Genomic DNA, 72,089 nt, shown 5'->3' with positions numbered 1-72,089 from the left:
TTGCGGTATGAATAGAGGTTGGATGGAATCACGTACAAAAGTGATTCTGACACTGTTAGACTAATTTCATGTCATCAATAGAAGTTCATATTTATATTAAACTTTATTTATAACACTTCTTCCTCTGGACCACATATGGGAAAATTGTACTGTTCTTTTAAGACCCTAAATTTCTTACTAAAAACCCTATTTTATAAAAATACCAATATTTTCCCGATGATGTTGGATAATTATGTGTATTAAAAGATTTTTGGATGGATTCCCTGAGGAAGATTTCTCTTGAAGTGTGAAAAAGAATTATGTTTTATGGGTAGGCACATTCTTTTCACAGGAAGAAATATATACATTGATGAAATGATAGTTTTTTTAAATATTAGATATGTTTTTAAACCTTTTTTAAAAAAAAACTGTATCAGTTTCTCCAGTCATCACATAAATTTAGACTGCAAAGATGGCTCTAGGTTTGGACTACAGTAAAAAAATGCTAAAAATAGTTGCCTAAGCAAGACCAGAGAATTAAACATTTTCTCCATCATTCAGGTAGACAACAAGCTTGTACCTCTCATGCAATATCTATTTGTTGATAGAAATCATGTATCACATAGTAAGGTCTTTTAAGAAAGCTACCAAGGTGATAAGCCATGATAATAAATCAGCCAAATGATGCCTCTTATCTATCTGATGAGAAAAAAAAATCTCCTCTTACTATCAATCATCATGATCAAGCATACAGTCAGATAGCAATAGCCTTGGTACTGATCACATAGCCAGTGAAGCTCAAGGACTTAAAAAGCTTTTAAATTCACTGAATAGAAAAAAATGGCATGCTTTCCATATTTGAAATGTCTATTAAAAAGATATGGAAAAATCCCACATACATAACCACAAACACATATATATCCTTACAAACATAACTATATTCACATATAAAACCTATAATGTTAATATAGAGAACTAGAGTCATCTAAAAATATATCCTCAAAAAATTAATATCCATTATATAATAAGGTTCATCCAACCTTCACTTGAAGACCTCCAATGAGGTGAACCCCCCATGCCCCAAAAAATTTTACTTGGGAATAAATAGAATGCTATCAACAACGTAAAGAATGGCTGATGATGACGTGGAATTAGTTTATTTCAAAATGATTGCTAAAGCTTTTCCCTCAAGATATTTGATTGCTGAGCCCAGTTGCCTCATTTACTTTATATGATACAGAGAATTAATGACAGAAAAAAACCTCAGATTCTTTTGATGCAGTTGAGTTAAGACCAGAACTTAAAGCAAAATCTTATTATTGACTGATTTTCAATATGACGTTAGAAGACCAGGTTATGCTCTTAGTTTTATCCCACCAATCACAGAGGAAAATTCACATCTTTCACTTTCCTAGAGAAGATAAGATCAAAACCTTGAATTTGGAGCTCTCAAAAAGAAATCATAAGCTATTATACTAGTTTAAAAAAGCAAGGATACAAATCCAGTGCCATGAGCTCAAGAGCTCACCTAATTCTTTTGATCCCAATAAAGTCTATTATCTAAATAATCCCCTACTGAAGTGATGCTCAGATATCTCAAAATTCAATATATGTAGTCTTAAAATGATCAGCATTAAGAAAAGATTATGACACTGTGGCATGATATAAATGTAGATGTAGAGGCAGACAGATATAAATAGACATTCTTTCAATCATCAGCACCAGAATACGATTGGGTATGGATATTCATGAAAACTAGCTGAGCTAATGACATATTTAGGCTAGCTTCCAAATTCTACAGTTCTCTACACCAGAGTTATCAAACACAAAGGCTCTTGATGCATATGCTGTCCACAATACACTTTCATTTAGAGTCAATTAGATTAGATTGTAATTTAACAGAACAAGTAAAAATATAATAAAATATAGCTAATAATACATTTTTAAATTAAGTTATAAGCAACTTACAGGGATTCTAAGGAAAGATTTAGTGTCTTCTGGTCTTTCTCTCTCTTTTTTTAGTTTGGCACCACAATTCAAATTAATCAGATTCTTGGGAATCCTGCATTTTGACATAGAAAACTTCAAATTAACATTACTTATATAATGTGTTATATTTGTTTTTATTTTTTAAAACTTTCCCTAATTATATTTTAATCTTGTTTCTGAGTTTAGGAGTTTTATTGGGTGCTTGTGGCCCTTGAGGCACAAGTTTTATACGTCTGCTCTAAACTATGGTCTCATTGTAAGAGATTTTGCCACCTCTGTCTTCTACAAATGAACCCTAGTCTGTAAGCCTCCTCCCACCCCCCACCCCTAATCCTACCCACACACACTGCACACTGAGGATAGATGACCACCAATTCATGATAAAGTTCCCTCTTCACCAGAGGTGAATACTGGAACTGATGATATTTACTGTCAATGATGTTTCCACCAGACATAGAGCTATGAGTGCTTCCTACATTCATACCTGCACCTGATTAGTCACATCAAAGGCAAGATCTGATGGTCCATTGCTAAAAGATGCTAGGTCCAATGAACAATAATAAGTCAAGAGCTGAAAGTTTGCTCAGAGGCTATAAAGTATAACCCCCTTACATTACAAATTTAATAAGAAAGAAAGCTGAGACTTGGGGAAATTATATGATTTGTCCCAAAGCACACAAGGAGTACTATACAGAGGTGTGAGTGAATCATATCCTCTTACTCCAGTGCTAAAGCTCTTTCTGCTGTGCCATGTTCTATATGGTTGTACTTCCTCCACCACAACACTGTAGTTCTCAGGTTATAAATATTTTAGCTTGCTGTTCTAGTCTCAGCTAAGTCAATAAATGCAAATTACTTAGAGTCTTGAGGTCTCTTTTTTCATCACCTGTAAAATGAAAGGATCATAAACATGATGACCTATTAGCTGTAGCAATCTGATTCTGTGACTCTAGGTTAGGCTGAAAAATTATTTCAGAATTTGAAAGGAGGAAAAAAACAAGCAAACAAATCCGAAACAAACTCAGAAGCTTCAGCCTCTTTTTGTTTCATTTTTATTATAAAATCATTTTTCATATTTCACTGACTCAAATAAAATATGTTTTCTCCCCAAGGGGAACACAATATATTTCTAACATCTCTATTAAAAAATACTCTGAAATTCTCAAAAACATGAATCTTTCTCATTTATCAAGCCACAGACACTGTATTGTTTTAGTCAGTCTCAGATATTGAGTTGCTGATATAGACATGTTTAAAAATTTTTATTCACATCCGAATCTCTATATATGGTAATACGTCTACCAAAAAAAGCAGGATTCCAGTTCTTGAGTCACAGTGACTGATCCTTTTGGTTTTTTGCCTATTCAAAAAATCAAGGAGAAGTTACCTCCATAACCTGGCATTCCTAATGAGGAAGGCAGAAATGAAGGCTTTTTTTTTTTTTTTGAGGTTAACTATTAGCATTCTGTGCTATTTAGAGACCAATCAGCAATGAGGAGTTAAATATGCTATCAACACAAGCTGTGGAAAAACTGAATCTTTGTACAATCTTTGATCCAGTGACTAGACATTGGATTTCTAGTGGTTTCATCCCCACAGATGATCTGAAAAAAGGTAAGGCATATTTTTAAAAATCAGCTAATTTGCCTTATATACTACCTGTTCTTGAAATCTGGAATTAAAAGAGAGTTTTAGGTTTGAAAAAGCATTTTGCATAATTAACTTATATGAGCCCTGTGAAGTAAACTCTACAAGTGTTGTCCATATTGTGTAGATGGGGAAACTGAGGAACAGAGCTGTTAAGTGATTTACTCATAGCTTACAAATGGTGAGGCATGTTTGAAAAGAGGTGTCCTGATTCAAGATCTGGTTACAGGTTTATCATTACATTAGATTGTTTCACACCCACTGGGTTAAAAGTATCATGAAATAATAAAAAATAATAACAACTACAAAAATAATAATAGTATTATTTATTAACACTTTAAATATAGGCCATCTCCAGTAGCACCTGTGAACATACTCAGTTCTCTTTAACCTTTAATGCATAGGAGAACCACAATAAATAAAAAAGGATATTTTAATTTAATTCCCAGAACTGCACCTGATCTAAATTGTCTGGAATATATGGATTCTCATCTTGAATTTTTCAAAACTGGTGAATAAGTTTGGGATCAATTTTCCAGGCCCAATCCAGACATAATGATATACTGAGAAGCAGAGAATATCATAATATATTCTATTTTTCCAATTCATTTTGAATACATTTTAGGTTGTTTATTTTTAATATCTCTTCCTAAGTTAGATGACAATTAGTACATCTCTCCTTACATATCAGCACCACTTAAGACTTTAATGGTCAGATTTCCCAAAAGATTTTGCCCATTTCCCAACAATCAATCAGGTAATTAAGAATAATGCATAAACCCTTATCAACACTTGAGATTTCCTAACTGGACACTTATACATTTGAATTATTTTCATAACTATTATTAAAGCCTGAGGAGTCCATTTGGAAATCCTGCAATTACATGCAAATGTTTGAACAAATACAAATGTGGCTTTTCTCTTTACTAGCTTTTAAGGTCAAAAACCCAATTGAGCAGACTTTGAGACTTGTCATGTTAAAACTTGCAATATGAATAAAGCATAACTTTTTTCAAAAGTATGATTTATTAGATGTCAAACGTTTATTATGATAATGTTAATATAAGCCCTTTAATTTACTTTTCTCATAATGGACAAGCCAGGGATGATTTCCTAAGAGTGAAAGAAAGAGAACTGCCACAAATGGTTTTTGAACAAAAATGAAGAGTAACTTTCTCAGTCCTAAGAGTACAGATCAACTGACTTCATTTGGGGGGAAAATGAAATATATTCATGAGAGCTTGTTCTATTCTACTTACTGAGTATTTGGCATTTGTGGGTGGCAGGATTTGATTGGGATAATTCCTATTTTCTAACATTTTCTCTTTTCACTGACAACATTTTTCATCTGGGGCCAATGTTATAGCCTATCATTAAGATGCCATCACTGCAACTAAACTGGGTTTTTAAAATTGGACATGTTGTAAACACTATCTTCTATCAACTGGAGTTCACTAAAACTTGCTGGTAATCTCAACTCTGAGGGGGAAAGGGATGAATAAGCTTTTAGATTTATGTTCCTTCTCATCGTGGAAGTCAACAGGAGCTATGTTCATGGTATGAATGATATGCAGCTAGAGAATTACAGAGTGCAATAAATTTTGTGTATATAACATCTTTGAGCTCTTTCCTATGGAGAAGATAAAACTTTAAAGGGCACAATTCAGCTGTACAAAAGCCTGGTGATGTAGTTAGAGGTTCTGGACTGGGCTCTTACTACAGCAGAAAATGAGCTGTAAGTCAGGCTAAGCAATGGAAGAGAGTTTAGGGAAGCTACCACCAAAACTATTTCCATGAAAGCAGCATCATTCTTCCAATCCATATGACTAACTAATGTCAACCAGAAAACCCAAACACAGGGAAATAAAGCACATTTTTAAAAAAGAACATCAGGACAATGGAGGACTCTCTAGTATAAAAGGCTTACTGATTACAAATATAAATTGGATCATGAATTAAAATACATATTGAAAGGACTCAGCAGTAATACAGATTCGGAAATAGGGAAATAGCTTCTGAGCATATAAATTATATCCGTATGACCATTCAATTTTCTAGACAATGGCAAATTAATTAATAGCATTTAGAGTAGCTTATTCATAGATGCAGGGAAAATTCCATTTTGTACCCAAAATGACCCCATACAAACAAAGGTAACTAAATAAAATGAATTAAGATTCTGCTTCTGGTTTGATTCAGTCATTCCATGAATTAGTATCTTGACATTACCATTATATACAATATGTAGACAAATAAGGTGAGGAACCATAAATCTAAAAGTAAATTTTATGATTCCAAAGAGAAATATGAAATTAATAATTCAAGAAGAAGTGAGGCCCCTCCATGATTTTTTAGTGAAAGAAATATATATTCTTTCATAGTGATGAATATGGAAATTTGTATTATGTGATAATATATTTACAATCTTTATCATAGTGATGGCGAACCTTTTAGAGATGGAGCACTGGGACCCACCCCCAACCTATCCACCAGACCAAGTGCTGCACCTGCCCTCCCCCCACCAAGATTGCTTGCTGTGCCTCTCACCCTCCCAGTGCAGGTGTGCCCTGCCCCACCCTCTTATCCCACATAGGAATGGGAGGAACATTCCTATTGGGCTATTGGGTAAAGGGGTGGGGAATGTGAAAAAATGTTTTCAGGCATGGTGGAGAGTGGGGAAGAGAGCAGCTCTGCCTGAGTCCCTCTGCTTTTCTAGTAATGACCTTGGGGGGGGGTTGGAAGGGGAGGAGGTGGCCTTGTGCCCACAGAGAACACTCTTCATGCCATCTTTGGCACCCATGCCATAGGTTCACCATTGCTGCTATATCATATTATCTATCTTCTTGTGTCAGGAATAGGGATGAGAGGGAAAGAGACATGGATTAAAAAATATCAGTAAATGAATATTGAAAAATTATATTGATTTCTAATTTGGAAAAAAATTTTAAATAAAATAAGGGGTGAGGTCTAGGTCTTTTGATCCCTGTATGGAGCTATTTAGATCAAGTCATGATAAGCATGATTCTCTGCAATGTTTCTTATCTAAAACATGGAGGGGAAAGGAAAAGGGAAAGGGGAAGCAGGATATGAGATAGTAAGGAAAAAGGTGTTATTGCTATGTGCTAAGAATATATGAGATGATAGAATCAAAGCAATTCAGAGGAATTATTGAATGTTTTAATTGGATAAACCCTCTGCAAATATTCTTAATCTTAACTTAAAATAGTTAGATAGATAACTAGTTCAATATTATTGGTTTCTTTTCTAATGTGAAATTAATTTAAAGGCATTATTCTGAGAATGAGTTCAGTTGACCCATTAATAAACATTTTTAAATGTCTAATTATGCTAGGTGCCAGGTACACAAAGAAAAGAAAAGCATAGTTCCTGTTTTCAAGGACCTCCTATTCTAATTAGGGAGACAACACGAGGATGACTATGTTTAAGCAAGCCATATTCAAAATAAGTTGGAGGTAATGAACAGAGGGCAAGTATTGTTATTATAAAGGATTGAGAAAAGATTCTTATAGAAGATGGGATGTTATTTGGGACTTGGAAGCAAGTCAGGAAATCCAGATTTTTAGACTTCTTCAGACTGCCAAAGGGATTCATAATCTAAAAAGTTTAAGCCCCGCCCCCCCATCTAATGTATATTTGTAGTTAAAAAAAAAAAGGAGATTTTTAACTCAAGTGAAACTTTCTGCTCTCCAGGCACTGTGACTAGGTGAGATATGCTAAACTGAGAAGTAGACAGCTTCTGGTCTTTGACAACTCTCTCCTTCATACATTCATAAAACAAGGACAAATATTTTGCTTTGGTTCAGCATATTGATGTTATTTTGTTTTTATTTTGGGTCCTATTTCTGGGAAGACTATATTTTTATCAATACATATTTAAATTAAGTCAGTCACATTCTCCATCATATATCCTGTCATTGAGATTAACTAATAAATTATAACTTGAGGGCGAGAAAGGAAAAAACAAAAACAAGAATCTTTGTAGCACCCACTATTATGCCTGGGACAAGAACAAATGTTAGCTAGTGCTAACGAAATGGAGGGGAGCTGTTTTACAAAGTAGGCATCTACTTCCCATATCTGCAAGTATCTAGGTAGTTCCACTGTTATAATGCTCAGAGAAAAACAAAAAGTGTGGATGTATTCTTGATTACTGACAATTACTAGACAGTTAGCAGAGGATGAGTTACATGGCTCAGATGTAGATGCCAACTGCTGGCCTCACTTACATGGTACTTCATAAGAAGCCAGGTTATTCATGTTTAGTCCCAAATAAATAAGAAAAAGCAGATTTTTCATCTGAAATCCCAATAAAGTAGCTCATAGGAGGCATCTAGCACCACTGTACATGCAAATTTAGGGCACATTAGAAATGGATTTCATTTCCAGATGTCATAATAAGTCACTGTAAGAAGAATCTACTATGCCATATCAGAGCAAGTGACATTGTTAGACATCTTAAATTAGATTATAAGAGATGCCTGCAAGCTTTTTACTATTAAAGTATGAATTACTTTCCAGTCATAAACTGAACTTCCTAAACTCTAAAGTTCCTGTTTTATAAAATTGAATTTTTGCCTCTACCTTTGTAAATGGGTCAAAGCACTGGATTGGAGAAAAAATAGTGATAGAAGTAGGTGGGGAAGTCAGATATCATGAGTTTTAATCCCAGGGTTAACACCAACTGCCAATATTAGAACATCCCATTTACATTTTGGAGCTTATTTTCTTATCTCTAATATAAAGAGGTTGGAGTAAATATTCTCTTCCATAACTCAAATCCTCTGATTCTTTAAGCAGGATTTAGAGACATTTTTGGTAGAAAATGATCACTGTTGGGATTTTCTAAAGCATACTCATAGGGTAATAGATATATGTCTGAATATATGTATATATATATATATACATAAATATTAGTGTATATGTACATATTGCAAAAAATAGACTTGAATATAGGACTTCAATCCCCAGAAGCCCTTGCTCCACTTCCCCAAAATGCTTTGTAATCTCACTGAGTATTTAACGTGATTGGAAAGGCCCTTTTGGTCTTTTTTTTTTCTTTCCTGTTTCCGTTTGCAAGCAGACACGGCTCTTTTCATAATGTAGGTGAGGTTGTGTCTAGGTCTCTCTCTGGCATAGTCACGTGCTTTCTTATCCTGTATTTTCTTTAATCCTTAATCTTTAATAAACCTCATAAAAATATAATACTCCTTGCAGAGAAAAACTAATTTCTACCTGCCTCAGTCTCTCCCTAAATTTTAATCTTTACAGTTTTGGCTTACCATTTCGGGAAAATGAAATACTTTCAATCTTCTGATTCTTTTCTGATCTTAAGTTCAGCTTTTAATAGCTAGTGCCTAGAAATTTTTTTTGATCCATTTTTCTCTGGCTAAGGTTTTTTTACCCTTGCAAAGCTTCTGCTCTTTCCAGCCATTAGATAGCTCACAGGCTCACTCCAGACCTGTTACTTTTGCCACCCACCTGGTTCCTGGCTGCTTCATTCTGCCTGCCTGTTTTTCCTGCTGCTGCACCTGACCTCTCTCCGTCCTCACCTGGTCCTGGCCCTGCCCACCCCGGCGGCCCACCCTGGCACCCTGCTCCAGCTCTGGCTCCTGCTCCTGGCCTCTCACCTGGTGCCCGATCTCCCGGCCCTGCCTGCCTGTTTCTGCACCCCAGACCCACGAGCATGACCCCAGCCGGCTCATCACCCAGATCCTTAGAGCAGATGGCTCAAGACTCATTTCTACCAGCTGGTAACAAACAAATGGGGGCATTGACCATGTGGTCGGATTGGAGTGTAGGAGGGGAGAGAGAAAGGGAGAGGAGAAGAAACAGACTTTTCAGACAGGAACCTAAAAAGCAATGGGCTATTTAAAAGGATACCTTTTGACTGTTCTGATAATTTCATTGATTTCACCTGTGTGCAACTTTAACTTTGAAGGGGCAAATGGGTGGCTCAGTGAACTGAGAGCCAGGCCTAAAGACATATGGTCCTGGGTTAAAATCTGCCCTCAGATACTCCCCAGCTGTGGGGCCCTGGATGGGTCCCTTAACCCCCATTGCCTAGCACTTCCCACTTTGCCTTTGGACAATAGACATTTAAATGGATAATTAAAAACAAAACAAACAAAAAAAACAAGGAACTTTAAAGACTAGAGGTTATAAATTTTAAGGCACTTCAGACTCCAATGGTTTATAAAAAATCTCTGTATTGCATTTTCCTGATTGTTTTGTTTAAGATATAACTTTGTGATTTTAAATTCATATATTACTGGATTCAATATTATTCTGTTGTCTGTTCATTTTAATGTACTGGGTTAACTACTGTTAAATTCTGTTGTTTTTCCCCTATAACTGGGCTGAACAAATATTATTGAATAAGCCCATATATGAAAAAACAGTTTTTCTATTTTGCCTTTGTAAATTGTCACATAGAGGATAGATGGACTTCAGAACTGGTTACATTTGCTATAACAACCTCTGGAAAATTTAATGTGCAAAATATCTCAAATTATTTTAAGGGTTTTTTAAATATGATTTTTGTAATTTTTTTTAACAATCTCTGGTCATTTTTGCCTGCCCCTACCACGAGGTAAGGCCCACAGCTAAAGTGAAATACAATTATAACCCCCAACCTTCCCGCATTTCTAAATATGTGAATGGTAATCTCAGGGCATTTGTACCCCTAAAAAAGCCTTGAAAAAAGGAGCATCCCTTTGTTTATACTCTTCAGCTCACTATTTTACTTCCACCAGAATGATATATAGATTTCTTGATTATGTTCTAACCCAAGATAAGTTTTACTTTGTTTAAAAATATGTTTATTACCAAGGTTGAAAGATTGCTATGTTTGTAAAAACTTGTGACAAATATCCATCAATTCATGGGCTTTTAAATGCCATACAGCAACTTATGTGAAAAATAAATGTGTGTTTGTTTGCTATATTATTATTTAAATCACAAATTTTAAATTCTTTTTGAGAAGAATTTTAGGTAAAGAAGATGCTACCTCTCTGAATCCAGAAACTGAACTGTTGGAGAAGCCACCATGAAGAAGCCTCCAGATCAAAAGCTGCACAAGAATGAACTTTGGGTGTAGTTGATTGAACATTTATTTGTATGTATACTTTCATGCCAAAGGGGACTTCCCCCTAACTGGCTTTCTGTCAATGCATCCAGCAATTATTAGTTTTGTTCTTTTTTTCTCTTATCCTCACATTATTGTAATCTTTAAGTTGATTATGTTTTCATGATCCTTCCTTTTGGGGAAAAAATTATTTTTTTCCAAAAATGATCATATGGAGAATTGTAAAAAATAGACTTGAATACAAGACTTCAATCCCCAGAAATCCTTGCTCCACTTCCCCAAAATGCTTTGTAATCTGACTGAATTCTCACGTGGGCCGAGATTGAGAAGGTATTTAACCTGAATGGAAAGGCCCTTTTGGTCTTTTTTTAATTTCCTGTTTCCATTTGTAAGCAAACGCAGCTCTTTTCATAATGTAGGTGAGGTTGTGTCTAGGCCTCTCTCTGGCATAGTCACATGCTTTCTTATCCTGTATTTTCTTTAATCCTTAATCTTTAATAACCCGCATAAAATATAATATTCTTTGCTGAGAGAAGCTAATTTCTACCTGCCTCAGTCTCCCCCTAAATTTTAATCTTTACAATATACATATATATTCTGAAAGTGAAACCCTCCTCTTGGAGTGTTAGGAAAAATCTGTAAGTCAATAGTCAATGTTATCATCTGTAAAGGTGAAAATTAATGGTTGGACAATAATTTTATGAAATTATGTGGTCTTCAATATTTATTATTTCTCGAGTCAGACATTAATTTACAAGTATTTATAAATAGAGAGGAAACAATAAAGAAAAGAAATGTGAGAGAGATATAGAAGTTATCTATCCTATCAACCTAAATATTTTGCTCCAGGTCTGCTTAATCCAGAGATTATTTAGCTCTCAACCAGGCAGGCTGGTGGTGAGTAACCATGTGGCCTCCTCCAAGATGGAAGCTGTCTCTTAGGAAACTAGGAAAGTAGTCAGTCTTTCACTCACCCAGTGAAGTAGTCAAGGAGTCAGAATCTAAGTTGAAGCTGAGCTCCAAGTTCACAATCCAAGCCACAGTTTCCAGCTAAACTCCCTCGAAGACTCCCCAGTTAGAAGAATATCTCCAGAAGACAATCTCTTCAGACTATTTTCCCAAACACAATCTGCTCTGAGGGAGTTTGGGTTTGCTTTTATGGTGACTTCTTGTCTCCTCTCCCCTTCACAGGGGGCAATCAATTTCCAAATTGTCTAGCACTGCCCAGGCTGTTTCTATGGGATTGACTTATCACCTTCTGAAGATCAATTTCTCATAAAAAAAAAAAATTCACAGTTTCCCGATTGAACAGTTTCAGAGGGTGTGAACTCTTAAAGGAATTCACAAATTTCTGACTGATTGAGTTAAAAAAGGGTGGAGCTCTCCAAGTAATTTGCTGGCTTCTCACCTAGTACTAATTAAGGTGTTCAATCTTTTGTTGATTCAATTTAAAAGGTAGACAAAGGAAAGAATCCTGTCTTCAATCTAGTGAGGTGCTAAGTAGGGGTACTTAAGCTAATGTTAACTAAAGTGTCAACCCCAACTAAGCAAAGAAATTAAAATTAAATAACCCTTTTCACAAGTGTAAACTCATAATAAAGAGAACAAAGAATTACCTTTCTTATTAAGTCAATAGATTGTTACTCATCTTTGAAACAGGATAGATTCAGGGCAGCTAGGTAGTTCAGTGGACAGGGAACCAGGTTGAGAGATAGGAGGTCCTTGGTTCAAAACTGATTTCAGACACTTTCTAGCTATGTGACCCTAGGCAAAACACAATCCCAATTACCAGCCCTCATTGCTCTTCTGTATTGAAAATGATACTTAGTATCTTTTCCAACAGAAGGTAAGGCTTTAATAAAAAAAGAGAAAAAGAAAAAAAATTCTCATCTCCAGAATATCAAGAGCAATAAGGAGTCATGGGGGTAGACTAAATGTCTCTCCATGTTATATTCAGAATTTGTACTTTAATTCTATATAATTACATATGAACTGATCAGCTCCTAAATATAGCACTGGAAACTGAGCCAACTGGTTCTTCCTTTACATGTAAGTTTCTAAAGACGCTGAGTTACTGTGTGCCTAGGAAGTCTAGACTTTCCTTTGTGACCTTAGATATCATAGGATAATAAATTGAAAGGGACCTTAAAGACCACATAGCCCAGGAATATTATAGGTTAAGTGATTTGCACAAAGCAACACAAGTAGCAAGTGATAGAGATTGAATGGCTCTCTTGGTCTTTTAACTCCAAATACATCATTCTTTCTACTTGACCATGTTGCTTCTAACTTCGAAACATCCCTATTGGAGCACATTCTTATTCCTGACAATTAATATAGTGTTCTGGGGGTACAATGGATAAAGCATTGAACTTAGATTCAGGTAAACTCAACTTCATGAGTTAACACATAGTAGCTGTGTGACACTGGGCAAATCACTTAACCTAGACTCAATTCCTCATCTATAAAATAAGCTGGAGAAGGAAATGACAAACTATTCCAGTATCTTTGCCAAGAAAACCCCAAATGGGGTCACAAAGAGTTGTACATGACTGAAAAACAACTAATCATAACTAACAAAATCTTGTCTTTGCAATTCATGAAGACAGAAGACAAGCTATTAACAATGGAATCATATGGATCAGCCCAGTAAAAAGTTGAAAACTTTTATAAAGGTTATCTAGCACAATTAGGCACTAGAGCTATGACAGTAGAGACTGGTTAGATAACTTTAAGTCTTCACTAAGGTCCAAATTGTGGTGCTTTACTATTCATTTTCATATGTATGTACCCACATTTCTTCCATTATAATACCATTTAATCAACTTTGAAAATAATGTAAAATATAATACACAAATAATCATAAAAGTTAGTCCATCTAAATTGGCAATTTACTAGTGGTTTATTCCTTAAACTCTGAAGAAAAAAATGTATCTATGTAATTTTAGTTGAATACTCATTCTCATAGAATCTTTTGATAGTCACATACAGGGACATAATTACTAGTTTAAAAGTACATTCTAAGACAAAAGGCTTGATATTGTATATTTGGACTCTTTTATGGGTATGTCATAATTCTATAATGGTGCAGCAAAGTTGGAACTGTATATATGCCGTCCATGGCATTGACTGTGATGAGGGACTTCATGTTATGCTCAGGTTCAGTCCTAGCTGATCCTGAAACCAAAGAGAGAAGCATTAGATTTTTTTCTCAATAATTTTTGTTCTTTTTGCATGAGCTGCTGGGGCAACTCTACAACTAAGTGCAGCCATGCTGACAGCCAGTGTCTTTCCTAAAAGGAATTAAGAAATTAATTGAATTAAGAAAAGACCCCAGAGGAAACACAGTGTAAGTATTTACTGACACAGGCTTCTAAGTGACAGGATTACCACTTTCAGCACTCTATTATTTGGTGAGTGAATATACACCAATGTTTCCTTTCCATCATCTCAAGACCCTGCAGGGTAGGGGGCACAATAAGCCAGTATTCCCCCTATACTTTGGCTAGCAAATTATTTACTCATAATTCATTGCTCATATTTTTTTTGCCACATTTACATGTGATCTCTCTGTCCCCTTTTTGTAAAGTCATCACCTCTTGAGATACTTGGGGAAAGATCATAAGAATAAACACAAAATATATACAAAATGAATATGTTAACTTTAGAGACAGGAAGCATTTCCTCATTGAGGAAGTGATTAGGTAACACCTCAAAGAACACTAAGGAATCTAAGTGATGGCAATTAAAAAAAAAAGCAATGCATTCTGAGCATAATGGTTAGTCTATGCAAAAACAAAAAAGTCATGAGATGGAATATCATGAATGAATAACAGCAAATAGACCAGTTGGCTGGGCTACAAAGTATGTGAAAAGGACTGATATGTAAATAGTCTGGAAAGATAGGCTGAAGCCAAATTATGAAGGGATTTAAATATTATTTAGTGGAGTTAGTATTTTATCCTAAAGGCAATATGAATCCACAAGAGTTTTTGGAACAGCAGAAGGACATGGCCAAACACATTTTAGGAAGATCAATTTGGTAGCTAATGTGATGAATTTTTAAAAAATAGAAATTTAATAAAGGGATCCAAACTTGGAGACTATTATTATTTTCCAGGAATGAATGGATGAAAGTCTGAACTAGGATAGTGAATGTGCCTTAAGAGAAGGTGGCCATTATAAAATATGTTGAAGAGCTATAGACAACAAGATTTAAAGACTAACTGGATATGTGGGATGAGGGAGATTGAGCAGTTGAGGATGACTTTGAAGTTTTAAATTTACATGAATGGAAAGATGCAGATACTCATTAGAAATATGAAAGTTTTTGGATAGGGTGAGTTTGAGAAATCTTCTAGACATGTGAATTAGAAATATCAATAGGCAATTATTGATGGTTGTAATGGAGCTCACTAATAAGACTAAGGCTACATAAATAAATTGTGGGGTCATCTGTAGATATGTAATACTCGAACTCATGAGAGCTAATGAGATTGCTAAAGTTTGTGTTTATAGAGAAAAGAGATAGAAGGTTAGGAGATAGATTTTTGGTACCCACTCAGTAAAGGAGAGGGGACAAACAGTGATTCAACAAGGAGTCTGGGGAAAGGCAACCAGACTTTTAGGGAGAGGACCAAGAGAAAAACTGTCATGAAAAGCCAGAAAGAAGAAATTATCTGAGATGAACAGGTGCATAACAATGTTTGCTCATTTTTTCCAGCCTACTTTGACTTTGGATTTTATGTTAGTGTTGAGCTCTGTTCTCCTCTGGGGTCAGAGAGAATGGGGGCGGGGGGGGGGATACTGGGCATGAGCTTCTATCTTTTATTTCTTTCTCCTGCTTTTACAGCTCATTCTGGGGGGTCTATAAGTTTTTGTTGCTTCTAAAGTGATTGGATCCAGGAAGAAGTCTGCCCACTGCATTTCTGTTCCACATGCTGAAAATTGCTGACCCAGTTTGGGTCTGATTGTTTTTGTGTGGTTACATTTCCATAGAATGGTGCTGCATTTAGACACACTCAGGTCTCTGGTTGCTTCTACCGGTTCAGAGTGACGGAACTATTGGCTTTCCTTGATTTTGGCCTCCTGCCCAGTTTATTTCATTGTGGGTTTATGTGCATAACTAAATGTTAGAACTGATTCTCTACTTTATTATTGGCTTTGAATTATACATTCACAAAGGAAAGTAGGTAGCTCTGTGGATTGAGAGCCAGGCTTAGAGACAGGAGGTCCTAGGTTCAAATCTGGCCTCAGACACTTCCTGGCTATGTGACCTTGGGCAAGTCATTTAACTCCCATTGCCTAGACCTTACCACTCTTCGGCAATAGAATCAATCCACCTTACTAATTCTAAGACAGAAGTTATGGGTTTTTAAGAAATGGAATTATATATCCATGATTCTGAAATTTGTTCTTTGCTCCCTACATAGATACCTTCTCATGACTATTACTCTGCACCCTGAAACTATAACCTAGAATTGGATAATGGGCAATAGAACTGCCAGATGGCACCCATTCCCCTCCCAGTGCTGGTATAAAAGTTGGCTGGGATATCTTTCTGCTCAAGTTTTCAGTCTTGTTACTGTCACAGCCCATTGAGCTTCTACCTAACTGCTGCTGCTCTATACTCCAGGCCAGCCCCTACCCAATACCCATAGATCTCTCTATCTTTCTTCTAAGCTACCTTTGGTTGGGAAAAATGACTTGTGTTTTTTTTTTTCCGCTAGGCTGTCCTAATCAGAATTTGATTTTGTTTGTTTTCTAGGTTATTATGGAGGCAATAGGACAAAAATTCTACTTCTAATCTTGACTCCTCCTGCCCAACGATGTTAATGAGAAAAACTTAAGGGAAAAAAAGCATTGGAAAATTTTAAAAATAATCTGTATCCTTCTATAGTAATAATTATTTAAATTATAGTCCAATGTTGTGAAATACTTTTAAATATTATGCCATTTAAGTTTCACATTAATCATTTGAGATATATACTGAAGGCATCATAACTCCCATTTTAAAGCTGAGGAAATTAAGGCTCAGAGAAGTCACATAAATTGACTATATTCAGTCTAGTTCCTCTATTCCCACAACACACCATAGCACAGTACCTCACAACATAATTGCATAGGCTTTAGAAAAATCTTATCCTTCCTCAAACTTGTTTTTTTTATACATTTACTCCTTTGGAAGTGATGCAACCTTGTGCCATATGTCACTGATACTTTATCTTAGCAAAATAGTTTTGCTGAGCTCTGCAGGATGCATTAAGGCACTTTTTTTTCCCTCTTCGTCTATTCAATTTTATCACTGTTGATGTTTTATATGACTATGGGTTTTTTTTTTTCCTTCTAGTTCAGGGGTGGTAAAATTACATTTTGTCCCTGAAATACCAGGCCACTTTCTGGAACTCATTTAAGGGGTCAAGGATGAGAAGTCTAACTGACTCAAATGTTAAACTCCCCTGTCATGTTTTATGTAGCTTTAGGAAAGGGCATTCAATGATTTGCATCTAGACTTATAACTTCAGGTAATAGAAGATTAGCAAAGCTTCACCATCTGTAGCTCATTTCATTTTCCATTGAGATAAAGTTTTGTCACTAGGCGTTTTCTGCATTGTAATTCTGACTCCATAATGGAATGAACCATACTGCAATTACAAAGCAAATGGACATATGTAAGTGATTTCTGATAGAAACTGGCACACCATCCTATCCCACATTGCCGGCTTTCCTGAACCTGCTGTACGTTGCCCTCATTCCTGATTCACTCCAGTTTGAGAGCCAGCCTTCACACTCACATACAGGCTACGTTTGGCAGTCAGAAGACTCATAAGAACCACGGCCAGGATGTGTTCTTTCCAGAGCAGATGTTTGAGAAGTAGCATTTATGAAATTTATATACTCAGTAGCATAAATGGAAAAACTTTGGAAAACACTCTGATACGCATTATTCTTTGTCTTCTTTTCATTGATTTTTTAAAGAGGTAAATCATTGAGAAAAAGAATAGAAAATTGAGCAAAAGTCTTCAAGCAGTTTTACTTGGATTTTTATTGTTTTTATTTCATGTTGTTTTACCGCTCAAAACAGGGAGTTTTCCAGGGTCAAAAGACACAGTTTCACTATAATAAGTTAGCCACACAGTGGAAGAAAAATTACTGAATTTGTTTTGATTGATATTATTTCTGCTATATTCATTTTGTCTATATATATTTTCTTTATTTTTATACCAAACATTTGCAAAGGAAAACAAGTTTGCCAACCCAATTAATAATGCAATAGTGTGTGACAATGCTTGCCACCTTCTACAACTCTAGTCCCCAACTCTCTATTGAGAGAACAGAAGTACACCTATTCTCTGGAAACCAGATTGGCATTTCCATTAAATCAAATATTTAGTCCCACTATATTGTCCAAGTCAGACCATATCTGTAATCTTACATTCTGCTCTAAAGGTTACAATTAAAGAGGAGTGTTGATAGCCTAAAAAGTGTTTAGAAGCAGGCAACCCTGATTATGAAGTACTTTGAGTCCATGTCATATGAGATTAGGTTGAATGAAATGTAACAATTTAGCCTGAAGAAGAGATGACATAGTGTGGAGATAGGGTAACTACTCCCAAATATTTGAAGATTTGTCATGTAGTTGAGGGGTATGAATTGTTCCATTTGTTCTGAGAGGGTATAATCAGTAATAAGGGTAGAAGTTAAGAAAAAATGTTTTAGACTTTATGTAATGAAAAAAAAACAGAAAAATTAGAATTGTCTAAAAGTAGAATGGGCTATCTTGGGAAGGGGTGGCCTCCTTCCATTTTAGATCTTTAAATTAAGGATGGCTGGCCACTTGTTGAGAATGTCATAGAAAAGATTTCTCTAACCACTATTACCACTGCTATGGAACTTAGTTTATTTAAGTTAGCTGATGGAGATGACCTCTAAGTTTTTTTTCTTTACCTTAGTTTATATTATCTTGAGATGAATTGCAATAGGTAATTGTTGAGGAATCTTCCAAATCTAAAATGTGTGGGATTATATTAGGTATATATTAAAGAATAATGCTCAAAATAAACTTATTGATATGACATCATTTTTGTTAGAAGATTATTTTATTTTATAGTGAAAGGGGATCAAAAATATACAGAAGATTAGGGTGTGGTAAGAATTAAGGGTATTGTTCCTTTTCTTGTTTCTCTTCCTCTTCAACATCATCTTTCTCCTCCTCCTCCTCCTCCTGTTCCTGTCACTGCTATTTCTCCCCCATTCTGTTTGTTGAGACCATCTTGGTGCCTTTTTTGTGAAACACCAGCTGAGGAGATCCTGGACTACATCATAGCAGATGAGAAGCCTAAAGACAGAGTGAAGACTAGAAATAATGACCACATTAATTTCAAGGTGAGGGGCAAAATGGTTCAGTGATGCAGTTCCTAATTAAGAGGCAGTCACCACTTAGAAAACTAATGAAAGTCTATTGTGAATAACAAGGTTTGTCAATGAGTCAAATCATAGTCCAATTTGATGAGAAGCAAGTCAACTTGCACAATTGGAAATGGAGGATGGAGATATAATAGATGTGTTTCAGTAGCAGATATGAGTAGCTGATATGAGGTATTTACCAAAGAAGAACTTCAGATGTCTGCTCCCAAGGAAAACCATATAGTCAGAATTAAAAAGCAATTACTAAAAAATTAAATTAAAAGGCAAAGTGATTCATCTAGATCCAGACTACTGCAGTCTAGTTTTCTCTGTTCTTTCCATTTCTTCATTCTTTTATTGTACATAAAGTAATTGGTATATGTACACAGGAACAATGAGTATATTTTTAACTAAATAGTCAGTCATATGTTTTGATCAACATCAGAAGGAGATGAGTGGAAAAAAACAAACAAACTGGTTCTATGAAAATATCCCCATTCCTCATTAGTAGCATACTCATTTACCTTTTATCTTTATATTCTACTAAATTGTTTTGCTCTCACTATTTCCTATCACACACACACACACACACACACACACACACACACACACACATCCTCACTCACTCACACAAACTCACCAAAATATCCTTGCATTTTATCTTTGATTGGATAATTTCAATGTTTTTTTTTCTTTTCTCATTTTAAAACAAGGAAAATTTCAGACTATTTTGGAAAAAAAATTTTACATGTTTGGCAATATTTATTTTTCAGTAGGAATGGATTACTATAAAATGGTCCTACATAGTTTTCCCTTGAAATCAAACAAGCTGTTTAAATAAACTTCTTGTTTAAAATGATAATAAAAAAGAAATAAAGGCATTTATGTATGATGTCATGTACCAGAAGTAAGAACTATCATAGCAGTAATATTCAGATCTCTTCCTTAAAAAAACATTAAGATGATATTAGGTAGAAATTTTTCTGCTTAAGCCAAGAAAAGCTACTGAAAGGAAATCAGTCCAATAAATAGTGTATAGCCCCCCACAAGCAGATTAAACAATCATACCAATAAATTAAATTATAACAACCAATTTGTATTTTTAGAACCACAAATACATTTGAACTCTGTATTTGTGGTCATTATTAAAGAATGAATTTAATATTACATGAGTAACTCTAGGCTACATTTCAGCATAGTGTTTAGGGAATAACCCACATTAACATTAGTGCTCACATGCCAATAATTCCCCCAAGAGTTACACAAAAAAAATGTGCTGCCTAATTTCAGACACTCCCATCTACTATAATCATCTTCTATATAATTGCTTAGGATTTCCGAATAAAATGAGAACACTTAAGGCCTTATACCTTACCTTCTTTTGGTACCCTCAATATCAATCAGTTTTTCAGCAATTTTACTTCATGGAAAGACTACTCCTTATCAACTAAAGTAATATAATGCCCAAATATAGTTTATTGTTTATGTGATTGTCAATTTTGGCCCATTAGAACTGATCAGCCAACTTAAGGTAAACCTGATGGGGTATTAGGAACAGAACTGGATTTCTTTGCTATGGGGAATGTCCAGATAGGGAAATAATTCCATTTATCAACAGAGATCTGAACTTTGTTTGTAATTTACAGTCTTAGAGAGTTTTCTATAGCACTGAAAAGTTGAGTGAATTGCTGAAGGTAACATAAACGGTACAGAACTTGAAGTGAGATCTTCCTGGCTCCGAAACAAATGCAATATTCATTATATCATTGCTGCTTCAAGTCATATGCATTGGTATTTTACTATTACCAATACTCTTTAGGTTTTTGAAGAAAATGTGGATGCCAATTTGAGCTACATATATTAGATGTGGATTTTCACACAGGTAGTCTAAATGTCTCTGGAATCTTGCTCACTCCTTTCCAAGGATGGTTTTTATTGCTGTCTAGAAGGGAGCAGGTAAAGAGTCCACAAGGTTGACTTCTCTTTTATCATATGTCTTTAAAATTTTGCTGTTCTAGAGAAGAATTTTTAGATTCAAGACACTTTTCTCCCCACTAGTTCATAAAGAGGAGGCTATTCCCAAGTTCATGTACATTGATTTGGTCTCTTCCTACCAAACACTATTTACACAGAAGAAATAATGGCTCGTTAATAAATTATTTTATCAAAGTAGTTAGCAAACAGAAAATGGAGAAGTTATACACATTAGAACTGTGTTGGCTAACATGGCACATGTGCCAGAGGCAGCTATTCTCTACCCCCTTTCCATTCTCCATTGCACCTAAGGACATTTTTCACATCACCTGCCCCTCTGACTAGCAGACCAATGGGGAAGTTTCCTCCCTACTCTGTCTGAGGTAAGGAGGAAGCCCACATGTATGTAGCATGAGGGTTGAAGTTTGGGCATTTGGTCTCTAAAAGTTCACCATCACAAAATTAGAATATATGATAGAATAAAAAAAATGAAATGAATCTAGACTGGAGCAAGCTGAAATCTCCTTTAACTAAGATATAGGCCTTGATCTCACCCAAAATGAAATTCTCAGAAATCAGTAGGGAAACAAGCTAAAAATTAGGGATGTATTGAAGAGTTAGATCCTCTTACATGTATATAAGAAAGTCTTTGTCTTTCTCCTCCTAGCAGCTGGTCTCCTGAAGTCTGGAACTGTACTTGTGTCTCTTAATATCTCTCTTCTTCAAAGATCTCATACAAAATTTGCTAATCATGCAGATACTCATCAAATCATCAGTTTCTATCAGTTAGGAGAGTCATATTAACAAAACTCTAGGCTTAAAACCTGGGTATTATACAAAATAAATACAAACTATTGGTTTAAATACAAAACAGTGAGAGAGGAGGGAGTAATACAATTCTTTTGCTAAAATTCGCTCATTAGCTGAGTCTTGAATTGTATTTTTTCAAATGGCATTACTTTTGATCTTTGTATCTCTCTAATACACAGAGAAAACAAACATGTTGGATGAAGTGGTTGCATCAATTCATGTATTTATTAAGAATGCAATGAATTGTACTATGTTGTATAAAAGTGGGGAAAAGTCCCTAATCTCAAAGGGTTTATCAGTTATTGGACATCATTTTTTTTACTACTCTTCATATCAATAACTTTAGATGATCTGAACTTCAGTAAGTAATGATAACTAGAATCAATACACTTCCCATTTTTTTTAGTATCAAAAAACTCCTGAACAGATCAGGGTAAAGTAGCTATAATTTCATGTATTGTCTTCCCATTTTCATTCTTTCTTTTAATTAGGTATTAACTTTGACCTTTGTTCTAAACAGAAGATTATCTGACAACAAAAAGACAGCTGATTCAGAAATGACTTCTATATCAGTAACCAGATGTTCCATGCCTAAGATATAGTCAATTTGACTTTTTCTGATGTTATTCAGTATTTGCCATGTGTTGTGCCTTCTGAATCTCCTCTTCAAGAAATATTAACTATAAATAGACATGAGAATTCTGTTTGGTTAAAGAGTTTTATTCTCAGTTCTTAATATAGAACCATATTTTCCACCATTTTTTCCTTCCTTTGGGTATATCTTTCTGTAAAGCCACCATGTATTAGTGTATACACTTGATTATTTTGAAGTATATTGTCAAGCTCTTAGACTTTTACTACCTTTTCATCCTCTGCAACAGATATTTGCACATAAATTATCATTATCTTCCCTATATTCTTTTTGCTTTAAATTATAATGAGAATTAACTGGATGCCAGGCAAAATGATGTTTCTTGAACCTACTATATCATTCATAATGGAAATAAACCATAAAAATGCATCAAAAGTCTTAATTTTCTGCACTGATCAAAGCTTGGGTACAGCTTCCTTGTCTTCTAGGGAAAAGAATAATTGAACCTAGATGGCAGAGTACCTGATAATTATTTCTTCTGCTACATCACAACAAAAAGAAAGGAGTCCTCAACTCCCATACAAGCTCACTGGGGCTAAGAAAACATCAGATATCAGGATGGATTTTTTATTTAACCTGACTTCTGAAAAGATAAACAAAAATATCTTGAAAAGAATTAACACCTGGGTCCATCACCAATCATGACAATGCTTCTTCCTAATACAAAAAACTTCTTTCTTCAAGGACCTATTTAAACTTATAAGTATAGACTGTCAAATAAATTAAAACCTCCTTGTAAAAGGAAAACACACAGAATTACTAGTAATTAAAGTAAAATAATCTCCCTTTAATCTCTACCATCCAAGAATCTATACAGCCCCCCACATATATTATTATCCTGAATGAAATATTATCTCACCTCAAGAAGAATGAACTCAAGGGTGGTAGACTAACAAACCATATGTGTTAAAAATCATAGATCTCAAGGGTATTTACAGGCACTCAAATTTGTGGTAGTACCCAGGATGCTTCTCTATGCTTTAAGGAGGGGAAAAGAAGACTAAGTTGATCCCCATATTAATCCTGATCTATAAAATAGAACATCTGAATTTATTTCTCAATGTAATGGATATTTTCCCTTGTTTTTCCTCTGCCCGAGTTTGGTTGATGCTCTCTTACTGATCTAGGTACCACTTTGCCACTCTGAAATTGCTCCTTTGCTGGTAATCCAAATTCTTTTACCTCTATGTTGATTCAAGAATTCCTCACTGCCACTTCTTTCCTCAGGAACTCCACTGTCATATGGGGACATATAAATATGAGTTTGACCATGAAGATCCAGAACAATCCCCAGTGATACCCAATATAGTTAAACAAATTGTGACACCAATCCTATGTTATGGACTACTAAAATGCAATTTAAATTTTTGAGGAATATACAAAGATTTTGGGCACTCATGAAATAATACAATATAAGGAAGGGGAGAGAGAAAAAAACAGAAGACAATATCTCCTATGACAAAATAAGGGTCACAATAAAAATAAATGAAAGTAAATGAAAGGGAAATCAAGGATTCTTAATGTTGACTTAGAAAGACTTTTTGAAAAACTGCTGGTATGTTTTATGTATAGAAATTCCTTAAACATAAATAACTACAAAGCATACATAACTGTTTACACTTATTTTAAAGGCAAAGTTTAAATCTTTTTTGAAGAAACATTTTCTTGATGTCTTCGGGAAAATCATGAAAACAATTTTGCAAACTATTTTATCTAGTTCCCCAGAGACAATGTGTGATTCATCCTTCCATTTAGTAGGTTTCTGTTGTTTTCTCATATAATTCATAACTAGAATGTCAACAATACTGTGGTTCAAGTCTTACAATATTATTAGACTGATAACTGGGAAAATCTCATATTTAGCATAGCTACAGTTAAACTAATGTTTACAAATGTTATGTAAACTTTGCAATCCTTAGCATGAATAATATATGCCAAATATACATTAGATGCTGAATAATAATTACTAGTTGCTCCTTTTTTTTTTTTACCATTCTATCTCACTGTCACTTTTATTCTGAAAGTAGTAAATGGCCACAAAGAACTGAGAGTCATTTTGTGTTTTTCTTTTTATGGGCTATTGTGACCTGAAAATTCATTAACTAGTTACCAACCAATTAGCAATGACTTTCTGGTCTTTGGCTGCCTTTGAACAGCTCACACCTGAGCAGGTATTAAAAGAAAACCTTTCTAACTTCTGCTAGAATCTTAAAGTTTTTACATACACTGGCATAGCCTTCAACATGACTTGCACTTACTTGATCCTCACCTTTCTCCAAGGTCACAAAGCCAATATCTCAGGTCAGCAAGTCCATTGATTCCCCAGGCTGACTAGAAAAGACTTGGAAGGGTTAATTAAGGATCATTGAGACAACACTACTAGTCCTGAGCATACAAAAATATTGCAGAACACAGGAAATTGTTTGAACAAATTTTACTCAAATATTTCACCTTATTGACCGTTTTGCATAAATAAAGAAAATGGTTAGCCACAACAGTATCATAAATAGCCTAGGTGATTTCCACACTTTGGAGAAACATAGGCTTAGTTCTTTAATTGAAGAACTTTCATATGAAATTCGAATTGAACCATATTAGACTGCTTCAAAACCACATTATTGAATGAACGATAGAGAAATTTCTTCTTTTCTTGAGTATTTAAAGTGATAATAGTCACCATGTTGCCATATAGAAGGAAAATTCTAAATATCTCAAAATGGCTCTTACATAATATAAATAATTATATTTTTAACATATGTAACATAACAATATAAATTGTATAGTGTTAGTCATTTAACAATTGACTGATCTGTAGGCAGCATACTAAGGACAGATAGGTGGTACACTGGGTATTATACAAGGCCTAAAGTCAGGAATATGTCAATTCAAATCTGCCTTTAATCTTTTATGAGCTATGTGACCCTGGACAAGTAATTGAACCTCTGATTGACTTAGTTTTCATATCTGTCAAATAGGGATAATAAAAGTTACTACCTCAGGGATTGTTGCGGGGATAAAATAAGCAAATAATTTAAGTACCTCATATAATAAGCCTTTCTATCAAGAGGTTTGCTATAATTATTATTTGAGCATAAAATATAGTCTTGGTCATTATTCTCTAGAAGTTTGCTAAATAATTCATCTTGATTATACTGCCTACTATGGCACTGGGCCCAAGCTGGTTTTTAATGAATAGATTTTTATAATTATAAGAAACTTGAAATGTAGCTATTTATTACATTGGTCCTAATGAAAATCATTTTGAGGACTTTTTGATAATTAAATATAAGAGATTAGCCTAAGAATCCATTGAAGAAAAAAATGAATCCCTATAAAATAAGAAATTGCTTTACTATAATAGTCAGATGGACCTTCCAATGAGTTAGTACATCTATCTGTGGTAGTCATTGGCTATGAACCATAAATTGGACCTAGAATGGAAATGGAAGAGTTTAGGATGGATTATATTTTTGGACATAGTGTAATCTTTTTAAAAATACCAAGTTGATCCCTTGGGTAAAACCTCATCTTTTTTTCATTCCACACAAATGTTCTCTAGCACTGCTATATGGTTATCTAGTTATGTCATAGTCTTTGAAGAACTGATATTTCAGATTATCCAGAAAGTAAGGAAGAGACAATATATGTTGAGCACAAGTGAATTTCATTACATTTCTAAATCTGACCTAAGTGCCAGAAGCAAAAGGGATATAATTCATGAAGCAGAGGATTAGAAAAGGCTCTCGGCTACTCATGTTGTCAAGTGTCAATCAATTAATGAACCTTTGTTAAGTGCTTAATAGTATCAGTTACTATGTTAAGCCCATGGGAAACAAGAAAAAATACAAAAAAAATGGCTACTTTCATAGAAATTAAATTTCAATGCAGGAAGGGGCACATAAAACCAAACATAACATATAGACAAGATAGAAGATGGCATCAGTACGTGGAAGGGCCAAGAAGGCCCTCACAGAGGAATCAATGCCTGCTCGGTGTATTAAAGAAAGGCAGAGATCCAATAAATATTTTTGGACTTTACAAATATGTAAATTGGTATGATAGTAGCTAGAAATGTTTTAAAAGACCATTTTATAGGCTGGGGAAACATCTTTCTAGATCCACATGGTTGCAACAATCTTTTTTGTTTCTAAAATCTGAATTATACATTTATTATTTTAAGAACTGGGTTCCTTCTTATTAAACAGTTCATTTCTCTAGTGTGACATATGTGAGTACAGTACTTGCTCTGGCATAAAAGGCCAACAACTCATTCCACTCTAAAGTTGAATTCTTTAAGCATGGAAGTGTCTGAGTTGAGAGATGTGATATCCTAACTATGATCTCCTGTGTAAAGAACACTTGGGTGAGTTGCAAGGCCCTTCTAAGTATTTAAGTTTAAGAGAAATCCACAAGTCTCTTTGGGTAGCTTTCATGCCTGACTCTTTTTACCCCAAGCTTTTCTAACAGTCAAGTGTCCTCAGCAAGATACTGTTTGAAAATTCTCAGTAAATAGCTGGTCTTACTTTGGAGGCCTTAGGAATCTTGTCCTAGCAAGAACAACAAATAATTTTGTTGAACAAACAATAGAAAATCTGTTATGAAAGGAGGCTATTGCTGTTCTTTCTTTTCTTTGCTTCTTATTTGAAGCAGTACTTCTTCATGCCTGTGCAAGTCATTTAGAATATACAATTGTGACCATTCTTAAAGGGATCGATTACTAGACCTTATTTTCACACAGGCATGAGGCAAATGTATGGTCACTGTCACATTAGTAAAGAATTAGGAAAGTGAAGTTCATAACTGTCTATGAAAAAGAGAATTTTAGTAAATTGTTTTCCTCAAAAATATTTGCACTATATTTTTAAAAATATTCTCAGCTTCAACCCCTTTGTGGCAGTTAAATATGATTTAGATTTTGGAATTCCCAAGCTACATTTAAGTCAAACACTCAGAGGTGGCCCATAGAGAAGAAAAGTTATAGAGATGTAAATGTTGGGGAAAGAAAGTTACAAATGGCATAGAGTGAGAGGTATAGCCTAAGGAATGATGAAAACAGGATTTCTACAGGTAGGTGTTATCTCTCCATTATGACAGTAGAATTTTGTAGTATCTGTCTTTGTCTCTGTCTCTCAGTCTATTGATTGATTATTTCTATGTCTAAGTCTGTCTCCCTCTATTTCTTGCTCTCTCTATATCTCTCAGTTTGTGCCACTAAGTTTCTGTCTCTGTTTCTCAGTTTAGCCTCCTTACCCACATTCCCTCTCTTTTACTTATTCATTCTGTTTTTACCTCTCCTCTTTTGGCTGATCTCTCTCTACTTTTTTTATATTTCAAACTAGATACTTAGTTCAGAACTCTGGAAATTTACTTGGTTCCTCACTCAGATCATTTACTGCCCTGCCTCTGCTGTTTCTATCCTCCAAATTAAACTTTTTGTGATCATATCCGAAAGGCTGACACTGCTCCAAATTCTTCACCTCACTGTTTTCTACCCTTCGGCCATGAAGATGATCCACACTCTTTTACATCCCTAACTCTAATAAATTAATCAAATATTACCATGGTCTACACCTCTAGGCTTCCACATCTCTGGTCAAGGAAGGAGAAGGGGAAAATAGAGAGTTAACAATTTGCAATCTGATTCCCTATGACTGAGGGAATGAATACTTATATGTCTCTATCTTTGAGTTTAATAGTAATTATATCTCTAAATAATAGACAACATTGAGAATCTTCCACATTTTAAATTATGTAAAATTTCCACTAAATTCTGTCTTAGATTTATTTTAGATTCATTATGAATGAATGAATTTAGATTCATTAAGTATCTCTTCCCTTCTCCTTACAAATATGTGTGTGCATGTTTATTAAGTAACATTCAGTCTAATACAAAAATGAAAAAAAAATACCATTGGCATTGCTTTTAAAGTTCCTAAGGTTGCAAGGACAAGGAGCAAATTATACCCTTAAATTTCTCTTTAGAACAATATAATGTTTTGACAAAGAATACTGACATCAAGTTGTAAAAGATTGAACTACAAACACACTTTTTTCTAATCGTACTATAATAATATTTAGTGTTTCTCCATTTGGGAAAATTAGGAATGCAGTAATGTCTTTTACAAATTACTTTCTGATATTATTTCTATATTGATACAGAAAAGTAAATTATGTTTTTAATCTCCAGTGTATATCATGATTTCTATATGGACTATGGATAATTTCCCAAAATAAAATGAAGTAATTTTTTTTATTAATCTACCGTGCCTATATAGAAAGATATCCTATAGGCATCTTAAACTTAGTATTTCCAAAATGTAACTCATTATCCTTTCCCACAAACTCTTCCTTTTTCCTAAGTTCCCTATTAAGATATAGGGATTTATGATCTATCCTCCCAGTCACTGAGGCTTGCAATCTCAGTGTCATCCTTGACTCCTCACCCTCTCTATCACGCCTTATATCTAATCACTTGTCAAATCTTGTCATTTCCACCTCCACACCTTTTCTTTTATTTCTTTTATCACTGCCACCAGCCTAGTGTATGTCCTTATCAACCTGACTACTGCCAGTGGCTTCCTAATTGGTGTATCTGTTTCATGACTCTCCCTACTCCAATCCATCCTTCACTCTGCTGTCACAGGGATCTTCTCAGAGAACAGTTCTGACCAAACCACCTCCCATCACTCTTCATTCAATAAACTCCAGTGGCTCCAATCTACCCATAGGATCAAGAATTAATTATCTTATTTGCTTTTAAAGCCTTTAATAATGGGTCCCTTCCTACCTTTCCAGTCTTCTTACACTTTACTCTCCAACTTGTATTTTTCTATGTAATATTCCATCTTTTAAGTCAGAATTTTCTTTGATTGCCCCCCATACCTGGAGAGCTCTTAGCTTAGCCACCTTAGCTTACCTGGCTTTCTTCAAATCTCAACTAAAACCTCATCTTCTTGTGGAACTCTTATTAAGAAGTCCTCCTTAATCTCTGTGCCTTCCTCCTGAGATTACCCCAAATTTATCCTTTATGAGTATAGTTTGCACATAATTGTTTCTACATGATCTCTCCTAACATTGAGAGCAGTTGTTGTTGTTGCTATTGTTTCTTTTCGTTTGTTCTTTGTTTTTTGGTCTTTTCTTTGTTTCCCTAGTACTTAGCTCAATGTCTAGAAGGTGCTTAATAAATACTAGTTGGTTGAAATTTTTTATTATGGTAAAGAATTGGAAAAGGTATCAATAACAGCAGATACTTTTACATAGAAAATATATGCTAATGATTTAACAGTTCCTTGTTCAACTTAGGACAAATAATTCAAGATAAACATTTTCCAGAATGCACATTCCAGATGCTTGCTTCATAGTCAGTAAGCATAATCCTTTTCAAAATTGTCTTTAATATTACTGATTGTAGGGGGAAATTGCCTATTTGAATGAAATCTGAAAAGCACTTAGAGTGAGTTCTGAGGAAAGGACCAGGAAACTTCATTTCCTTCTGAATGCATAGTGCCTGCATATGTGCAAACACAAGGCATTTATGACTTGCCTACGGTACCTAAGACTGAACCAAATTATGTTGGGATAAACATGATGAGCCCCCAAATCTGAGCATTCCTCTAGTACATAAGACTGTAACTCCCTTCAGCAGCAAAGAGATTAAAGTGTTGCAGATTGTACCATTAGAGTTAAGACTCTGTCAGCATTTCTATTATAACCCTCTATTGCTAATGGTTTATAACTTGGCCATAAAATTCCTTTCCCTTCGAGAAGAAACTTGGCATATAAGGTCTCAAAAGGAAGAGAACTATTTTAAGGACTGATTTTTTAAAGGTGGCTATTTTAAAATTAGACCATCTTTAAAGTGATAGGGGTTTTTTTGGGACATCCTTTTACTGAAATCTCTCCAAAAAGGGACTGACTTAATCATAAAACTGATCCTCTGGAGTGGCCTAATTATTTAACATGTTGATTTATGAGGATAGAATCATTCACTTCCTAGAATAGTTTTGGATATGCAATCAGCATTCTTGAAGTCTTTCTGCCTTCTATGATATTGGTAAATACTAACTCAATTAACAGGTAAACTGATACCTACTGTATAGATACTGAGTATCTATACGAAAACAGGAAGAAAGAGCTATCCAAATCATCTATATTCTAACAATTTCAAAATTAAACTTTTTTTTCAGTAAAACTATAATAACTATCATTTAAGCAAGTTCTTAGGATCAAGGTGTTTTCCATTTAATCACCAAAAAATAGGTGTGGGCCTAAGGAAGGACAGAGAAATCAGAAAGTAAGCAATTTCTTGATATGATAGATATAATTGAGGCCTAACCCAATGCCTGGGTATATAAGATTCCAATCTTCAGAGAAATAAATGATAAAGGGGAGACTTGACACCTGAATCCCTAAATTCTTATGATGGTTTCTTGGTTACCTTGGAATTGAAATGTGGTGTCAAGGTCCCAAGTGTTTGGCCAGGCATCCTGTGAATATAGACTACTTCTAGGTTAAAAGAAAGACTGAAGATCTTTCATAGCAAAATAGAGGGAATTAAATTTTCACAAGTTTATATATATGAAAAATATTTTAATACATTATAATCATTTCATCTTTTGAGTAACTATTATATTTTTAGTTTAATTTAAAAATAATTAAAAAGATATGTATAAGAACATATAATATATAGTATGTAATACATAATAAGCTATAATTATAACTGATATTTATATAGTGTTTTAAAGTCTTCAAAATGCTTTTCATATTTTATCATATTTGATTTATAATCGTTATTTTAGAGAGAAAAAGGTGCTTATATAATGCCAAACACTAGAGTTTTGTGGGAAAGACTTGGCCAAATGTGCAGTTTTTTCAAAAACCCTTGCCTTCCATATTGGAATTGACAGTAAGTTTCATTTCAAAGGCAGAAGAGTGGTAAGGGCTAGACAAATGGAGGTAAAGAACTTGTCCAGGATCACACAGCTAGGAAGTATCTGAGGTCATATTGGAACCCAGAACCTCCTGTCTCCAGGTGTGGCTTTCAATCCACTCAGCCATCTAGCTGCCCCCAAATATACTTTCCATCCACATAATAAAAACTCTTAGAGGGACTTACATCTTTGAATGTTAAGTGGCTAGGATTGTGTTTTACACATTGAGGGCTGGAGTAAAGATAGGGACCACATCTGTGTCATTGGAATAAGGACTTTTGTGGTGAGGTAACGACTTTGCACACCATATTGTCTTAAAAAAATGCCTACAATAGGAAAACTTTAAATGATTTGCTCAGAGTAATGTCTACATAAAGGGTGCTGAAACCTCAGTCTTAACAGCTTTGAGGCGGGCTCTCTCTCATGCCATGAGTCAAATTAACTTTACAGAGTAGATTTAACCAATTTTTGTTGAATGAATTAATTCTGATGATAGTATGCATCTATATTGACACATACTACTAGTATATATTCAAATTTACCATTAGAATGGCTGATGAGCCAACCCCTGCACCTTTCTTGGTTTGGGCTAGGTCTGACAAGTTCAGTATTTGAACCAAATGAGTCATTCAGTCATTTAACAGCTCATCTGGGACCTGCACCTCTGTCTGCTGCTCATTCTACAGAATGCTCCAGATAATGTAGAAACAGTGATAAGTACTATTGCATTCCCCACTCCACTCCCCCTGTCCAGTTTTGCAGGAAGTTTCTGTGTACCTGACCAGCACCAACCTCCCAGTGTTTGGCAGCAGGGCTCTCTCCTCTCTATTTTTTAAATCCTCACCTTCTATCTGTGATGTAAGAAAGAGAGGAGATATCAGCTGAAGAGCAGCGGGGGAGGGGCAGAGAGAGTGAGAAGCTCCAACTGTCAATGGTCTTCCAGCCTGGGAGGTGGAGGAGGAAAGGTGGTTTTCCCGGAAGCTGAGAAAGAGCCCATCTGTTTGGGACCTGTTATTCCTTCTGGGACCCCAAAACACCTCCACTAAGACTCTTCAAGAACAGTTACTGGAATTCTCAAGGAGGGGTTGGATTTGGACTCACACTGGCCAGAGCCATCCAGACCTTTCCCTGAGATTTCTTTTTCTCCATTTCCCCCTGCACCTCTCGATTCCTTCTATTACAATCCTTCTATTACATGTATTAGAATTAATATTTATTCTAAGGCAGAAGAGTGGTAAGGGCTAGGCAGTTGGAGTTAAGTGACTTCTCCAGGGTCACACAGCTAGGAAGTGTCTGAGGCCAGATATAAATCCTGGTCCTCCCAGCTCCAGGTCTGGAACTCTATCCACTGTGTAACCTAATGATCCCCAGGAGGGCTCTTAATGCTGCTGCTGTGAGGGGCTGACTCTGCCCTCTGATGCTGGGAAAAAATACAAATCAGCATAAAAAAAGCAACTTCCTTAAACGGTACCTGCCCTTTGTTTCCTATACATAAGCAGTGGGCATTTCTGTGGCACTGGAAAAATCTTCCTCGCACTCAAGTTGTGTACTCATCAGGGACTACTCACTGGAAGCTCTGAAGAGAAATAATTATAGTCCACAGATCAGAGGTGAAGGTAGAAAGTGATGCAGTGCCCCTGCCTGTCCTCAGCTAATTAAATATGGTTCAACTGACACATTTGTTCATATCTTCAGTTCCAGAATTTCTCTGCATTCCTGGAGATAATTTATCATTATCCTTTCAAACTCCACCCCCAGTGGCTAACATCAAAGAATCACAGTAAAATATGCGTGGCAAAATTGAGATTGTTCTCTCAAATTAAAAATTAAAAAATAACAGAAGACTCATCACAGTTTTTAGACAAAAAATTCCAGGGAAAACCATATAAGTTTACCACATACCAAATATTAATATCTTTTAAGCAATGGGATGAGTTTTCCTTTTTACTGTCCCGTTTATCTTTTCATGTTTCACATTATTTGTTTTTCCTAAGGTATATAGGAATAAATAGCAAATGATTGCTGAAAAGATGAGTTCATGTATACAAATCATATCTATTGGGCCATGAACAACTAATAGCTAAAAGCTTTATTAAAAATGAAAACAAAATCCTAAAAACCTATATGCCTTATAAATTTACTTTTTTCTTGTCAGCCTAAAATATTAAATAATAAAATAAATACAATAAGCCTTAAATAAGCAGATATTTCAAAAAAAGCTTTAAAATTCATTCTGTTATAAACAAAAAGCATTCATAAAATTCTTGAAAATTCTATGCTAAATAATAGACATGAATATAAGGAACAATGTGGTTGTTGATCTCCAGGTGCTTATTTAGGAATGAAAAAAAGAGCTGAGCAAAGGAATTGGAGGGAGATCACACATTAAAATAAAAGTCTAACTGCATGGTTGATGGAAATGGCTAGTGATTCTTTATTCTTCAGAAGGAATGGAGTTTCTGGATTCCCTCTCATTCAAACGTTAGGAGAAATCAGGTAGCCCAGGCAAAAGGGAAGGTCAGAGGTAGGTTGTCTCTAGTAATGGCAGTTTTACAGTAGCTGCTCCTTTCCTGGATTGTGATTCCTAATGTCCTTACTGTGAATGAAGAAGGAATCCAAAAGGGGTGGAATATGTGCTTGAGTTAAGCACAAGTCATTGTACTATAAATTTAGAGATGCAATAGGAGTTTAGAGATTATTAATTTCACTTCTGTCCCTTAGATAACAGAAAAGGAAATTTAGGCCCATGGAGTAGAAGTGACTTGTTCCAAGTCAGGCAGTGGTACAATTCTCCAAGGCAATGAAGAAGCCACATTCATGTGGAGAAAGTTTAGTGGGTAGAAAAATATTGTAAGAGAGGGTTCCTGGAATATTAAGTCTGGAGAGAATGGGTAACATTCCATTGGGTAGAATGTCATGACTTTCCAAATTAAGAAAAGCTAAGGAACTTAACATGTAGAAGGAAGAGGTAGTATGACAGAATCCCTAGAGCAGCAGTTCTCAATCTCTCAATTTGTAGCAATGAGAATACATAATGCATATCAGGTATTTACATTCCGAATCATAACTGTAGCAAAAGTACAGCTTTGAAGTAGCCACCAAAATAATTTTTTGGTTTGGGGTCACTGCAACATGAGGAACTGTATTGTGGGGTCACGGCATTAGAAAGGTTGAGAACCACTGCCCTAGAGGAAGAAATGGGATGAGTCTCCTCAAGAGCATAGTCCAGAGAAACAAAAAAAGACAGTAGGGAGTAGAACTGACATTAGGGAGCAGAGATGCAATTAACTGTATCAGAACATCTGTTAAATCTGTTGCAGAGCACATAGGTGTGATGAGTTAAATTGTTATGCTCTTGGATCAACAGTGCTTGTCAGTGGTTGATCCTATATAGATAGAGTTCACTATAAAACTGACAATTTTTTTAACAACTCTCTAACATCTTCAAAGAAATTTCGCATTCCAGAGATTTTCCTGTATAAAGTTATTAAGGCAGGAAAAGAAAAAAATAAAATTGATTTTTGTTTAGGCTGCAAAGAAGTGAGTAAGGGTATAAAATGCCTATGATTTTTTTTTCAAGTAACAAATCTGGAACATTAGAGAAAAAAATAATAAAGTAGGAGTAAAAACATTAAATGAGGAAGCTTTAACTACTAATAATTGACTAGCACTTCAATATTCCAGTGCCTTAAGGGTGCATAATGTTGACAATGTATTAAAATATTAAGTATGCTATATGTTTAGAAAATAGATCAATTCATTTTTTCTTTTTAAAAAAATATGATTCATGATTTTATCCACCCTTCTTCTCTCCCCCTTCCCAGAGCTGACAAGCAATTCCACTGGGTTATACATATATTATTGTTCAAAACCTATTTATATATTATTTATATTTGCAATAGAGTGATCTTTTAATGCCAAAACTCTAATCATGTCCCCATCAAACCATTATATGTTTTTCTTCTTTGTTTCTACCCCCACAGTTCTTTCTCTGGATGTGGATAGTGCTCTTTCTAATAAGTTCCTTTGTATTGTCCTGAATCATTGCATTGCTGCTAGTAGAGAAGTCTGTTACATTTGATTGTGCCACAATGTTTCAGTTTTTGTGTACAATAGTCTCTTGGTTCTGCTCAATTCACTCTGCATTAATTCCTGGTGATTGTTCCAGTTCACATGGAATTCTTCTAGTTCATCATTCCTTTCATACAATAATATTCCATCACCATCAAATACCACAATTTGTTCAGCCATTCCCCAATTGATGGACATCCCTTCATTTTTTATTTTTATTTTTTTAATTTAAATTAATTTATTTAGTCAATTTACAACATTATTTCTTAGTTACAAGAATCATATTATTTCCCTCCCTCCCCTGCCCCCACTCTTCCTGTAGCTGACAAGTGATTTCACTGTGTATTACATGTGTCCTTGATCAAAACCTATTTCCATGTTGTTGATGTTTACATTAGGATGATCATTAAGAGTCTACATCTACATGTATTCAAGCAGTTGTTTTTCTTCTGTGTTTCTACCCCCACAGTTTTTCCTTTGGATGTAAATAGTGTTTTTTCTCATAGATCCCTCCAAGTTGTTCAGGATCACAGCTTTGCCACTAATGGTGAAGTCCATTACATTCAATTGTATCACAGTGTATCAGTCTCTGTGTACACACTCCTTCATTTTCCAATTTTTTGCCATCACAAGGAGTACGGTTATGAATATTTTTGAACAAGTATTTTTTCCTCATGATCTCTTTGGGGTACAGACTCAGCAGTGGTATGGCTAGATCAAAGAGCATACAGTTCTTTAAATTCCTTGGCACATAATTCCAAATTGCCCTCCAGAATGGCTGGATTAATTCACAACTCCACCAACAGTGTATTAGTGTCCCAATTTTGCCACATCCCCTCCAACATTTATCACTTTCCTTTGATGCCATATTGGCCAATCTACTAGGTATGAGGTGGTACCTCAGCATTACTAATTCATTTTCAACAAAAAAGTACAACTCATATTATTGAAAATATTTTTTTCAAAGAGACTCAACCTTTGGCTTTATAATTATTTCATAATTTTATGAAATCTCAACCTTTACTTGAACAATTTACTTATCAGTCCCCTTCATTTTAATCTCTTCATTCTGTGGATTATTTCAAATTTGTGTAGCTTTTTTTTCTATGTATTACAGTTTATATGTTATTTCTCCCATTAGATTGTGTCTATGTTGATATCAGGAGTTGTCTTTTACTTTCTTTTGTATCCACAACATTTACCAGAGGGCCAAGCATAGACAGAAGAGTCATTCAATAAACTGACTTCTTGAATAATGAAAGCCACAGAAAATTCACTTTAAAATTAACTTTCCTGAAATAGTTCATTTGGAAAAAAATGAAAGTTAACAGGTAGCCAATTGATGGATTATCAAGAAAGTGTAAATTAAAACAAAAACTATTTTCTTGAAGAGTTAGCTCTAAGGACACAATAAAATGTGGAATTTGAGAGAATAGGATGATATTGATGGAAAGGACATTTCTCAAATTTCTCAGATACTTAGATAAATCTCTTAACTGATTAATATAGATGTTTCCTAGCACTAAAAAAAGCTTCATCCTGACTTATCCTTCACTACCAGTCTTATCTATAAATTCCACAAAATAATTTACCTAAAATACTGGGAACGTTTCTCTATCCTGCTTTAAAATACAATACCACCAACCAAAAAAAGCACTTTTTAAATTATATCCTTTGTTTTTCACATCACTACACTTCCCCCAGTATTCCTATTTTTCTCTTTCCTAAAAAATAATCTTGTTAAATGCAGTAATCAGGAGGGTAACTGGGTGGCTCAGCGGATTGAGAGCCAGGCCTAGAGATGGGAGGTCCTGGATTCAAATTTCAGTATTAGTTCTAAGACAGAAGGTAAGGGTTTTAAAAAATAAAATTAAAAAAATAAATGCAGTTATCAGAGGGGATTACCTTGACCCCAATGGCCTCATGGCTGAAACAGATCTCATGATATCTCTGGAAACTTAACATTCATAGTACCTGTGATTTGATCAGACTTTATTCACTTTGTTCTCATTATTCCTCCCAGTCTCTCCTCCAAGTTGCCAGTTAATCACATCTGGAGTCTTTGATCTTGCCAAATGTTAGTCACCCTTTTCAGGTGCTGACCCCTCTGATCACTCTTCACGTTGAAGTTTATTTTTTTATAAACCCAATTCTTCTTCCTTACAGAAGAAACAAGTGTTCCTTCCAACACACTCTCCTGTGTTGTATATTGTCTGGAAATGGCAGTTCTTCCACCCTAAGTAAAGGGGTTTTTTTTGCTATTTTGGGCAGTCAAGTCCACTTCATTTTCAGGTTATCGATCCCATAGAGCAAAATATATTTTGTAAAGACAATAACTATATAGGTAAAAAACCCAAATAAATAAATAAATAAATAATGGATATAAGTAGAAAATCAGCATACTTTATATCAATGTGTTTTACCTTTTTAAAAAGAGCAGATTGGGACCATGTTTATAATTTTGCAATATTTACTTAAAATGTATGTGCATATGCATAAATGTTTTTAATTTCCATCTACATCATAGTAGTCATTATATATATTATATTTTTATTTATTTTCTGTGGAAATAATTAATTCATCCTTTACAAATACATATAGCTTTTTTCTATATATCTATATAATTCATCATTTATCCTACTATGATATTATTCTTTTTATGTTCATGAACCACACCTTAGCCATTCCCCAAATGATGATCATCTTCTTAATTTCCAATGTTTTGTTAGCATACTAAAGCTGATATAAACATTTTGTTGTATATGGGGATTTTATGATTGACATCCTTAGGAAATAAGTTCAACAAGATAATTTATGGATCAAAATAAGAGCACTTTAGTGACTTTATTTGCATGATTCCAAATTGCTTTCCAAAATACTCATGTTGATAGTATGAGGCACCAATGTGCGTGCTTTCTCACAAAGATTCTTAACATTGTCTATTGCCATTTTTTGTCATCTGCCAATTTTGAGTGAGTGCAGTGAAACATAAGAATTGTTTTCATTTATATTTCTCGTCTTGGTGATTTGAAATATTTTATATGATTGCTAAGAAATTATAATTTTCTTCTTAGAAGTTTGTTCACATGCTTTGACCATATCTATTAAAAATGACATGTGTTCTTACATCTGTCTTTTTTAATGAGTGTCTGTGTCTATATGTGTGTGTGTGCATGATATGTATGTATATGTATACACACCTGCAGATGCAAATATATGTGTCTATAAAGATCTGTGTATGTGTATAAGTAATTATGTGTATCTATATTTACCTATATATATAGAGAGAAATATATAGCTAGATAGAAAGAAACCTATATCTATAGATCAAGATGGATAGATAAATAGGAACATAAGTAGGTAGGTAGTTGGTAGATAGATAGATCATGGATACCAAATTTTTATTGGATACAAAGTCCCCCTCCTCATTTAATCATATCCTTTCTTACCCTATGTGATTATAATTTGTCTATAAAGAAATATTTCAGTTTCCTTTAATCAGCTACATAATGTATCTTTTACAACTATACCTTTGTTTACTATATCTTCTACTTATACCTGTGATGAGTATATAATTAAAGAAAAATCATGTTTTGTTCTACTTTGTTTTTTATAGTATTACTTTTGACATTAAGGTTATTAATATTAATAACTAATATTAAATATATTATAAAATAAGGTATAAATTCCTGCTTTTTACTTTATTTATGTTGAACCTTTTCCAGGTTTTCCAGCTGTTAATTTTTAAAAATAAAATAGGATGATCACCCTAGTTCAAATTAATAATATGGAAATGGGTTTTGATCAATGACACATGTAAAACGCATGAATTGCTCATTGGCTACAAATGGAGGTTGGGAGGAGGGGAGGAAAAGAACATGAATCATGTAACAATGGGGAAAATAGTCTAAATTAATTAAGTAAATATACTTAAAAGAAAAAGAACAAGCTTCCTTTCAGATAAAAAATAAATAAAAATCAAATAGGAAGTCCTTTTCTAAATAAGGATACATATTAATTTATCAAACTAGTCTAGTGAATTCCATCATATCCTTGTCCAATATCTGTTTAAAAAAAATAAGATGATGTATATGACTACTATTTTATGATATAGTTTGAGCTCTAGTAGTGCTAAACTCCTTTTATCTCTACCTCTTTTCATCTTGTCCTTAGGTATTCTAGATTTTTTTTTCCCAAATGATATGCATTTTAATCAGGTTCTCTAAAGGATATGTTTGAGAATTTGTGTGATATAACAACAAAAGTATAAATTAACATTTAATATTGTCATTTTTAAAAATTCTTACACAGTCCAGAAAGGAGCAGCAAATATTTTTCTTGCAATATAATTTGTTCTTTATTTCTTTAAGCCATATTTTAAATTTAAATCTATACAAGTCTTTGATTGCTTCCATAGAGTGACCCCCAAAATTGTCTATTTTACATGTGACTTGGATGCGAATCCCCTTTTTTGTTATTGCTTCATGGACATTATTGTTATAAAGAAATGAAATTTATTTTTGAGAATTTATTTTTAGCCTATCATTTTGCTGAAGCTTTTCTCTCAATTAGTATATTTGCTGATCCCCTAGAATTTTTCAGGTTAAAGATTAGCCTCTCGGTTTGTTTTTAATTCATTAAGTTTTACTTTGATTTCTTAGTGTCCTAGACCATGATATCCTATATAATCAAACTTGTAAGTTAAAGTTCATTGTCTAGTGAATAATTCCTATATTAGAGAAATTTGAGAGGTTGTGAGTATGGGGGGAAAATCTAGTCTTCCATATTGTTAGTCACATGATTCTCCTCTAAACCTCTTCACATTTCATAAAGCACATGAGCTTTGAATCAGAATCATTGATCTTACTCTGTGAGCAGACTCCCTCCTGTCCTTGGTAAATATTTCTCTGATATCCCTTATTTTGTTTGCCTTGAATTATTCTTTGTTGGCAATATGTTGGAGTATACCTGATATTACTGTGTTCTTCCTCAAAGAATTGCCTTTTGCACAATAATTCTAGCTATTCAGAGAATGTAATATTCAGTATCTCAGAGCTATCCAGGATCAGTCTTATCAGTCTTAAGATGATTAATGTTGGAACAATGGACTATTCTTTCCAGTCAATTTAAAGATGCATAATTTCATACATGCAATCTAGTTGATTTTCTCCTTTTTAATTCTGCGACCAGATAATTGTATATCTGCAGCATCCTTCCCCAATTTGTGTTTTATTGGTACACCATCTCCATGAGTTTTCCTTGTAATTTCATTTTCTTCATTCACTTGGATTTTATGTAGATAGGTCAAATGCATTTAAATTATTACATTTTTCATTTAGAAGGCTCACTAATGTACTAAAGATAAAAATAATCAGCACAATTTTGTCCTTAAATAGTATCATTGAGAGGATTTCCCCTTCCTCTTCATTTTGAATTCTAATTCCATTTTTCTCCACAACAATGGCAAACACCTTTATTGAACACAAAACCTTATGTTGTATGCCTCACTTGATATAATTCTCAAAGGGGTATTGAAGTGTTTTCATTGTGATTAAATATATCAAGGAAGCTTATATAACTTTACCAAACACATGAAAGAGTAAATGATTCAAACATATGATTAAGGGAGCTATTTTATTAGCTAATTTTTAATATAATCAAAAATTCTGTATTAGCTAATTTTTAATGTAATCAAAAATTTTAATCATAGTTGGATTTGTAATACTGTACATTTTTAATTCAATGCATGATTGAAAAGATCACAGGATCATAGATTCAAAGCTAGAAACTCAGGTCTCATCTAATTTAAAAACCTCATTTTTTGTATGAGGAAACTGAGATCTAGAAAGATAAAGTAATTTGCCCAAACTCAGATAAGTATTTAGCAATAGTGTAGGAAATTAACTCAAGTCCTTTTATGTTATCAAATCAAACATTCAATTCATCGAACTATGGTTCCTCTTTAATCTACTGTAGAAGACACCTGCCAATTTGTTTTTCTTGTTTTGATCAAGAATACCTTCATTATGAGAATAGATTATCTCATAAATAAATTATCAAAGTATTAGAGAAGACACATAGATGAGGACTTAGTTTTTTTTTCCTTTTTGGAGTAATTAAGAAGTATATATATATATGTGTGTGTGTATATATATATATATAAATACATATATATCCATATACACATATGTATATACTTATATAAATACACATATACATATTATGTATATATATATATATATCCCTTTCTTCTCTCAGACACTTCAAAAATCAATACCCTCAAAATCATATTGGCATTTCTTTGAGAATGATTCCTCTCATTCATCTGCATTTTCCAACTCTGTTTCCTTTACTGTAATTCTTGCTTGCCATAGATTCTGTTTTGCAAACAGAGCATGTTTGTTGATTGTGAGAGAGTGTTTATATGTTTTCTCCTACACCTTGTGTCAGTTGATTGACATAGCTTTTATAAACTTCCTTAGAATTTTTTCTCACCATTTCTTGTTTTTCAGCATTAGCAGCTATTTATTTAGATTTGATTTGGATTTCCTCAATTATATAGCATTCTTCTTTATTTTTATCCTTTATTATAATCTGGTATTGATTCTAATCTTTATCCTGACAAGTAGACAGATTGAGTATATATAAACAGTCAAATTGGAAATGATTCTTGAATTAATGTTAATTATTTATTAAGTACTTCATGCATGTCAAATGCTATGCTAACCACTGAGGATACAAAGAAAAAGCAAAAAACAAAACAAAACAAAAAAATCCCCTCTGATGAAGAAGCTGACATGCTAATGGCAGGCACACATATCTAAATAAATATATGCAAGAAAAATACATACCAAATGGATGGTAATATTAAAAGGGGTGGTAATCAAAGCTAGCAGAAACAGAAAAAAAATCTTTGAAGGAAAAATATCTCTTGAATGTAATCTTAAAAGAAGACAGAGATTTTGATCATAGGTTGGGAGGAAAACCATTACAAACCTACATGAAGGCAGTAAAAAGTCCAGAAACAGGTAATGGAGTCTCACACATGAGAAATAGCAAAAAAGCAGTAATATAGTAATATAATATGGAGGAGGTTTCATTTTTTGTGATATTATTCAATACTTGACACAGGTGGTAACTAAAAGACAGATATTGAGGAAAATCTTTATGATACCTACACATAAAAATTCTGTATTGTCTACTTGTATTTGACTTCTCTGGTATCTCATTGTCAATCAACATATTACAACATGTTTATTCATATCTTTACCTATTCCCTATTTTTTAATTAATATATCAAGTATTACTATGTTCCTTTATTTTGGAGTGTCATATCATTTACTTCATGGAATTTCTCTACCTCATCCTCAGGAAAGGAAGTTGGTACATAAAATCTAATTATTTTCATGGAGATACTTTTTGTAAAAGTTTATCAGGAGCATTACAAGAAAAAGTAGTCCTCATATCACAAAAAAATGAGTTATTTGTTTCTTCAAATAAAACTCAAGAGCTAACTTTGAATTTAGTTGAAACTTTTATTTATCTTCTGAATTAATTTAAAGTGAGACTAAGATTGATGTTTAAGAGCTCTTGAATTATTTCAAAAGCTGATGCAATTTTCAAAAGGATAACTCTCTTATTATTAGGGCTACTATAAATATTTTATACAAATAAATACTTTTCCATTTTCATTACCTCTTTGCAATGCAGATTTTTAAAGGTATTTCTCAGTAAAAGAGTATGTATAATTTTAAAAGTTTTTAGGTGTAATTCTAAATTATTTTCTAGTATGGTTAAACCACTTCACAATGTCATCAACAATGCATGAGTGTACCAATTTTCCACATGCCTTCCAACATGTCATTTTTTAAATGACAGCCAATATGATATGTGTGATGTGGTATCTTTGAGTTGTTTTAATTTGCATTTCTTAAATTGATTGGGGAATGAATGGCTATTTGTTATAAATTAGACTGATTTCTTTATATATTTAAGAAATGGAAAATTTCTCAAGTTTTCTTTTAGTTTCTTGTTTTCATTCTGACTAAATTGATTTTGTTTGTACAAAAGATTTTAATTTTATTAAAGCAAAATTATCTACTTTATTTCCCATGGCCCTTTATGTCTCATTTTATTATAAAGTCATACATTATTCATGAATTGAATAGGTACATTTTCCCATATTCCCCAAGTTTACTCATGTTATCTATTTTTATCTCTAAATCATTTATCCATTCTGATTTTTATCTTGGTAAACAATTTGAGATATTAATGTATGACTAATTTCTGTGAAACAGCTTTCTACTTTATGTAACAATTTTAATAATATGGTGAGTTCTTAAACTCAAATCTTAAATCACTGGGTTTCACATTTATTAAGGTCATTTAGTATCATGTATTGTGTGCATATCTTATTTCAATTATCCACCAAGCTATTCTTAACCAGTACCAAATTGTTTCAGTGTTTATTGTTGTTCAGTCATGTTCATTTCTCTGTGATCTTATTTGGGATTTTCTTGGCAAGGAAAATGGAGTGGTTTATTGTTTCTTTATTTACCTCATTTTATAGATGATAAACCTGAGGAAAACTTGATTAAGTCTCTTGGCCAGAATCACATGTCTAGTAAGTGGCTGATGCCAGATTTGAACTCAGGAAGATGAATCTTCCTGACTTCAGGCTTGACAGTCTATTTACTTTTTACCTAACTACCCTGTTTTGATATTACTACTCATAAAATAATTTGAAATCTGAAACTGTTAGTAAACATTCCTTTCATTTCTCCCCATGACTTCCTTTAATATTCTTGATTCCAGATGAATTTTATTACATTTTTTCTATATCTAAAAAAAAGAATTCTTTAATGCTTTCATTGTTAAGGCACTTAAGTAAACTAGGTAGAATTATCATTTTTATTATATTTGTCTCAGTCTACCCATGAGAAATTATTTTTTCCAGTTGTTTATCTCTGTTTTTATTTGTATTAAACGAATTTTGTAATTATGTTCATGTAATCCCTTGGTTAGGCTTAGAAGGTAAACTCCCAAATATTTTACACTCTCTGCATTATTTTAATTGGAATTTCTCTTTCTAACTTTTCCATATAGGTTTTGTAGATTGCAAATAGAAAAGATGATGATTTCCATTCTTTACTTTGCTCAGGTTTTATAAAGTTGCAATTATTTTTTAGTTGGTTCTCTAGGCTTCTTTAATTAAACCATCATATTATCTGCCAAGAATGATAGTTTCACTTTCTAATTTTATTTTTTTTTTATTTTTTTTCTTGTCTAAACATAGAGTTTCTAATACAATATTGAATAATAGAGGTGATAGCCGACTTCCTTTGTCCCTGACCTTATTGGTGTGAAGACACGATTAATTCTCTCCTTGCCTATTTTTAGATAATCAAATCAAGAACTTAAAATACCCCTACTTACAATTAAGTAGGAGAAATCATAAGTCACTTACTGGAGTAAATAACAACTCCAAAGGCCACTGTTTCTCACCCCACCCCCACTTAGGGTAGTGCTTGGCAAATTGGAAAACTGCCTTTGGTTTCTGTAAAGAAGGGAGAATGACAGGAAGTGACAGGAAGTGGCACAAAGTTATAATGGTTAAAAAAATAAAGAACACCAAAGAAAGTGATCAAAGAAAAAGGATCTTTAATCCAGGAAACTCCTGCTCTTACACTCAGCTCTGCCACTGAACCTACTCAAAGACCCATTCCAAGGTCCCCCACCTTCCCTAGCACTGGATTGATCCATTTATAGACCAATCCCATGCCAGGAAATAGGGGGAATGAGCACCAGTTACACCTTGAAGGTGCAGGGCATCCTGGGGGATGTAGTTCTGCAGCACACAATTTGTTTTAACACTGCAGAGAATGCTGAGGGATGCAGTTCCTAGCATACAAATTTTTTTCAAAACACACATTCACCCCAAGGATCCATTGGGAAACCAGTCTCCCCAATGCATCCTGCAAACATAACCAAAGTTAACTAAACTAAAGATACATACAATTTCTAAAGGGAAAATACAACAAATTGGGTATAAGAGAAAAAGAACAAAAGCAATTGGAGGCAGTCCCCTTTGGTATAACAGTATACAAAACAAATACATTCAACAAAAAAAAATGCATTTGAACCCACAAAGTTCAATTCTGCACATCAAATATTTTGCTCAGGATCTTTTGGAGCAGCATGTGGTCTCTGCAGATAACTTTATGGCATCTTATTCAAGGAGATCATTTTCCGGATTCTGGGATACAGCAATTTTCTTACCCTAAAATCACTTTTAAAAGAACTTGAGGAGGCAACTAGGTAGTACAGGGAATTGAGAGCCAATCCTAGAGATGGGAGGTTCCTGGTTCAAATCTGGTCTCAGATACTTCCTGGCTGTGTAATCACATCAATTCTAGCATGATTGGTTTTTCTCTTTGACATGTGTACTCATTTGTCACTGATCAGTTTAAGTCTGTGCTTCCTTTTTGATCCCTTTTCTTTGAATCAGAAACATTCACAAAGCAAAGTCCCATGATATTTAAAAAAATGTGTGGCAGTTTCCACAGTCTAAAGCTATTGGGCATGCATTTACATTTAGGGCTAAGGACATTCTGAACTTACACTAGCACATTATCAAAAAAATTGTTTAAGATGGGTGACATGCTTGAAGTACAAAAAATGGGAGATAGAAAATGGAAAAAAATTAAATACTACATTGTGCATGCAAGGAAAAACAATAATTAAAATGTTTTAAAAATAAAAAATATATATGTATATCTTCAATCAGTGGCAAACTGTGTCAGGCAAGGAAAGGTAGAATACAAAAGGTTCTTTTTTTTAAATTTAATTAATCAATTTAGAACATTTTCCCCTGGTTACTAGAACCATGTTACTTCCCTCCCCTACTGCTACCCCATCCCTAACCAATTTCCACTGGGTTTTACATGTGTCCTTGATCAAAACCTATTTCCATGTTGTTCATGTTTGCACTAGGGTGATCATTTAGAGTCTCTATCCCCAATCATATCCCCATCAATCCATGGGATCAAGCAGTTGCTTTTCTTCTGTGTTTCTATTCCTACAGTTCTTCCTCTAAATGTGGAGACTGTTCTGTCCCATAAATCCCTCAGAATTGTCCTGGATCATTGCATTGCTATCAATAGAGAAGTCCATTATATTCAATTGTACCAAAGTGTATCAGTCTCTGTGAACAATGTTCTCCTGGTTCTGCTTCCTTTGCTCTGCATCACTTCCTGGAGGTTGTTCCAGGCTCCATGGAATTCCTCCACTTTATTATTCCTTTTAGCACAATAGTATTCCATCACCAACATATACCACAATTTGTTCAGCCATTCCCCAATTGAAGGCCATCCCCTCGTTTTCCAATTTTTGGCCACCACAAAGAGTGCAGCTATGAATATTCTTGTACAAGTCTTTTTCCTTATTATCTCTTTGGGGTACAAGCCCAGCAGTGCTATGGCTGGGTCAAAGGGCAGACAGTCTTTTATCGCCCTTTGGGCATAGTACCAAATTGCCCTCCAGAATGTTTGGATCAATTCACAACTCCACCAGCAATGAATTAGTGTCCATACTTTGCCACATCCCCTCCAGCATTCATTACTTTCCATAGCTGTTATGTTAGCCACTCTGCGAGGTGTGAGGTGATACCTCAGAGTTGTTTTGATTTGAATCTCTCTGATTATAAGAGATTTAGAACACTTTTTCATGTGCTTATTAATAGTTTTGATTTCTTTAACTGAAAACTGCCTGTTCATGTCCCTTGCCCATTTATAAATTGGAGAATGGCTTGATTTTTATACAATTGATTTAGCTCTTTATGAATTTGAGTAATTAGACCTTTGTCAGAGGTTTTTGTTACGAAGATTATTTCCCAATTTGTTGCTTCCCTTCTAATTTTGATTGCATTGGTTTTGTTTGTACATTTTTTTTTAAATTTGATGTAATCAAAATTATTTATTTAACATTTTGTGATTTTTTTCTAACTCTTACTTATTTTTAAATATTTCTTTTCCCAAAGATCTGACATGTATACTATTGTATGTTCACCTCATTTACTTATAGTTGCCTTCTTTATATTCAAGTCATTCACCCATTCTGAGTTTATCCTGGTGTAGGGTGTGAGATATTGATACAAACATAATTTCTCCCATAATGTTTCCTAGCAGTTTGTATCAAATAGTGGATTTTTGTTCCCAAAACTGGGATCTTTGCATTTATTGTACACTGTCTTGCTGAGGTCACTTACCCCAAGTCTATTCCACTGATCCTCCTTTCTGTTTCTTAGCCAGTACCATATTGTTTTGTTGACCACTGGTTTATAGTATAGTTTGAGATCTGGGACTACAAGGCCATCTTTCTTTGCATTATTTTTTCATTATTTCCCTGGATATCCTTGATCTTATGTTCTTCCAAATGAACTTTGTTATGGTTTTTTTCTAATTCAGTAAAACATTTTTTTTTGGTAGTTCAATGTGTATGGCACTAAGTAAATAAACTAATTTGTGTAGGATTGTCATTTATATTATATTAGTTCATCCTACCCAGGAGCAATCAATATTTCCCCAATTGTTTAGATATAGTTTTAATTGTATTGAGAGTGTTTTGTAGTTGTGTGCATATGGTTCCTGTGTTTGTCTCGGCAGATAGATTCCTAAGTATTTTATATTGTCTAGGGTGATTTTAAATGAAATTTCTATTTCTAATTCTTGCTGCTGAGATGTGTTGGAGATATATAGAAATGCTGATGACTTGTGTGGGTTTATTTTGTATCCTGCAACTCTGCTAAAGTTGTTGATTTTTTTGACTAGCTTTTCAGTTGTTTCTCTGGGTTTCTTTAAGCAGACCATCATATCATCTGCAAAGAGTGATAGCTTGATCTCCTCATTGCCTATTTTAATACCTTCAATTTCTTTTTCTTCTCTAATTGCTACTGCTAGTGTTTCTAGTACAATGTTAAATAATAGAGGTGATAATGGGCATCCTTGTTTCACACCTGATCTTATTGGGAAGGCTTCTAGTTTATCCCCATAAGAGATGATGTTGGCTGATGGTTTTTGATATATACTGTTCATTATTTTTAGAAAAGGCCCTTCTATTCCTATGTTTTCTAGTGTTTTCAATAGGAATGAATGTTGTATTTTTTCAAAGGCTTTTCCTGCATCTATTCAGATAATCAAGTGATTTTTGTCAATTTGCTTGTTAATATCTTCAATTATGTGGATGGCTTTCCTAATATTGAACCATCATTGCATTCCTGTTATAAATCTTACCTGGTCATAATGAATAACCTTCGTGATCACTTGCTAGAGTCTTTTTGCTAGTATCCTAGTTAAGATTTTTGCATCTATGTTCATTAAGGAGATTGGTCTGTAGTTTTCTTTCTCTTTTTTTGACTGGCCTGACTTTGAAATCAGTACCATATTAGTGTCATAAAAGGAATTTGGTAGAACTCCTTCTTTACTTATTCTGTCAAATACTTTATATAATATAGGGATTCGTTTTTAGAATGTTTGATAGAATTCATTTGTGAATCCATCTGGTCTTTGGGACTTTTTCTTAGGGAGTCCATTGATGGCTTGTTCAATTTCTATTTCTAATATGGGGTTTTTTCAGTATTCTAATTCTTACTCTGTTACTCTAGGCAATTTATATTTTTGTAAATATTCATCCATATTACCTAGATTGCCATATTTATTGTCATATCATTGGGCATAATAGTTTTTAATGGTTGCCTGAATTTCCTCTTTATTAGAGGTAAGATCTCCGTTTTCATCCTTGATACTGTTAATTTTGATTCTCTTCTTTCCTTTTTTAAATTAGATTGACCAGTGCTTTGCTTATTTTATTTGTCTTTTTCAAAGTACCAGCTTCTACTCTTATTTATTAAATCAATAGGTCTCTGACTATCAATTTTATTAATTTTTCCTTTGATTTTTAGGATCTCTAATTTAGTCTTCATCTGAGGATTTTTTAATTTGTTCACCCAGTTTTTTAATTTGGTTGCCCAATTCATTGACCTCCACCCTCCCTAATTTGTTAATATATGAACGTAAGGATATAAATTTCCCACTGAGTACAGCTTTGGCTGCATCCCATAGATTTTGAAAGGATGCCTCATCATTGTCATTTTCTTCAATGACATTATTATTTCTTAGTATGATTTGTTTTTTAACTAACACATTTTGGAGAATCACATTGTTTAATTTCCAATTATTTTTTTTTATTTGCCTCTCCATGTACCCTTTAATTTTCATTGCATTGTGGTCTGAGAACATTGCATTTCTTATTTCTACTCTTTTGAACTAGTTTGAAATGTTTTTATGCCCTAGTACATGGCCAATATTTGTTTATATACCATGTGCTGCTGAAAAGAAGCTGTACTCTTTTTTGTCCTTATTTATTTTTTCCCACATGTCTACTAATTCTAATTTTTACAAGATTTCATTCACTTCTCTTTCCTCTTTCTTATTTATTTTTTGGTTTGCTTTATTGAGTTCTGATAGAGGAAGGTTCAGGTCTCCCACTAGTATAGTTTTGCTATCTATTTCATTCTTGAGTTATACTAGTTTCTCCTTTAGAAATTTGAATGCTATGCCATTTTGTGCATACATATTGAGTACTAATACTTCCTCATTGTCTATACTGCCTTTTATCAGGATGTAATTACCTTTCCTATCTCTTTTGACTAGATCTATTTTTACTTTGGCTTTGTCAAATATCATGATTAAGACCCCTACCTTCTTTTTATCTGTTCATGTCCAATAGATTTGACTCCATCCTCTTATTTTGATCCTATGTGTGTCTGACTTCCTCATGTGTGTTTATTGTAGACAGCATATGTTAGGGTTTTGGTTTCTAATCCACTCTGCTATTCACTTGTGTTTTATGGGTGAGTTCATTGAATTCACATTCAGAGTTATAATTACCAGCTGTGTATTTCCCAAAAATTTTATTTCCACTCCTAATCCTGCCTGTTCTGTCACTATTTCCTTCTATACAAGTGTTTTGTTTTTAATTGATCCCCCTAATTCCCACCCTTATTTTACTTCCCTTTCTACCCCCCTCCCTTTTTATGCCCCTTTTATTTTCTTGACAGTCTCTTTAACCTAATTGGTGTATTCTGGTTTTTAATGACTGAATTTCAGCCCTGGCTTTTTGGTCATCCTTTTCATTATGATCTTTCATCTCCTTTGCCTCATTTTCAAGTTGATTAATTTTGACTTGCAAGACACTATTTTCTGTTTCCAGATGACTTATCTTGCTTTTAAAATTCTTTTCTGATTTGTCTTCAGCCTCTCTTAATTGTGTTTTTAATTGTATTTTGAGTTCTTCCAAAGCCTGTGTCCAATTTGCTGGAGTTTCTGTGCCTTTGCTTGATGTTCCTTGATCCTCCTCTGTTATATTTGCTCTTTGTTCATTGACTGAATAGAAGCTGCTGATTATAATTTCTTTTTCTTTTTCTGTTTTTTTTGCTCATATTTTCCCCTTTCTTTTCCCCTGTAGTTGCCTTCACTCTTGCTCATCTCATTGTGTGTTGGATATGTGGGTTTGGGCTTTTCTGTCAGCCTTCATCTTTAGAGCTTAGCAAAGCACTCAAAGCAGTAGGTGGGGGAGGGGTGTTGGAGCTTGAGCTTCCCTGCCCTTTGAAGGCTTGATGAGATTAAGCCCAGATGAGTTGAACTTTCAGAGCTGGATGTGCCCTGAGGCCAAAACTCCTGGGTAGGGGGACAGGCATTATGTGTCTCTGCTACTGCAACTAGCCTGCCTCCTCTGTGTTTCTCCTCGAACTGCCTACCAGCCACCCATGTTTGGAGCCCTGAGCCTGGCACAGCTTTGCCCATGACATACTCCATACAAGGATAGAGCCTTTGCCTGCCCAGAGATTAGAGCCACTGCACTATAGGTGAAGGAGGATTCCTAGGACCTTCCTTCTTCCTTCCCCTTAAATCCAAGTGTTCTCAAATTCAGGCTTTTTGGGAGAGTACCTTTTAAGATGAATCCAGCAGGAGGGTTCATTGGCTCTTTCCTGTTGTTAGGTTTGGTTTTCAGTCCCCTAGGAGCATTTTTTTTAATCTGTAAGGAGGAGTTTTCAGAGGTCTAACTTTTCACTGCCTCTACACTGCCATCTTGACTCCACCTCCCTATCCATTACATTTTCAATAAATGCAGAGATGGGAATATACAACCATGTCATTACATTCCACTTCAACTACAAATGAACCCTTACCTCCTGTTACAAACAATTCAGAGGCAGGCAAAAGATCAGTCACAGTCAGTGGTGCTCCCACATATCTGAAAAATCACTTTTGAAGTGTTAGATTTAAAATGGTTGAAGGCCTTAAACTGTAACAGTTAAAAAGAGTGATGTTGTAAACTGTAGTGAGTTAAAATGGTGGAAAATATAAATTGTGATAGATATAAGAGAGGATGAGTAAATTTGACCACAGAAAATATGTTTCACTACAGTGTCTTGGTTTTTCAATCAATTATAAGGTGGTCGCCAGGGAAATATTCCCAATTATTCAAATACCCAAGTCAACTGGGTTTTATAGAGATTTTAATTAATACAAATGTGGAATTAAAGAAAAGAGAGAAAGAGAGAAAAAGGAAATAAGTATGAAGGGCCTTAAGCCAACATGGCCTAGACCTGAGTCTTAAGAGAGAGACATCAATCAGTCAGTCTTTTAACACTCACCACAAGGTCTGTCTAAGCAAGGATTCTAGTGACACCAGGCCAGCTCCATCTCAGCTGACTTCATCAGAGAGAGTTCCAGCCAGAGTCCTCCTTAAAGAGCCTTCCATCCAGAGACTGTTCCAAAGGGCCTCTCTCCAGAGCCTCCAGAGGGACAGAGTCCCCTCAGAGGAGCTCTAGCGAGACCTTCTTAGAGATTGTCCTCCAAGAGCTTCCATTCTCCAGAGTCTCTCTCAAGAGATTCTTCCCAAGCAATCCTCATCAGAGATCCTCCAAAAGGATTTTTTTCAAGAGATTCTGCTTTTTCTTATATAGGGGTTTTTCTCCTATGTCACCTCCCCTAAGTCCTTACATCTACCAATCACTGTAGACATTTTCCAAAGGACTGCCCATCTGAATTCCTGTTAAGTCGACTAATCTCCTCAGTAAGTCTGAATCAGTGAAAACACAGCTGAGTCAACTAATCTCATTAAGAGAAAACTTGCCTGACCCTTTTAGGTACCTAGCATCTCATTGTATCAATTCTAAAAAACAAGCATGGCTCAAAGAACTCCTTGCCTTATTATAAGCATGGGTCCAAGTACTTTCATTGTTTAGCAAGGAGTTTTCTCCCCTAAAGCTGTCTTAAGTACGCGTGGAGTAGAGGTCCTCCCATAGCAAGGATTTTTCTCTCCTAAAGCAGTCTTAAGTACGGGTGGAGTGGAGGTCCTCCCATTTCTGATCCTGGTGAGTTCTCACATCAAAATGGAGAATGTTTCCCAGTAGGGAATTTGTTCCAATGGAGGATTCCTCAATGCGGAAATTTTTAACATTCACAAGTCTGAGAAATTTCAAGATTTATAGAAGTCACATTAAAATCATATTAAATCATTATTCAATTAAATTCTCCAAATATTTTAAACAGGTTGAAACTATTGTGATGGAGTCCATCTATCTGCTCTGTGTGACTATTAACTAAGGCAAAAAAGGAACAAAATGATGTTCATGGGCTCTTACAAAGATATTCTTTAGCACAATCATATGGAAGGTACAAATAAAGAAAATATTACAGAATATTTCAGTTTTGATAACTTATGAAGTAGTTAACATTAAATTACATATATCTTGTATTTAAATTTTTCTTATAGAGACTTCTTCATTCTGGGGAAGGGGAAAACTGAAACAGTTAATATATGGCTTAAAATTCACCTCCAGACTCTTTGAGGTTCCTTCCCATTCCAAGTAACATCAGTCATCTAACATCTAAATCCCTTTGTCCACACCTCTGGGGTCCCCCATTCTGAGAGGAGTTCCAGCACTGAGTACAGATGTTTGGTTATGAGTTCTGATTTGCCTCATTCGAATAACTATTCCTCTTTAAATATTATTATTCCTGAAACTTCTATTCCTATTTTCCTGATTCCTCTTCTTACAATTCATAATTACATGACTCACAAAAATAACGTTAGTGGTTGTTTTGTGGATTTTTGTAAGGGAGCTATGCCCTCCTCTAATTTGTCTAACATCCCTTTCCCTATTAAGATCCATTTCTATATATCTTCCAGCTCAATAAGTCTATACATAAACTGGGAGGGGTTTTCATTGTCTTCTTGCTTAAGATGTTCGAATTTAGTCCATGTACCAGGCCTATCAGAACAGACTCTCATAGCTTTTAGCAATCCATTCCTAGCCTGGCATAGTTATAAGTAATCTTGTTTTGAATTTGGTTTGTATTTGGGATCTTCAGTTGGACAATGAGTTTTTCCCCTCTCCCTGGGCCTGATTAACAAGAGAAAGAATCTTATTCCTTTCCCTTTCTGTTAACAAGCCCTGGAGCAAATCTTCCACATAAACCCATGGTGGGTTATATGTACAAAAATGTTCTCAACCCTATTTATTAACAATATAGGCTCAGCTCCAAAGGAAGACAGTTTTTCTTTGAATCTCTTTATGTCCAATGGAGAGAATAGTGTATTGTGTCTAATTTTTACTAAATCTCTATATCTGTTATATTTGGTGACATCTCTTAGAGGGAAAAGTCCTTTATTCAAATCATCTGTGGTAAGTGCTGCTTAACCTGTGTTCTGGAGTTCAATGGAGTGGGTTGTAGTGAGGCTAGTAGGGGAAAGAGGTGGGTTGGTTGAATGAAGAAGGAGAGGTTGGTCAGGGGTTGGGGAGGCAGAGCAAAAAGATTGGGGGAGGGTTGGGGAGGGAAGAGAGGAAAGGGAAAAGGCTGGGGGCAGGGTAGAGAGGAATGAGGTGGGTCTGGGGATGTGTAAACCTTAAAATTTCTCAGACTTATGAATGTCGGAAATTTCCCCATTGGGGAATCTTCTACTTAAAAAAATTCCCTAGCAGATAGTGAGAATTCTACTTAAGTGTGAAAACTCCTTGCCTTGGGAATATCCCTATTTCACCCTACTTAAGACTGCTTTAGGACAGAAAATTCCTTCAGAACCATGAAAGTGCTTTGATCCATGCTTATGGACATGGGGACAGGAAGTTCTTTGAGTCATGACTGTTTTAGAATTGATACAATGGGATACTAAGTACCTATAAAGGTGGGGCAACTTGTAAACTACTTAAACCTAAAAGGGTGATAATTTATTCAGAGGTTTTTTCTAATGAAATTTGTCGATACAGCAGCATTTTTTCCTGACTTACTAAACAGATTAAAACTACTCAGCTGTGAATTCAAAATCGGCGGTCCTTTAGAAAAATCTACAGTGATTGGTAGATGTAAGGACTTAGGGGAGGTGACAGAGGAGATTTTGCCCTTAAAAATAAGAGCTTGGATCTCATTCAGGGTTCTCGATTTCTGATTCTCATTCTGAAGGAGAGCTCCTTGAGGAGCTCCTCTGAGGGGCTCTGTCCCTCTGGGGTAGGAGCTCTGGAGGCTCTTGAGAGAGGCCCTTTGAAGCAATCTCTGGCTGGAAGACTCTTTGAGGAAGGACGCTGGTGTCACTAGTATCCTTGTTTAATCAGACCTTGTGGTGAGTGTTAAAAAACTGACTGATTTCTCTTTTAAGACTCAGGTCTAGGCCATATTGGCTTGAGGCCCTTCATACTTATTCCTTTTCTTACTCTCTCTCTCTTTCTTTGATTACTCATTGTATTGTTAATTAAAATCTCTATAAAAACCCAATTGACTTGGGTATTTGAATAATTGGGAAGATTTCCCTGGTGACCACCTTATATTTGATTTTAAACCCAAGACACTGTAGTGAAACATATTTCTGTGGTCAAATTTACCCACCCTCTCTTATATATATCACAATTTATATCTTGCACTATTTTAATCACTACAGTTTAAGACCTCAACCATTTTAAATCTCACAGATGGGGTAGAGAGGAGGGGAGGTAGGACCAGATACAGGATGAGTGGAGTAGGATGGGTGATGTAAGATGAGTAGACATAGTAAGTTGGGTGGGAAGGAGGGTATGGAAAAGGTTTAAAGTAGGGATGGTACATGTGGGAAATGGGTAGGCACTGGGTATTTAGAAGGAGGGTATGAGTAGTGTGATGGTAAGGAAAGATAGAGAGGTAGACTGGGAGGAAAGGGGATGGGAGAAGTAGGGAATGAGTGAAGTCTGACAGGGAGAGGAGCTGAAGGGTTCAAGTCCTGATTAGGGTCAGTATGAGGAGAAACCTCCTCTTAGGCCAAGTGGGATGATTGAGTGTGTTTCTTGATAGATTTCACTGAAGGAGTTAAGCTAGAATGTATTGGTTCCAAAGAAAGAATGGTTTCATCACTGGAGAGAAGGTTGATTTATCAACATGACATGCTCACAAGAGCCAGTATTTATAATTTTTGTTTTTAATAGCTAATTTCAAATCTTTTAGGATCTTAAAGTCAAAAGAGTCATACTTTTGCCAGGTAAATAATTTTTACATCCATGCCTTACAAAGCTTTCTAACTTTTTTCTTTGTCATTCAATTCTCCTTAGGTAAATTAGAATCACCCCAAGAATAAAAAAGTATATTCAGGGGTGAATCAGGAATAATATTTCTTGATTTCCCTTGGTGTGTTGCAGTATTTCCCATTTTGTCTAGTCTATCTGTCTTAATCTGTTTATTTAAACTAGTCTAAGTATTGCTAAATGGCCCACTTTGAATGAAAAGTTCCTAAAACATAAAAAATGGAGATACAAAGTTCTTCAATGTTATTGAGGAAGGCAATTAGGTTTAAAACAAAAAGCTAATGTAAGGAATTAAGAAATTGTTACATAGCAATAGTATCAATAATGAATATGCATTTTGCGTAATTTTATTATTTATAATAATGTGTATTTATTATAATTATTGATGTTATTAATCATTAATGATATAATGCTTTTATTATAATTAGTGATGTTATTAATAAATTAATAACAATCATAAACAAGTACCAATTATCAATAATAATTATTAGTAATCAATAATTGGTTGTAGAGACTAATAATAGTTATTGAAAATTAGTAATTATTGTTATTGATATTATTATTAATACTACTGTATTCTAAAATTATTTCTTAATATTGCATGTAATTAATTTGATTTAATGTTGGCTTTTCTAATTTTAGAAATTTGTTTTAATATAAATTCAATATTATTAATATTTAATTATTAATAATCATTTAATTTTAATGTATTCAATCTAATATCAATAATGTGTATCACTAGTGGGAATAGTAAAGGAATTTTCTTTTTATTTCTTGCAGTTTTAATTCTCAACAGTAGGTGACACAATAACTGTGTGTAGAGTGGAACACACCTGAGGCCAGGCCTTATCTCCTTTTGCAGGGAGATAAAGGAAGAGAAAGAAAGAAAAAAGTGATTTGGCTTTACATAAGCTCAGAAGTCTGAAGGAATTTCCTGCAGGGGGTAGGGAGGAAAGAAAATAATTACAAAAATCACTTCCTCTTAGCTCAATTCCAAGGACTATTTGAGGGGGGAAGGGAGAAAGGAAAGTAAAACAGAGTTAAATCCCTTCTCCTCCCCCAGAACGAACAGCCATTTGTTTCTTTGAAAAGTTGGAAGGCACTGGTAACTGCCAGAGACCTACTTAATCAGTGCCAGTTTTTTTTAACCCAGGAATCCCTCCCTCTTTTTCTGACTACTGAGCATGCAAGTTCCCTGCTCCTTCCCCTCACTGCCAGATACAAAACTTGTGGGGAGAGGGAGTAGGGCTGGGTCTGACACCAATTCTTAGGGGCCACCCCTGTTTGCTGTTCCACTAATTGGCAAGGGCCACACTGTGAGTTTAGTGGGAGCAGGTAGAGTACCAGAGTCCAGGCTACCAGGCAGCTAAAAGCCTGTTCTTTCATGAGTCACGGAAAACAGGGCTGGATCCCGTTTGTGCAAAAGGCTCCCTTACTGTCCTCTCCTGTCCCACTCTTGTCTGAAATGGGGAGTGGGAGTAGGGAACCACGTGGGGAGAGTCCTGAACAATGAAGGGGGGAGAGGGTGGAACAGCAGCTGCTCCCCTGCCTGGGTTCTAAAAGCCCCCAGTTCCTTTTGGGCAAAAAGCCAGGACTTCTTTCTCTACTGTACCACCTGTATCTATGATAAAGAGAAGATATATATATATATATATATATATATATATATATATATATATATATATATATGTATATATATATATATATATAACTGGCCAGTTATTAAATATGTACTACAGTTTATTAATTGAAAGGGTTGATAAGACTAAAGTTAATCTTGCTGCCTTACTCTAAGATCTCAAACCACGTGTGCCTAGCCTCCATTTAGCTTTCTGTCTCTCCAGCACTGTGTCCATCCAAGAAGGCAAAATCTCAAAAAGACCTGCCCCCTCCCTTTTACTGATTTACAGGCTGTAATGGACGCAAACCTGGCGTAACTGTGTTATGTGAGGAATGTTGGCAGACAGGTCAGGCTACTCAGGCAGGGAAGGGGATAAGATCCCCTCCACACAAGTTGTGTTCATATAGTTCCTCTGTTTGTCTTGGCAGACAGATTCCTAAGTATTTTATATTGTCTACAGTGATTTTAAATGGAATTTCTCTTTTTGATTCTTGCTGCTGAGATGTGTTGGAAATATATAGAAATGCTCATATCATATGGGTTTATTTTGTATTTTGCAACTTTGCTAAAATTGTTGATTATTTCCACTAGCTTTTTAGTTGATTCTCTAGGATTCTTTAAGTAGACCATCATATCATGCGCAAAGAGTGATAGCTTGGTCTCCTCATTGTCTATTTTAATACCTTCAATTTCTTTTTCTTCTCTAATTGCTACTGCTAGTGTTTCTAGTACAATGTTAAGTAATAGAGGTGATAATAGACTTCCTTGATTCACTCCTGATCTTATTGAGAATGTATCTAGTTTATCCCCATTGCATATGATGTTTGCTGATGGTTTTAGATATATACTGTTTGTTATTTTTAGGGAAGGCTCTTCTATTCCTATACTTTCTAGTGCTTTCAATAGGAATGAGTGCTGTATTTTGTCAAAGGCTTTTTCAGCATCTATTGTGATAATCATGTGATTTTTGTTGGTTTGCTTGTTGATATGGTCAATTATATGAATGTTTTTCCTAATTTTGAACCATGCTTGCATCCCTGCTATGAATTCCACCTGATCATAATGAATAACCCTCATGATAACTTTCTGGAGTCTTTTTGATAGTGTTCTATTTAAGATTTTCGCATCTATGTTCATTAGGGAGATTGGTCTAGTTTTCTTTCTCTTTTTGACCTGCCTGGCTTTTGAATCAGGACCATATTTGTGTCATAAAATGAATTTGATAGAACTGTTTTTTTTTTGCTTATTTTGTCAATTTGTTTGTATAGTATTGAGATTAGTTCTTTGAATGTTTGATAGAATTTATTTGTGAATCCACCTGGTCCTCGAGATCTTTTCTTAGGGAGTTCTTTTTCTGAAATGTCATTATTTAAGTATTCTATTTCTTCTTCTTTTAAATTGGGCAATTTATATTTTTGTAAATATACACCCATGTTACCTAGATTGCCATATTTATTGTCATATCATTGGGCATAATAGTTTTTAATGATTGCCTGAATTCCCTCTTTATTAGAGGTGAGATCTCCCTTTTCATCCTTGATATTGTTAATTTTGATTCCCTTCTTTCCTTTTTTAAATTAGATTAACCTGTACTTCATCTATTTTATTTGTTTTTTCAAAATACCAGCTTCTAGTCTCATTTATTAAATCAATAATTCTTTTATTTTCAACTTTATTGATTTCTCCTTTAACTTTTAGGATTTCTAATTTAGTTTTCATCTGAGGATTTTTAATTTGTTCACTTTCTAAATTTTTTATTTGAATGCCTAATTTATTGACCTCTACCCTCCCTAATTTGTCAATATATGAACTCAAGGATATAAATTTCCCCCTACGAACTAGTTTGGCTGCATTTACCCAAAAAAGAGATCCATTTCCTTTTTAACTTAGCCACAATCCACAGTATAAGTGCAAACGATTTTTCACAAAGTAACAGGTTTATAAAAAGTAGTACAGTAGGCAATGCACATTCAAAGAAAATAGCAAAATTCTCAAAATTCACAAAAAAAATGTCAATTTATCTAATAGTTACTAAAACAGATTTCTTCCAACCAATTGATAGACTTTTATGAAAGTATTTTTTCAGGTTCAAATATAGGATGGTACAAATAAAGAAAGTGCAACACAATATATATCTTCAATAGCAAAGTTACAATAGCTAAAAATGACAGAGTAACAGCAATATATATGTATATATACATATACTTAAAAATATTAAATCTCAAAGCAAACTATCAGTATAATACAATAGGCTATAGTTATTCATCATCTATAGAAGGTGCTCTCTTTACATGGGAGCAATGGACCCAAGACCCCTTTTCTCCAATTTTAATGGCTGTTGGAGTATTTAAAGGGACTTAGAATGGACCATCATTAGCTGGTTGATTTGCCCCAATATGCTAAAAGTTCTTTATATAAACTTTCTTACCTGGGCACAAGGCATGTAGAGAGAAGTCTATTGGACCTGCTTGTACAGCAGCTCCAGATTCATGGAGCTCTAGCAATTTGGTCTACAAATCTCATATGTAGGAGGCAATCAAGTATCTCTATCTAGTAACAATGCATATGTAGGGGAGAAAAGCATAACCTGTATAGGAGGATGTCTGAAAAGCATCTCAAATGGTGAGATGTGCAGATCACCACCTAGTTATAAGATAAAATAGGGTCAAAGGGAGCATTTCAGACCATTTTAAGTGAGTCTCAGTGCACAATTTTCCAACCATAGTTTTTAGTAATTTATTCATTTTTTCAACTTGGCCTGAGCTCTAGGGATGATATGTTACATGGAATTAAGGACTTATCCCCAAACATGAATACACTTTAGACAGGATTAAATTGGTAAAATGAGTACCTCTATCCAAGTCAATGCATGCTGCCAGGCCAAAGCAAGGAATAATTTATTTTAAAAGCACTTTGGCAATAAAAGCCACTGTGGCTTGAGCAGTAGGAAATACTTCAGACCATCTGGTCAGATGATCTGCTATGACAAAACAAAATTTATACTGTCCAGCTTTTGGCACAGTGATAAAGTCAATTTGGAGATTTTCAAAAGGAGTGTAAACCAGAGGACACCCACCCAAAAAAAGAAGAAGCTTTGCCACAAAAGGCAAGCTGATTAAATTCTTGGCAATTAAGACAGGCTTAGAGGGTATGGTAGTTATGCTAGGGGCTATCCATACTCTTTTAACAGAGTCCACACAATTCCCTGGGTTCCCAAATGACCAATTTTATGAATAGATTGGAAAATTTGATGATAAAAACTCCTAAGGAGTAGGGGTTTTCCTTCCTATGATATCCATACTCCATTGAGCAATTTGGCTTTCCATTTTTGCTTCCATTTGTCCACTTCCTTTTCATTATAAGAAGGAGATGGATTTAAGTCATCAGTAGTTTTCAAAGTTAAAATTAACTCAGACCTTTCTAAGATCACTAATTTTGCAGCATTATCTGCCCAGTCACTTCCCCTAGAGACAGGATAAGTGCCATGTGTATGGGCAGAGCAATGAACTACAGCCAGCACTTCAGGGAACCAGTGGGCAGAAAGAACTTCATTTATGATTTATGCATTAGCTATGCATTTTCCAGCTGATGTTAAAAATCCCCTTTGAAACCAAAGCATACCTAGATATGCATAGAGTCTGCGTAAATTGTTGCCTTCTTATCTATGGCAAATTGTAATGGTTAAAAATAAATAAATAGCAAAGGAAAATGATCAAAGAAGAAGGATCTTTAATCTGGCAAGCTCTTGCTCTTCTCCCCAACACCGCTGTTGAATTGCCTCAAAGTCCTACTCAAAGATCCCTCCCTAGAGCAGGATTGGTCCATTTATAGACCAATCCCACACCAGGAATTGGGGGCAGGGGACACTGGGAGGTGCAGGGCATGCTGGAGGATGTAGTTCCCCTGCATACAATTTGTTTTAAAGCTGCAGAGAATTCTGGGGTATGGAGTTCTCCAGCATACCGTCTTTTTTTTCAAAACACACATTGTGATGTGGAAAATAGGAGCATATACAAAAGAGACCAGCATGGTTTAGAGGCCTTCCTTTCCTGGCTTCCAGAGAGATTGTTTCCAGAGATTTATTCCCTTCCTGGCATTTGGAGAGATTATCTCCTGAGATCCCTGCCTTGGTTTTGAAGAGACCTTTTCCCTGGATCCTGTGTAGGTTTGTTGGATGGGTGGAACTCTGGCTGAAGACCCCACTGGGACTTCTGGCTGAAGATTACCAGAAAATCTATGTGGGGACAAGGGAAATTAGTGAAGCCTCTGTGGGGCTGAGCCTCACTTCACCAGAGAAGGGCTGGTAGGATTATTAGAATCTATCTCTTTATCTACATTTTTCCTCTTTCACTCTTTCCACCTCTTTGTAAATAAAGCTGCTAAAAGTGATTTCAACTTAAGCTATAAGCTATATATAATAAATATAATTCTTATATTTAGCATGAAACCTAAATTTAAACTCTTATATTGGGAAAACTTAACTATATCACTTTTACAGGTAATGCTATTTTTTTTTTGTTTTAGATATATACTAGTTGTCATTCTAAGAAATACTCCATTTATTCCTATGCTTTCTACTATCTAAATAGAAATGGGTAATATTTTCCCAAAAGTTTCTAAGAATCTATCAATATGATCCTATGATTTTTGTTATTTTTATTATTAATTATGCTAATAATTTTCTTAATACTGAATCAGTCTGCATCCCTGGTATGAATTACACCTGGTCATGACATATGGTCTTTGTGATATGTTGCTGTAATCTCCTTGTTGTATTCACTAACAATTTTTGCATCAGTGTGCATTAAAGAAATTAGTCTATGAATTCATAGATGATGAAATAAAAACTCTCTGTAGTCATATAAAATGCTTTAAATTACTACTAATAGAGAAATGCAAATTAAAACATCTCTGAGGTGCCACCAGAATAACATGACAAAAAAAGGAAAATGATAATTGTTGGAGAGAATGAGGAAAAACTGGGATACTACTACAATGTTGTTGGAAATATGAACTGATACAACCATTCTAGAGAACAATCGGGATCCATGCCCAAAGGACCATCAAATGTGTGTCTGTATTCTAAAGAGATTAAATATAGAGGAATAAAACCTTCCTGTAAAAATATTTATAATAATTTTTTATGAGTGTGAAATCAAGAAACTATGAACTGAAAGGATGTCCATTAATTGGGAATGCCTGAACAAGGTTTGGTATATGCTTGTAATGGAATACTATTGTGCCATAAGAAATGACAAACAAGATTATCTCAAAAAATCTGGAAAGACTTTTATGAAGTGATGCAAAGTAAAGGGAGCAGAATCAGGAGACTGTACAAAGTAGCAGATGTATAATGATTCAGTGAATGACTTATTATCAACAACTCAAGGATCCAGGATTACTCCAAAGGATTCATGATGAAAAAGGATATCCATTAACATAGAAGAAACAGATGAATTCTGAATGCAGAGCAAACTATTCTATCCTTTACTTCCTTCATGAATTTCTCTCTAATATGCAATCTGTGTCTTGTTTCACAGTATGATGAACATGTACAGATGTATTATATGATATATCTGTACAATCTATATCATATTACTGGTGTTCTGATTTTGAGGGGTTCAATGGGAGGAAGGAAGAAAAAATGGATTTCAAAATGTCAGAGTAAATATATTAAAAATTATATTGACATGTAACTTAGAAAAAATGAAAGCCTATAAATCACAAAAAGGAGAAATTGGTCTGTTTTTTTCCTTCAGTTTTGTAATTCCTGGCCAATGTATCAAAATCATGTTTGTTCATAGAAGTAATATTAAGATTCCTTCACCAATTTTTAAATGTATTTTATATATCATTTGGATTTTTCCTTAAATATTTGGTAGAATTAATTTGTAAATTTTTATTTTCCTGGGGATTTATTTTTATCTTGTTCAATTTATTTTTCTGAGGTAAGTATTTTTTTTAAGTATACTATTTTCTCTCTCTCTCTTTTTTTTTTTTTAGTCTGGGCAATTTATATTTTTAAAGCTATCCATCCATTTCATTAAGTTTCTTGGAATATAATTAGGAAAAATAACTGCAAATAATTGCTTTAATTTCATCTTCATTAGGTGTTCATTCATTTTGGTCCTAGTAATTTGTTTTTCTTTTTTAAAATCGAATTAGTCATTGCTTTATCTATTTTATTTATTTATTTTTCATAAAACCCAATCCTACTTTAAATGAATTTTTTCTTTCAATTTTTTAAATCTATCCTTAGATTTTCAGAATTTCCAAGCTAATATTTAATTGTGGTTTTATTCCTATCTTTTTTCTTTTTCTAATTTCTTTTGTTGTATGGATAACTGATCTTCCTCTCTTTTATGATGTGTGTATTATGAGTTATACAATTTCCCTCAAGTACTGCTTTGACCTTATCCCACAAATTTTGGAATTTTGTCTCATTGCCATTCTCTTCTGATTTGTTCTGTAACCCACACATTTTTAGTATTATATTATTTAGTTTCAAAATAATTTTTAATAATTAATTTAATAATTAATTTTCCATAACCTTTTTTAAAATTTATTTTTATTACATTAAATTCTTAAAAGGATGCATTTAGCATTACTGCTTTCTGTGTTTGGTTGTGAGATTTATAGGTTCTAACATGTTAGTATTTATGAAGATGCCATGCAATATATAGCTAAGAATGATGGCATACTCTTTACTATTTCTATTGCTTTTCATTTTTCCATAGAGAGTTATTATATTTTTAAGATTATGTTCATTTCCTTGACTATTTCCTTATTTATTTTATGGTTAATTTTTATCTAGCTCTTAGGGAAGAATGTTGGGGTCTCCCATTAGTACAGTTTTACTATCTATTTCCTCTTGTGATTCATTTTTTTCCTTTAAAAATTAGATGCTATGTCATTTGGTGAATATATGTTTATTATTGATATAATTTCATTATCATTTCTCTTATCCAAATGTAATTTCTTGCTTATAATTTTTAGTTAGGTTTATTTTTGCTTTTGCTCTGTCAGAGACCATGATTGTTACTCCCATCTTTTTTACTTCAGCTGAAGCCATAATAGATTCTTCCTCAGCCCCTTATTTTAACACTGTCTTAAAATAGAAAAATTCCTCACTCTGGCTTTTTGTTGGATCTGTCACTCTATAATTTGATTTGAGTTATTATCTTGAAGATAGTTTAAATGTAATATTAAAAGAACACAACTAACTACTTGTTCTATGCTACCATTTTGCCCGTGTTCCTAAAGGTCCCAAGAAACTGAAGCTGAACCCATTGGAATGATTGATAATGCATTTTATTTCAATTATACAAGTGGTTCTCAACCTGTGGGTCATGGTCCTGGTGGGGGTCAAATGACCAAAACACAGGGGTCACCTAAAGCCATGGGAAAATACATATTTTTGATGGCTTTAGCCACTAAGAAATTTCACTACTTTACAGCAAGATCTCAGAAAGAACGGGGACCCTGCTGCCCACACATTGTACTAATATTAGTTACCTATAAGCAGCCCTCCCCCTGTGGGGGACGATGGATTTATCCTGTTGCCTGGGGACTGGACTCAAACAGAGACCCAGAGAGAGCACCCGGGCGCTGGCTCTGGAGGGATTAAGAATGAGTCCTGGAGCAGATAACTCCTGGAGCGGATAACGGAGCCAAGTAACCCTAGCAAAGTGAAGCCTCAGCTCAAGCTGGAGGGAGATGACAGAAAGAAGAAGGCAGAGTCTGAGGACCCAGTCCCCAGGCAGGACTTACCTCCTGCCCCAGTGCTCAGGCTGCCTCCTGCTGGATTAATATTTCTCAACATATAATTAAATATTGTTTTTGTGATTAATCACTATGTTTAAATTATGTTTGATTTGTAGCAATAAGAATACATAATACATATCAGATATTTACATTCTGAATCAAAACTGTAGCAAAATTACAGTTTTGAAGTAGCCACCAAAATAATTTTTTGGTTTGGGGTCACCTCAACATGAGGAACTGTATTGTAGAGTCACAGCATTAGAAAGGTTGAGAACCACTGAATTATACCATTATACTCGTCTGGAGTCTCCTTTAGTCACTAATAAGTATATTCACAATGTGTCAATATGTACTTAAGCATGTATGTATAAAACTAATAGATTATTGATGTGCTGATGAAGGAAAGAATGTCTTTTGACTATTCAAGAGGGAGCTGTAGAAAGCTTCCTGAAGGAAGTGGAATTCATTTATATGTCAGTGATTTAAATAAAAATCAGTACAGACATACGATTTCATCAGTACTTTTTTCATCCTATATGCTTTATTTAAAACAATATTCTGAGAAAGTGTTGATAGACTTTACCAGGCTCCCAGAGGAATCTAAGACACATATAGGACTAAGAATCATTTCTTGGAAATTTCTATGTTTTAGAGAAATTGGTCACTTAAATTAGTAGAGAGAGTTTCCTCAGATTCTCTATATCAGTAAAATTATAGTTCCAGTTTTATTTCTAATCTGCTGGCATGGCCCAGGGAGTCCTAAGGATCTCTGAGACTTTTTAGTGAGTTTGCAAGGTACTGTGAAGGGGAATTCTTTATTCTATTTGTTTATGTTGAGTTAATCAACCAAAAAACACATAAAACACCCCTATTTAACACTAAGTGAGTTTACAGTCACTTATTTGGATAGCTCCACCCCTTTTTGACTCAGTCAGAACCTTGTGAATCCTTTGATAAGAGTTTATACCTTCAGAGGATGAGAGGTATGGATTCCAAACTTGTGAATCCTATCATCAGAGTTGTCACCTTCAGAGGCCTTTGATAAGAGTTCACCCCTCCAGAAGGTGAGAACTAGTTACAAGAAGTCACCATAAAAGTCATGAATCCTTCAGCTTGAGGGAGTCCTTTGGAGATAATCTCCTGACGGGAGAGAGTCTTGGAAGGAGCTTTGCTGGAGAATGTGGCTTGGATCATGAGTTTGGAGCTCAACTTCAACTTAAACTCTGACTCCTGGACTACTTCATTGAGTGAGTGAAAGGCTGACTCCTTTCCTAGTTTCCTAAGAGAATAGCTAACATTTTGGAGGAGGCTGTGTGGTTACTCACCACCAGCCTTGCTCTTTTCTCTTCTTTATTGTTTGCTCATTTGTAAATAGTTGTAAATAAATTTCTGACTTGAGATATAATAAATATTGGTGACCACATAATTTTGTAAAATTATTGTCCAACAATTAAATTTAGCCTTTACAGTAGATATTACTTTCATAATCAAAATAAGATGATTTGCATTTCTAATGTGCTATCAATAGATATATGTTATATAAATAAAAGCTCTCTGAGGTCTTCCTGGGATTTTCTCAGGTGGACAAACTTACTAAAAATGCATTACATCTTCTCTTCTATTGTTTATAGCCTAAGAAAATCAGTTCAAACACTGAGTTTGAGTAATTTACTTTCAGGGACACAGAAATATAAGAGAAGAAACATAAACCCTTTTCCACCTAACATCAAATTAACTCATTCTTTAACAATGGCAACATATTGCTGCTCAGTACAATTTGAAAACTTCAGCTCTCATCATTTGATAAAATTTGGTCACAGAATAAAAATCAATAATTACTTAATTTTTTTTGCTATTTAAACAGAAAATGAAAGCATTATGTGTTGAAATAATTACATTCTACCTGATATATTAACTCAAAAAAATCCTGAAGTGTGAAGTGTTATACTCTTTTAGTTATAACAAACTAGGGAGTTATAGCCTAGAAAAAGTAAATTAATTAATGCCTCCCATGGGTATTCTGGATGTGTAGAGTGATGTTCTATGGAGCATTTATTCCCTTGATTTGTTTATTTCAAACTAGTATTTATAAATTGCTAAGATTATGGAACACAAAATATATGATATGTAGCTAATATGTTTAAATATAATAGCATAATTCAAGAATGAATGGCTACTCATTAAATATTTTCTATAAAATTGGATAATGTTCAAGAAAGAAAAAAAGAAAAATAATAAACCAGAGAAGAACAAGGAACTGAATTAGATTGAAACCCAAAAGCATCTAATTGGGCACCAGTGTTTCTGGAAAACTGCTAGATGTTGTCATCCATATGCTGAAAGTGAATTTAGTATGATTATTGAGTGTAGGTAGATGAAGGTGTATAAGAGGATGGATACAATAAACTTGTGTAAAATTTTCACTCAGCATGTATCAAATCCAACTGAAAAAGAAAATGTCAGTTTTTAAAATTTCTATTTCATTTAATCACAACTTAGTCAACATTATAAAAATGGCTTACAGGTAATAGGATAATATTATTTGAACAAAGTTGGATTGCAAAGTATCTCAACAAGTCAAAATGATGGGCTATATCTCATAAAGTTATATATCATAGTGACAAAGTCAAGGCCTCTATGACTTAAGAATCAATTGTAAATGTAAAAGATGGCAGAAGTATGGAGAAACAACATGTTTAAGAAATATAAAGAGTATATTACACTAGAAAAACCAATATTATTAGAGTATAACATGGCACTCATCCTTGTATCCCCAGCCCTGAGCTCAAAATTTTATATAAAGAAAATATTAAATATATTTTTGTTGAGTTGAATCAATGAGGTACATTTTAGGAATGATAGTGAAAGTAGATTAACATTTATTAAGTGTCTACAATGTACCATGAACTGAGCTAGTAGACAGAGATGACCAACATGAAAATCAAAACAATTCCTGCCATCGTGAAGTTTATAGTCTATTTGAGACACTTGCACATATACAAACTGAAGAATTTCCTGAAGAGGGCACCAAGGAAAACAAGGGACTGAGAAAAACTACTAAATGTTAATCAGTTGAAGAAGTTAGATATGTTTCTCTAGGAAAAGTTGTCATTTTCAAAATTTTTCAATGCTATGATTTTTTTAAAATCTTGGTCTACTTTGGTTTACTTGATGCTAAAGAATATAAATTGTAGCAATGAGTGGAAATTTCTGGAAGTTAGTTTGTAATTTAATCTGGGAGCAACTTCCTCACAATTCAACAAAAGCTGTCCCAAAATATATTCATTGTCTTGCAAGGTAATGTATTCTTCCATGGAGATCTTCAAGCATAGGCCATTTCAACATGTCCAGTTTTGTAGAGAATTTATGATTTGTATTGGATTCTCAAAATAAAAGATTATATGAAATAATACTTTCACTATAGTCAGCAATGATCAGACACTAATAATATTCAGTGTCCTGTTTTATTCTTCACATTTTAAAAAGACTGGTGAAATTGAAAAGGATTCAGAAAGGAGTAATACAAATGATAAAAGAGACAGAAAAGAAAATCTATGAGGAAAGATTAGTTGGAGAATTCAATTCAAGACAGAAGAACAAATTAATGATCATATTCAAAAGTTCTAAGGAGAATGCTGACTTGCTGATCTTGAGCCTCACAAAAGACAATGCAAAAAAAATAGAATCTGCCATATTTTTGAATGGTAGTATAAAGTTGCCAAACACAAGACCTGCCTGGTAATTATAATAAATTCTTCAGCATGGTTTCACTTCTCTCTTATATAGTCACAAAGTTTTAAAATGATTGTTCAAGGGAGAAGGAAAATTGGGACTAAAGAAAGCACATGAATGAGATCTCACAAATTATATATGAAGAGAATCATAAACCAATGACATATCCTAAAGTGCTTTGTAAACATTAAAGCAAAAAAAAAAAACATTAAAGCACTATAAAAATGTAAGAAGCTGGTATGAGCATTCTAAATGGCTTCTCTACCTCTAAGATTTCCAGGCTCTAGAACATCTCTTAACATTTCTTTCAACTTCTGAAGCAAACATGTCCTAAGGAATGGAAAATTAATTCAAAAATTATATCCCATGCACACAGCAAGCCTAGATCTATGATACTTTAGTCATCACTGGTCATTTCCTGATTGGTGTTTTATGTCCGATGGTAGGCAAATAGCAATCTAAAAATGTGGCTGTTGACAGCATTCAACTACCCTGTTGAAAAGATATATATTTATTGAGAAACTGGGCATACAAAAATAACTGAGAATAGACATAATGACAGAACACTTGCAGAATATGACCTGCTGATTTCCCACTTGGTAAGGTAGGGTTCTGACTTAATAACTGTGAAGATAAAATTTAACTCTTTCCTGATTATTACAATAAAAATACTTAACTCTCCCCTGATTGTGAAGATCCAATTGTAACCCCTGTCTATTTTTAGAACATGGTACTTAAACGTTAAGTATGGAGATCTATCCATTTTTAGATTTAATCATCAAAGGTGCAAACACCCCATTTCACACATTGAGTGGGGAAGGTCTGTGACCCACGTGTGGAATAGTGGATGACAAATCAGAATATACTGACTTCCTTCTGGGCAGTCCTAAAACAAAGTGTCAACTGTGATTGGTAGACATAAAATTAGGGGAAGACACAGGAAGTGACACAAAAGAAGTGACTTGAAAAAGAACTGTTACTTCCTGTGAGATGCAGTTCTTCATTTTTTGGAAGTGGAGACTGGAGGAATTCTTCATGATTTTTAGTTGAGACTGGTGAAGAGGGGAAGAAGGATCTTCTGATTAGATTGACTCGTGGTGAGTGAAAAGTTGACTCTTAACTGATGATTTTCTCTGAAGAGATCAGCCTCAGGAAAGACCTTGAAAAACTTCCTAGGTCCTCAGCTTTGCTGAGGCTGGACAGAAACTAACTCTCTGTGTGGGGGGAGGGAGAATTGGAGGGGGGTGCTGGGAACAGAGGGAGAAAGAAATTACTTGGTGCTCAGGCTAGATATTTTACCTTATCCTCTCTCTGATTTCTTACTTCATTCTTTCTACATTTTGTAAATAAAAATCTCTATGAAATTAATTACATTCCTGGTGACCACACTCTTAAATAATGAAGTCCAATCCTTTAAAAATTAAACTCCTTTCCCCCTTATATAACTAAAATACTATACAACAATGTCCCTCTCTCTATCCTAAACATTTAGTGTACTTGTAATTGTAGATGTATACTTTAGATATTTTTTCAATCAAAGAGTTTTGCATGCAAAATACAAACCTTTCATTTGTCTCACACATGTTTTTCCTCCTGTTTTTCTTCCATCAGAATATAAAAATATAACAACCATAGAAAATGTTCTGGTCACCAGACTATAGTTCTATTGCTGCTAAAGTATCATATGACTCCTCTCTTGCTTCCTTTGATCTCTCTTATTCTGCATACACAGTGTTACAAAGACAATCCCAAAGATTGTTATTAATGCATAAATTATTAATAGATGGAGAAATATTAAAGTATTTTTATTATTATATTAATGCTTTTATTATTAAACTCACCATTAAATACATGACACATAGTCCTCCTATGTTACTAAGTTACTGTACACTCAATAGGAACAGTGATCATAAAAGAATCCTCCTTGCCTCTCCAAGTCAATCATCTTTCCTTTCCTTTTTTTAATTTGACTTTTTTAACTCAGATGTCTATATATTTGAGAAATCAGGATTTTATCTGAAAAAAATGTCTGTATTTTTCACATTTTTGATTACTTCGTATTTTCCTCTATTATGTTTTTATCCTTTTTATTATACTCTCTCTACTTTCACCCTAACCATTCCTCTAAAGTGTTTTCTTTATGTGTCTTTAAGTGTCTCTCCTCTCTTCTATTATAAATCATTTTCCTTATCCCTTGTCCCTCCTTCTTTCCTACAGAATACATTTTTAACTAAATGAGTGGAACTATTCTGCCATTTTTAAGCCATTTCCAAAGAGTATCAATTTGAATTGCTCCTACCATTTCCCTCATTCTCCTTTCCTGTGTAAAAATATTTTTATATCTCTTTTATGTGAGATAGTTTACCCCTTCTCTAGTACAGTCTACTTTTTCTAACTTGGGTTATGCTGTTGAAAAACAAGCTTGGAATCAGGTTTAAAATTTAATTATTAAATTGCTTGCAATTTTTCTTTTTGCCACTAGGTTGTGCTACTGACTAGGGGTTAGTGCCAGGGTTTCATCTTTAAGGATGCAGATATACCTTGATCTAATTTTTGGTCATCCTAAATAGAGTACTACCCCACCCGTTGTCTATGTATGTTTCTTCTAACTAATATGATAATGATAAAAAAAGTTTAAGAATTACATATACTATCTTTCTATATTGGATTATAAACAATGTGAACTTATTCGTATCCTTACATTTTTTTCTCTTTCTTATTTACATTTTTATGTTTCTCTTGAATTTTGTATTTGGACATCACATTTTCTGTTTTTCTGGTCTTTCCTTCAGGAATTC

Source organism: Monodelphis domestica, chromosome 3 (assembly GCF_027887165.1).
Source record: "Monodelphis domestica isolate mMonDom1 chromosome 3, mMonDom1.pri, whole genome shotgun sequence".
Classification (NCBI taxonomy): domain Eukaryota; kingdom Metazoa; phylum Chordata; class Mammalia; order Didelphimorphia; family Didelphidae; genus Monodelphis; species Monodelphis domestica.
This window is presented reverse-complemented; position numbering follows the sequence as displayed.